This window comes from Oncorhynchus tshawytscha, linkage group LG23 (assembly GCF_018296145.1).
Source record: "Oncorhynchus tshawytscha isolate Ot180627B linkage group LG23, Otsh_v2.0, whole genome shotgun sequence".
NCBI classification, from domain to species: domain Eukaryota; kingdom Metazoa; phylum Chordata; class Actinopteri; order Salmoniformes; family Salmonidae; genus Oncorhynchus; species Oncorhynchus tshawytscha.
This window is the reverse complement of record NC_056451.1, coordinates 25105159-25173593: the sequence shown is the minus strand read 5'-3', so window position 1 is coordinate 25173593 and position 68435 is coordinate 25105159. Positions and strand designations below refer to the sequence as shown.

The 68435-nt window shown below is 43.4% G+C and overlaps 5 protein-coding genes across 8 annotated transcripts in view; 2 read left to right on the top strand and 3 right to left on the bottom strand.

Annotated features, from left to right (window-relative positions):
• Positions 1-12066, top strand: part of LOC112255155 (ephrin type-B receptor 5) — a 68072-nt gene extending 56006 nt beyond the window's left edge. The window contains exons 7-19 of the mRNA XM_042305013.1: positions 2230-2501; positions 2775-2856; positions 5889-6013; positions 6101-6263; positions 6366-6480; positions 6584-6639; positions 7437-7553; positions 7717-7964; positions 8157-8375; positions 8563-8712; positions 9989-10173; positions 10351-10506; positions 10621-12066. Coding sequence (XP_042160947.1) covers positions 2230-2501; positions 2775-2856; positions 5889-6013; positions 6101-6263; positions 6366-6480; positions 6584-6639; positions 7437-7553; positions 7717-7964; positions 8157-8375; positions 8563-8712; positions 9989-10173; positions 10351-10506; positions 10621-10726 — 1994 coding nt within the window. The 3' untranslated portion in view covers positions 10727-12066. The remainder of the gene's footprint in view (positions 1-2229; positions 2502-2774; positions 2857-5888; positions 6014-6100; positions 6264-6365; positions 6481-6583; positions 6640-7436; positions 7554-7716; positions 7965-8156; positions 8376-8562; positions 8713-9988; positions 10174-10350; positions 10507-10620) is intronic.
• A 9166-nt stretch (positions 12067-21232) lies between these two features.
• Positions 21233-31442, top strand: LOC112253762 (transient receptor potential cation channel subfamily V member 6). The gene is made up of 16 exons (XM_024425736.2): positions 21233-21326; positions 22898-23058; positions 25854-26074; positions 26179-26319; positions 26405-26503; positions 26597-26772; positions 26858-27010; positions 27090-27169; positions 28830-28965; positions 29076-29162; positions 29270-29346; positions 29462-29627; positions 29766-29832; positions 29959-30227; positions 30429-30535; positions 30673-31442. Exons 2-16 carry the CDS (start codon positions 22928-22930, stop codon positions 30938-30940), a joined length of 2178 nt encoding a protein of 725 aa, XP_024281504.1. The 5' UTR covers positions 21233-21326; positions 22898-22927; the 3' UTR covers positions 30941-31442.
• Positions 31443-37009: 5567 nt separating this feature from the next.
• Positions 37010-44384, bottom strand: LOC112253763 (CD209 antigen-like protein E). Of its 3 annotated transcripts, XM_024425737.2 has the most exons (8): positions 43911-44384; positions 43587-43688; positions 42462-42539; positions 38918-39022; positions 38598-38765; positions 38194-38345; positions 37927-38024; positions 37010-37797 (listed from the first exon to the last, which is right to left on the bottom strand). In XM_024425737.2, exons 1-8 carry the CDS (start codon positions 43987-43989, stop codon positions 37671-37673), a joined length of 909 nt encoding a protein of 302 aa, XP_024281505.1. In that variant the 5' UTR covers positions 43990-44384; the 3' UTR covers positions 37010-37670. The 3 variants fall into 3 exon arrangements, with proteins under 3 accessions (XP_024281505.1, XP_024281506.1, XP_042160946.1); XM_024425738.2 differs by lacking the exon at positions 42462-42539; XM_042305012.1 differs by lacking the exon at positions 43911-44384 and having other exon boundaries at positions 42462-42629.
• Positions 44385-44529: 145 nt separating this feature from the next.
• Positions 44530-49156, bottom strand: LOC112253764 (gamma-aminobutyric acid receptor-associated protein-like 1). The gene is made up of 5 exons (XM_024425739.2): positions 48959-49156; positions 46278-46367; positions 45861-45939; positions 45508-45626; positions 44530-45241 (listed from the first exon to the last, which is right to left on the bottom strand). The coding sequence occupies exons 2-5, from the start codon at positions 46365-46367 to the stop codon at positions 45176-45178; spliced, it is 354 nt and encodes a 117-aa protein (XP_024281507.1). The 5' UTR covers positions 48959-49156; the 3' UTR covers positions 44530-45175.
• Positions 49157-50163: 1007 nt separating this feature from the next.
• LOC112255156 (trichohyalin) lies at positions 50164-66325 on the bottom strand. 2 transcript variants are annotated; one of them, XM_042305009.1, is made up of 15 exons: positions 65753-66325; positions 59823-64024; positions 58342-58384; positions 57638-57687; positions 53747-54147; positions 53401-53561; positions 53105-53257; positions 52849-52978; positions 52632-52706; positions 52446-52535; positions 52157-52299; positions 51856-51999; positions 51658-51728; positions 51440-51544; positions 50164-51237 (listed from the first exon to the last, which is right to left on the bottom strand). In XM_042305009.1, exons 2-15 carry the CDS (start codon positions 64000-64002, stop codon positions 51095-51097), a joined length of 5889 nt encoding a protein of 1962 aa, XP_042160943.1. In that variant the 5' UTR covers positions 64003-64024; positions 65753-66325; the 3' UTR covers positions 50164-51094. The 2 variants fall into 2 exon arrangements, with proteins under 2 accessions (XP_042160943.1, XP_042160944.1); XM_042305010.1 differs by having other exon boundaries at positions 60603-64024; positions 65753-66320.
• Positions 66326-68435: the final 2110 nt, after the last annotated feature.

Here is a 68435-nt window from a genome sequence, read left to right as displayed (position 1 = left end):
ACATTATTCTTTTTTCAATTCTACTAGCGCTGTCAAGTTGGTTGTTGATCATTGCTAGACAGACATTTTCAAGTTTTGCCATAGATTTTCAAGCCGATTTAAGTCAAAATTGTAACTAGGCCACTCAGGAACATTCACTGTGTTCTTGGTAAGCAACTCCAGTGTTAGAAACACCTTCCTAATATTGAGTTGAACCCCCCTTTGCCCTCAGAATAGCCTCAATTCGTCAGGGCATGGACTCTACAAGGTGTCAGGGTTTCACAGGGATGCTGGCCCATGTTGACTCCAATGCTTCCCACAGTTGTCATGTTGGCTGGATGTTATTGGGTGGTGGACCATTGTTGGTACACAGGGAAACTGTTAAAGTGTGGAAAAACCCAGCAGCGTTGCAGTTCTTGAAAATGTCTTGCCCATTCACCCTCTGAATGGTACACATACACAATCCATGCATCAATTGTCTCAAGGCTTCAAAATCCTTCTTTACACTGATTGAAGTGGATTTATTAACAAGTGACATCAGTGATGTGTTGTGTTGGATTTGCCCCAAACATAACACTTTGTATTCAGGACATAAAGTTGTTGCAGTATTACTTTAGTGCCTTGTTGCAAACAGGATGCGTGTTTTACAGTATTACTTTAGTGCCTTGTTGCAAACAGGATGCGTGTTTTGGAGTATTACTTTAGTGCCTTGTTGCAAACAGGATGCGTGTTTTACAGTATTACTTTAGTGCCTTGTTGCAAACAGGATGCGTGTTTTACAGTATTACTTTAGTGCCTTGTTGCAAACAGGATGCGTGTTTTACAGTATTACTTTAGTGCCTTGTTGCAAACAGGATGCGTGTTTTGGAGTATTACTTTAGTGCCTTGTTGCAAACAGGATGCGTGTTTTACAGTATTACTTTAGTGCCTTGTTGCAAACAGGATGCGTGTTTTGGAGTATTCGTATTCTGTACAGGTTTCCTTCTTTTCACTCTGTCATTTAGATTAGTATTGTGGAGTAACTACAATGTTGTTGATCCATCCTCAGTTCTCCTATCACAGCCATTAAACTCTGTATCTGTTGTAAAGTCACCATTGGCCTCATGGTAAAAATCCCTGAGTGGTTTCTTTCTTCTCTGGCAGCTGAGTTGTAATTAATTAATAACTTCACAATTCTCAAAGGAATATTCAATGTCTGCTTTTTATTTTTTACCCATCTACCAATAGGTGCCCTTCTTTGCGAGTCATTGGACAACCTCCCTGGTCTTTGTGGTTGAATCTGTGTTTGATACTCACTGCTCAACTGATGGACCTTACAGATAATTGTCATTTAGAAACCATGATAAAAACTATTATTGCTCACAGAGTCCATGCAACTTATTATGTGACTTGTTAAGCAAAATGTTTACTCCTGAACTTATTTAGGCTTGTCATAACAAAGGGGTTGAATATTTATTGACTCAAGACATTCAGCTTTTCATTTTGTATTAATTTGTAAAAAATCTCAAAAATCATAATTCAACTTTGACATTATGGGCTATTGTGTATAGGCCAGTGACTCAATTGTATCTATTTTAAATTATTGTTGAAACACAACAACATGTGGAAAAGGTCAAGGGGTGAACTTTCTGAAGGCCTTTTCTTTCCTTCTCTATTTCTCCCTCCCTTACTCTCTCTCCTTCCTTCCCTCTTTCTCCCTCCCTTACTCTCTCTCCTTCCTTCCCTCTTTCTCCCTCCCTTACTCTCTCTCCTTCCTTCCCTCTTTCTCCCTTCCTTACCCTCTCTCCTCTCCTCCTTCCTTCCCTCTTTCTCCCTCCCTTACTCTCTCTCCTTCCTTCCCTCTTTCTCCCTCCCTCCCTACTCTCTCTCCTTCCTTCCCTCTTTTCTCCCTCCCTTACTCTCTCTCCTTCCTTCCCTCTTTCTCCCTCCCTTACTCTCTCTCCTTCCTTCCCTTCTAATCCATCTCTCACTTCCTCTCTTCCTAGATTACATTTAAATGATTAGATTATTGTTCACTAACATATATTGTGCTTACTTTCTAAGCCCCATTTGTCTCCCCAGTCCCCATCCCTCTCTCTCTGACATCACTCATTCTCTCTATCTGTCCCTGAGCTATGATCATGTGTCAACTGGAGTTGATGAATGCTGTTTTAATGTGTTGATGTTGGCTGTTGGCACTAGTACTGACCCAAAGAGGTTCAAAATGTTTCATCTCTCACTCCACCCCCCCTCTCTCTTTTTTTCCCCCAGGCTCTCCCTCTGCTCCGACCTCTGTCTCCTGGGAGTATGAGAGTAGTGATGGTGGGGTGTCTCTGCGCTGGCGCCCTCCAGTGGACATGGGTGGTCGTAGTGAGGTGTGGTATGGGGTGGTGTGTAGGATCTGTCCCTCGGCCACCTTCACCGCCCCGGGGGCGTGCTCCTGGTGTGGAGAGGCGGTCACCTTCACCCCATCCCAGACTGGCATCAAGCAGACCAAGGTCACCCTTAACAACCTGCTCACCAGAGTCACCTACCTTATACAGGTATGACTACAACTCCCATGAGCACTAGATTTACATACCTCTTACAGGTAGGACTATAACTCCCATGAGTATTAGAGTTAACTATCTCATACAGGTAGAACTACAACTTCCCTGATCCCTATCCCCTATAGACACTACATTTCCCATCACCTACCTCATACAGGTATAAAACGTGTGCAATAGAGTCACCTACCTCATATAGATACTGGATTAAATGTACATCCACTTCGTTAACCTAACCTTGTCTTACGTTTTCCTGCTGTTGATTGACAGGTGCAAGCAGTCAATGATGTCTCAGCTCTGAGTCCTTTCCCACCTCAATTCACCAGCATCAATTTCACTACTAGCCAATCAGGTGAGAGCATGAGTCAGGCTTAAAGGGCCATTCTGCGCTTTTCATCTCCAGCACCAAACCAGTGTCTACATACATGAAAACAGCGTTTCTATGATCTGTGGTTAAAAGGCTTCTCTGTAACATCACACTGTAGGATTAAAAGTCATTTTCAAATCCTGCAAGAAGTTTCTCGTGTTGCTCCCCACGTCACCGTGAATCTCATAGTGTTTGAAAATCACTTTATATGTTGTAACTTACTTGTGTGTACTTCATGTCTGTCAGTCTACATCAGTTTCTTTGAGTATGGGTTTCTATCTCTCCATCTTTTCTGCTCTCCATCTTTTCCGGTCCTGCTCTCTGGGCTCGATATCCTGTCAGCTCACATTATGCTCAGAAGAGAGATATAGAGAGGGACGGAGAGAGAGGGAGAGAGTTTACAGACAGACAGTATAGACAGACAGAGAGATAGAGAGGGACGGAGAGAGAGGGAGAGAGTTTACAGACAGACAGTATAGACAGACAGAGAGATAGAGAGGGACGGAGAGAGAGGGAGAGAGTTTACAGACAGACAGTATAGACAGACAGAGAGATAGAGAGGGACGGAGAGAGAGGGAGAGAGTTTACAGACAGACAGTATAGACAGACAGAGATATAGAGAGGGACGGAGAGAGAGGGAGAGAGTTTACAGACAGACAGTATAGACAGACAGTATAGACAGACAGAGAGATAGAGAGGGACGGAGAGAGAGGGAGAGAGTTTACAGACAGACAGTATAGACAGACAGAGAGATAGAGAGGGATGGAGGAGAGAGAGGAGGGAGAGTTTACAGACAGACAGTATAGACAGACAGAGAGATAGAGAGGGACGGAGAGAGAGGGAGAGAGTTTACAGACAGACAGTATAGACAGACAGAGAGATAGAGAGGGACGGAGAGACAGACAGGGAGAGAGTTTACAGACAGACAGTTTATAGACAGACAGAGAGATAGAGAGGGACGGAGAGAGTTTAGACAGACAGAGAGAGTTTACAGACAGACAGTATAGACAGACAGAGAGATAGAGAGGGACGGAGAGAGAGGAGAGAGAGTTTAGAGAGTTTACAGACAGACAGTATAGACAGACAGTATAGACAGACAGAGAGATAGAGAGGGACGGAGAGAGAGGGAGAGAGTTTACAGACAGACAGTATAGACAGACAGAGAGAGAGAGAGGGACGGAGAGAGAGGGAGAGAGTTTACAGACAGACAGTATAGACAGACAGAGAGATAGAGAGGGACGGAGAGAGAGGGAGAGAGTTTACAGACAGACAGTATAGACAGACAGAGAGATAGAGAGGGACGGAGAGAGAGGGAGAGAGTTTACAGACAGACAGTATAGACAGACAGAGAGATAGAGAGGGATGGAGAGAGAGGGAGAGAGTTTACAGACAGACAGTTTATAGACAGACAGTATAGACAGACAGAGAGATAGAGAGGGACGGAGAGAGAGGGAGAGAGTTTACAGACAGACAGTATAGACAGACAGAGAGATAGAGAGGGATGGAGAGAGAGGGAGAGAGTTTACAGACAGACAGTATAGACAGACAGAGAGATAGAGAGGGACGGAGAGAGAGGGAGAGAGTTTACAGACAGACAGTATAGACAGACAGAGAGAGAGAGAGGGACGGAGAGAGAGGGAGAGAGTTTACAGACAGACAGTATAGACAGACAGTATAGACAGACAGAGAGATAGAGAGGGACGGAGAGAGAGGGAGAGAGTTTACAGACAGACAGTATAGACAGACAGAGAGATAGAGAGGGACGGAGAGAGAGGGAGAGAGTTTACAGACAGACAGTATAGACAGACAGTTTATAGACAGACAGAGAGATAGAGAGGGACGGAGAGAGAGGGAGAGAGTTTACAGACAGACAGTTTAGACAGACAGTTTATAGACAGACAGAGAGAAACTTGTAACTTTTTATTTAGCTATTTTCCTCCTTTTGAAAATAAAGAATTTCTAATAGCCAATTAGATTTGAACAAATAACATTTTGAAGCCCCCATACGGCCAGAGATCTGCTAATAATAATGGTATTAGTAGGTTGTTATAACCTCTGTTTGTGTTGCCTTCTGTGAGTTAGAGAAAGCATTTGGGGTTGTGAAATGACAGGAATTGTAATAGATACACAGCTAAATCTGGCAGGCAAGTCCATACCTCAGATAGAACAATGAGACAGATATTTCAATGGATGTATAAATGTGAAGCATCTGGTTGGCGTTTCAACTCACTACCAAATATGGTGATCAGAGTAAGTCCAGTTGGCGTCATTCTGCTCATTTTCTCATTGATTAAACATTTGATCTCCATACAGTTATCTGTTTCCAAAACTATAATCTGTAACAAACAGAATGGGCTGCGTTTTTTATACTTTACCCTTTGCCAACGTTTCTAAAAAATTTTGTTGTTTAGAAGGAGTGCAAGGGCTTATTGAGTTATTGCAGACGGGCACTTCATAGTAGGCGTTCCCAAATTAATTCATTCATTGTATTTTTTATTTAACTAGGCAAGTCAGTTAAGAACAAATTCTTATTTACAATGACGGCCTACCAAAAGGCAAAAGACATCCTGTGGGGACGGGGGCTGGGATTAAAATAAATAAATATAGGACAAAACACACATCATGACAAGAGAGACAACACAACACTACATAAAGAGAGACCTAAGACAACAACATAGCATGGTAGCAACACAACATGACAACAACATGATAGCAACACAAAAATGCTAGAACGCTCCAATAGGATCTCACTAGCTTGTGCTTAGCTCTATGATTCATTTTCTCCCATTGGAAACAACAGGCTTTGGTCTATCTTGGGTCAGTTATACAAGTCTTTGGCCATACAGCACTCTACAGAGCTGGCTCATTCACTAGTCTGTGTCATGCTGCCCCCATCTGGTCACTACAGAAATTACATGATCTGGCAATGCCAGCTTATGTTTTCCCTCCTGTTCCTCTTTCTTCCTCCCTCTTCTTTACAAAACTCATACATCTCTATCACCGTCTCTCTCTCCCAGTACCCTCTCCGGTCCCTAGCCTGCACCAGTTGAGTCGAGCCCCAGACTCCATCACCCTGTCCTGGCCACAGCCTGACAGACCCAATGGAGACATACTGGAGTACCAGCTCAGATACTACGACAAGGTATAGGCTACACACATGCATGTAGACACAAGTACATACACCCAGAGACTGAACCATTCTCCCTCCCTCCCTCCCCCTCTCTCCCAGGGTTCAGATGAGGACAGTGCAGTGAGTGTGTTCAGTGAGACCAACACAGTGACCGTCAACTATCTGGCTCCTGGCTCCATCTACGCCTTCCAGATCAGGGCCCGCAACGAGAGGGGCTATGGCCCCTACAGTCATACTATCTACTTCACTACATTGGCTCTGGGTAACTCACACAAAAATGCACGCACCACACACACACTCACATACACACACAGTGAAACACACCCTCTAAATCGCTCTCTGCTTCTCACTTTTTCTTTCTCAGAGGGGAGTTCTAAGCAGATCCAGAATCGGCTCCCTCTATTGGTTGGTTCTGTGATGGGCGGGGCAGCCTTCCTCCTGGTCATTGTGGCGATAGTGGTCGTTTTTGTGTTCCGCAGGTGAGTGTGTCCTTAACTCCTATCCACACATACATGGTCATGTCATACACACACACACACACAGTGCAATGTTCTGAAACACTGGTTTGTTGTCTTTACTCAGTAAGAGGAGGGAGAGCCCCTACAGTGACAGACTCCAGAGGTACATCAGCCACAAAGGTGAGTCAGGGTGTATGATGGCTATTATTACCATTCTGTCTGTAATATTCTCAGCTGCACATACAGTATATGCTACTTCTATGGTGTTGTTGACATGTTGGTGCAGAGGATGCCTCTGCACTGTGTTATAGAGGAGAATGGAAGTAGTGACCGTGTCAAATGCCCATTACCATCATAACCCCAAGGGCTTGTGGGAGAAAGAGGGGGAGAGGGGAGGGAAAGACAGAGAAGAAGAGAGAGTGGACAGCATGAGACATCTGTGGAGAGACAGAGAGAAAAAGACGTGGGCAAGGAAAGGCAGAGGGATAAGGAGGGAGAAAGATGAGGAGAGGGGAGGGAAAGACAGAGAAGAAGAGAGAGTGGACAGCATGAGACATCTGTAGAGAGACAGAGAGAAAAAGACGTGGGCAAGGAAAGGGAGAGGGATAAGGAGGGAGAAAGATGAGGAGAGGGGAGGGAAAGACAGAGAAGAAGAGAGAGTGGACAGCATGAGACATCTGTAGAGAGACAGAGAGAAAAAGACGTGGGCAAGGAAAGGGAGAGGGATAAGGAGGGAGAAAGATGAGGAGAGGAAGAAATACATGTTCTGCTTGTACAAACGCAGTATGTTTTTATTGAGCCATTATCCCTCTGGGCTCAGTGTTCTGCCATCACGCAGCATGTCACACAGCATGGCTTGACCCAGACATGTCCAAGTCTAGGGCCAAATACTGTACATCAACACACTCCACAGGCCCTATTTTGTAGTTGTACTGGTTCACTACAGCCATCCCTGCTCTGTGTGTTCCTTCTGTCAGGGGGGGTGAAGTACTACGTAGACCCTTCCACCTATGAGGACCCCAGTGAGGCGGTCAAGGAGTTTGCCCGTGAGATCGACCCCTCTCACCTTAAGATAGAAGAAGTGATTGGTGCAGGTAGGAGTCCTGGTTTGATCCATGCTTACAGGGATAGTTCTGTAAAAAAGCTTGTCAGGTGTTTTCATAGCTCATAAGTTGGGCCAGGAGTCAAGCTGGGTCCAAACTCAACTCATAATATCTCTCTCTCTCTCTCTCCCACCCTTTCCCCCACCCCCTCCAGCCCAGTTTGGGGAGGTGTCTCGGGGGCGCTACCGGCCCCTGGGTCGTAGGGAGGTGCTGGTGGCGGTGAAGACGCTGCGCTGGGGCGTGACAGACAGAGAGAAGGCAGTGTTTATGACCGAGGCGGGGGTGCTGGGACAGTTTGACCACCCCAACGTGCTGAAGCTGGAAGGGGTGGTCACCCACAACCCACCAGAGAGGATCATCACTGAGTTCATGGAGAATGGACCACTAGATGCCTTCCTCAGGGTGAGAGCTACAACAGCTACACATTGTTAGACAAAGAACTACAACTCCCATCTACACAACGTTAGACTACATTGTACTCCCATGTACACAATAACTAACTCCTCAGGGTGAGACTGAGAAAACAGTACATTATATTACAATAACTGACAATAATCTATCTCTCTCTATCTTTCCATCTCTCTCACTCCCCAGGAAAATGAGGACCAGTTCAGTGTTCTCCAGCTGGTAGGGATGGTGAGGGGTGTTGGGGCTGGGATGAGGTACCTCTCTGAGAGGAACTTTGTCCACCGGGACCTGGCTGCCAGGAACGTGCTGGTCAACTCTAACCTGGTGTGTAAGGTGTCTGACTTTGGGCTGTCGCGGCTCATGAGGGGTCTGGACCATAACATGCCCACCTACACTGCCTCACTGGTACATGCTGCTTGGAAATTGAGTTTTCCTGTTGATATGCTTCTGTGTTTGTTTGATGATGATTAGTCTTGTATTTCCATTCTAAAAGACTACTTATGTTAATAGAAGATCACAACATTCACAGTCCTCAACCACTCATCCCCATCCCTCTCCTCTCTCAACCACTCATCCCTCTCTCTCCTCTCAGGGCAGTAAGATTCCTGTCAGGTGGACAGCCCCGGAGGCCTTCCAGCATCGCAAGTTCAGCTCAGCTAGTGATGTCTGGAGCTTCGGAGTGCTCATGTGGGAAGTGATGTCATATGGCGAGCGGCCATACTGGGACATGAGCAATCAGGAAGTGAGTTGTGGGAGGGTTAAGCGAGAGCCAAACAGAGACTAAACACACTGACAGCTGAACAGAATGGTTAATCATCTCTAAGTCCCTCTGTACTGATGGGACCTCTCTATATAGGGCAGCTTGTTAACATCCAGATGGTTACTAATACACTTCCTCCTTCTTTCTCTCTCTCCCCCTCTCTCTCTCTCTCTCTCCCCTCTCTCTCTCTCTCTCTCTCTCTCCCCCTCTCTCTGCCCCCCCCTCTCTCTCTCCCTCTCTCTGCCCCCTCTCTCTCACCCCCTCTCTCTGCCTCTCTCTCCCCCTCTCTCTGCCTCTCTCTCCCCCCTCTCTCTGCCTCTCTCTCTCCCCCTCTCTCTCTCCCCTTCTCTCTCTGCCTCTCTCTCTCCCCGTTCTCTCTGCCTCTCTCCCCCTCTCTCTCTCCCCTTCTCTCTCTGCCTCTCTCTCTCCCCGTTCTCTCTGCCTCTCTCTCTCCCCGTTCTCTCTGCCTCTCTCCCCCTCTCTCTCTCCCCTTCTCTCTCTGCCTCTCTCTCTCCCCCCTCTCTCTGCCTCTCTCTCTCCCCCTCTCTCTCTCCCCTTCTCTCTCTGCCTCTCTCTCTCCCCCCGTTCTCTCTGCCTCTCTCCCCCCTCTCTCTCTCCCCTTCTCTCTCTGCCTCTCTCTCTCCCCGTTCTCTGCCTCTCTCTCTCCCCGTTCTCTCTGCCTCTCTCCCCCTCTCTCTCTCCCCTTCTCTCTCTGCCTCTCTCTCTCCCCCTCTCTCTCCCCGTTCTCTCTGCCTCTCTCCCCCTCTCTCTCTCCCCTTCTCTCTCTGCCTCTCTCTCTCCCCGTTCTCTCTGCCTCTCTCTCCCCCTCTCTCTCTCTCTCTCCCCCTCTCTCTCTCTCTCTCTCTCTCTCCCTCTCTCCCCCCCCTCTCTCTCTGCCCCTCTCTCTGCCCCCTCTCTCTCCCCCTCTCTCTGCCTCTCTCTCCCCCTCTCTCTCTCTCTCTCTCTCCCCCTCTCTCTCTCTCCTTGCTCTTCCTCCCTTCGCCACTCTCTCTCCCTTTGCCTCTCTCCCTCTCCCTGCCCCTGTTCCTCTTCTCCCCTCCCCTACCTTCTCTCTCTCCTTTGCCTCTCTCCCTTTCCCTGCCCCTGTTCCTCTTCTCCCCTCCCCTACATTCTCTCTCTCCCTTTGCCTCTCTCTCTCCCTTTGCCTCTCTCTCTCCCTTTGCCTCTCTCCCTCTCCCTGCCCCTGTTCCTCTTCTCCCCTCCCCTACCTTCTCTCTCTTCCCTCCCTATAATACAGGTAATGAAGGTGGTGGCAGACCAGTACCGTCTCCCAGCCCCCCATAACTGTCCTCCAGCGCTCCACTCCCTGATGCTGCAGTGTTGGCAGGCTGAGAGGGGCGACCGGCTAGGCTTTGACTCCCTCCTCTCCTCCCTGGACAGGCTCATACGACACCCTGCCTCCCTCAAGGCAGAGCATCCCCGGTGAGACTACACCTCCCATCTGCATTTCTCACATATTTTACACAGCAGACGTAACGGATCACATTCCCAAACAGTGATCTTAGGAGAGCATGTATTACGTTATCATGTAAATGAATTGAATCATTGCTATGTTAGGCCAATCATTTTCGCTCTCGATCTTTCCCTCTCCAACTCAAGCTCCACCCAGCCACTGCTGAGCCCCACCCCCACAGACCTGTCGTCGGTGGTGACGGTCAGTGAGTGGCTGACAGCATTAAGGATGGACAGGTATAAGGACCAGTTTGAGAGGGCACATCTGGACACACTGGACCGAGTCAGCAGGCTAACCATGGAGTGAGTCCTGGGCTTCCATTTCAATATCAAGAAAGTTATTTTCACAAAATGCTAATCATGCTTTTATAAGCAATGGATACTTTTCTGAACTCTCTCCTTCTCTCCTTCCCTCAGGGATGTGCAGAACCTGGGGGTGAACCTGTTGGGACACCAGAGGAAGATCACCAATGCAGCCCAGCAGCTCAGAACTCACCTCACCCAGGGTCAGGTGGAGGTCTAGAACCCACCTATCACCTGAGAGCTTCACAGGAAGTAACAGAGAGGTGCACTATTGGAGCTGTAGTCCAAGGCAATGTAAGATCTGGGAGGAGAGTTGCTGAGGAGGAACAGGAAGATTTGAAGGGGAAAAGTCTTAAAAAATGTGTTTTATTTCACTTGTTTGCTGTTGTTACCAACTCTCTCGTTGCCAGTCTCTACTTCTCTCTTCCTCATCTCTTTCTCTCACTCCTCCCACGTTGTCTCACTACTGTCCCTCCCTCTTTCACTCGTGTCACCACCCTCAATAAATGAAAACAGTGAAAATGTCATTTTTACCCAAACATAGGGATCTCCCGTCACAAGCAATTGCATAGACAATCAAAACTGATTTTACTGATTAATGTTGACATCATGAACACTGTTCATGATTATTTGTTAAGCTACATCACATCATCTGTACTGAAATCAGAAAATGGCAACCCTTGTTGACTAAACATTAGCCAATGGTTTTTCCCATCAGTCACTAGCCTGGTCACTTTTATGGGGATTATTCCATTTGACTCAAGAAATGGGGTTGTAGTTTACGTCGTGGCAGAATGGAGTCACCCACCATTGAGCAGCACCCCAATCTGTGTATATTTCACAGTTCACATTCCTTTTTTTATAGATAAAGTCACTGGGTCATTTGAGCATTGTGAATGTGAAATGGTTTAACTGGACTATGTGTGATCTGATTGCCCATCGAAGTAAGGAAGGCGATGTTATGCTTCGTGAGTATTCTGGGTCTGTTTGTGTTAATGTTCATGTGTGTATGCTGTATGAGGAGTGTGTGTGTGCGCGTGCGTGAAGAAATCCCCATCAACTGAGGAGGGTCACCATTCTGTGTCGCTCCTCCTTGAACTATCCACCGTCCGGCTAGCAAAATCACACAATAAATCCATAGCACTTAGAGTACAATAAAACATATCAACATTTGTAACATGACAGTTTAATTCACACAGTAACATTCATTTCATCCATCTTCACATCTCCAATGGTGTCCACACTACCAGGGTTCTGGGGGAACGTCCCTCCCTGAAGAAAGCCTCAGATAAGGTGTGTTCGAACCCTTTGACAACCCACAGATTGTCAGCCTTCAAACAGTGTCATAAATCGGGATTGTGTGTGTGTGTGTGTGTGTGTGTGTGTGTGTGTGTGTGTGTGTGTGTGTGTGTGTGTGTGTGTGTGTGTGTGTGTGTGTGTGTGTGTGTGTGTGTGTGTGTGTGTGTGTGTGCACTTGAGTAAGTGTGTTTATTTTTATGTGTTCACCACTATTCCACTATTGTGCAAATTTGTAAAATAAAGAATATGATTTTATTTAAATCACTGCATTAAGCCTGTTATGTGTCTTATGCATAAAAACTGTTTAATCACCAGGGGGCAGTAGCAATTTTAGCATGTAAATCTTGGTGATGCAAACTCAAAAACAAATTGCCAGCAAAGTCACGACACAACACTATGCAATAAATGAATTGCACTATAAGGGTGAAAACGGTGCCCACAAACTATTGGGGCACTGTTTCTTTTCAGCACCATGCAGGGAATCCTTACGACCGTTACACCTGGCTATCAGAGGAGCCTTGTCTGGCAGCGAAACAGTTCATTCAGCCTCATTCACTGCCTTTTTTTAAAACATAGCTGTTATGGTTGACTTGCTTAAACAAATGTGGTTTCTACTGACAATTGAGATGTAGAAACTATGGCATAAGAGAGTGGTGAGCGGATAAGGGGCTATCCGTAATTTTGATTAAGACATTAATGAGCGAGCTAAGACGGACGTAGTCAATATAACTATTTGTTTAGCACTTTTAAAATGTACAGTGACAGAATTCAGAACATGGGCCATTCTTACAGTATTCTCCCTGTACACCAAGTCAGAACCGTAGGATAAATAAATGGGGCATATAAGCAGACAATGAAAGCTCTTACAATATTTGATGAAGACATTTCTCTAAAACAGGCTATAAGCTTCATGTGCACCACCAAGTCAGAACAGTAGGCTAAGTTATGAGGGGAAAAGGGACCCCATTATTAGGGTGAGTCACATGGGCTACTAACAACTCACTACACAACATACACTTAGTATTACTTTCTTAGCTACAGTATACATATCTCCCTGGCATATTACATCATATATGCAGCAGCATGCAATACATTTCTGGACTCCGTTGTGCTGTGCTCACTTGAATAGGTAGGTGGCATGGCGATCCTTCTTGTGGGCAACTTTTTTCATGAAGCTTTGTCATCAAAGTCCGGCATTCTTTGGATTTACGGTGATTTTTGGGAATTCGGAAAAAAACAAGATCGAATCATGACGTCAGTGATCTTCAGGTCGGAGCACTAGAAAGAGGCCAGAGTTCCCAACTTGGAATTCCTAGTTAGATGACTGCTCCAAATTTATTTTTTTGAGTTCCCAGTTGTGTTGAACTCACGGAAGTCTGATATTTTCCAGTACCGAGGTTCCAGTTGTTTTGAACGTGGCAGAAGTCATGCTGGATTGACAGAAATGGTATCTGTGAGCTTATCTGACTCTGGAGAAGTAGATAAAGAAATACTTCGGTGATACATTGCACTTACAGCTGAAATCCTAACTCTAAACCGTAAACCTATTTGAGATAAAACAGAAAAGTATCCACACTATAACCTTTCCATCAAACAGAATGAACTTCATGTTCCCCCATGTCTGATAGGAATAGACAGATTAGCACATTTCACCTGAATCTGTTGGAGATCTGTTGACTTCAGCATTAGAGAGAGGACAAGACACCTGTCTCCCAGATCTGGTGGCATCAGATAGGATCTGACCTGAGGGCCTCTTGCACAACCACCATGTCCATTTCACCTGATCATCAAATTAAGATCCAATATCTGTATATAAATGACTCAACCAGAGACTTAAAGTAAAAAAGAAAAACTCCTCTCAGTCTCAACCCCTTGTTCCTGTTCTGCAAAATATTCCCAAGGTTATCATGTGTAGGGGAGACCGGAGTTGGTTGTCGCACTTCTTACTCTCATGTCTATTTCTCAGCACCAGTATATCTTACAAGACTCTTTTCAATATTAGGATAAAGACTAAGATCTTGGATTAAAATGAGGACCATTTTTACCCTTTTTAACTCCAACATGGAGTTATAAATCATCAAACACACTGTCCACTTGTGACAACCAGCCCAATCGCTGGGTTGGTTGTCACAATGTTCACTAGTAACTTATTCCTTTTGTATCAGGAAATGAAGAAAAATAACAAACAGCCTTAGAAATAGCTAAGCCTTTCTTTAATTGAACAAAATACAGCATTTTATGCCTTGAGAATAAAATTTTTAGTACATTTGTGTATGTATGCGTGCATGTGTGTGTATGCATGTATGTATATGTATGTGTGTATGTGCGTGTGTGGGTGCGTGACAGGAAAAATATGTGTGTCAGAGAGAGGCAACACTAATGCTAGTTAAGATATTACTTACCACATGGCTTGACCTAGGAACTCATAAATTGGTTTGAAACATAGCTCTCCCTTTTCTCTGTTCAACAAACATAATTATTTATGGATACTCCCATAATTTAAACATTTACAAAGAAAATAACAATATATATATTACTTTTTTACTTTCATCTATGAAAAACACATACATTCCCCTCACCTCAATGTTTTGTCATGCTAACATGAATTGGCCCGTGAGACAACCAACCCCTGGTCTCCCCTACTGAGCCAGTCCGAAACCACACACACACACACACACACACACACACACACACACACACACACACACACACACACACACACACACACACACACACACACACACACACACACACACACACACACACACACACACACACACACACACACACACACACACTGCAATGGAACCTTGTTATGGTGCATAAATAAAGGCATTGTGACATTTGAAACCACTGGTCTATATGGCAGCACTCCAGTGTCTCTCTGCAAGGCGCTATAAATAGCTATTACCGAGACAACACAAGATGACTGGCTCAGTCAGAACCATTACCCAGGCCTGTCTGATGTAAACCCTTCATTGAAACCCTTTAACATGCTGTGGGTAACCAACATGTTACTCATGACCTATACATGGTACACACAAACACCTGAATACACACACCAAACCATGGCATTTGGAAAGTGTTTTGGGTGTTTGGGTTGTTATGTATAATAGATGGTCATCAAATATGTGGACATAAAAATACTGTATGACATTCAGTTTAGAATATGTGCTTTACTGTATAAGAGGTTTGGATGGTAAGAAACCAAATGTACCATCTTTTTTTAATAGGAAAAACATACTACATGTCATAGATGGGTTAGCAGACAATGTCACGAAAACGATGTGCACGCTTCACATGGGGCAGAGGTCTGTGTCTTGTTGTGATTCTGGATGGCCAGATAGCTAGCAACAATGACAAATTGAAATGTTTATATCGTAACACTAGATATTTTAACATCAAAGTTAAGAAACTGCCCCACATTTTTAGCAAAAAATAAATACAAATAAATGTTTTATTTTTTGGGGCTTGCCTGTTTTGCATGTTATTTTGGCATTAATGTGTCACATATTTTATTTTTTATTTTATTTCACCTTTATTTAACCAGGTAGGCCAGTTGAGAACAAGTTCTCATTTACAACTGCGACCTGGCCAAGATAAAGCAAAGCGGTGCGACAAAAACAACAGAGTTAGTTTGCAAATAATGTAAAAAATTATATATCATTGAGTTAATAAAGCTGCACACAAACATGGTCTATTTTTTGTTTTCTTCAGTAAGTCAGCTCCAAAATGCAGGTGTTTCAGCCTGGCTCAGTGCTCTCTGTGGTGGTGGGGCAAGCCAGCAGAAAATACGAAAATACGGAATGTTGCGCCGTGATTGGTGTTCTGTCACTCATGAGGACACTACGTCACCGCGAAGTCTAAGGGTAGACTTAGAAATTCTAGCTTCTTGGGTGCTGCCATTGAGTTACATTAGAAGTGCCCATCCAAGAAGGCTCAAGGTCATTGGCTACCGGTAAGATGACGTCAAATCACGTTATATGTACATGTACAGTAGCTTTGATTGGACTGATCATGTCAACATCATACTTTCAAAATCTTAGCTAGAAGTTATCATCATGAATCAAGTCGACAATCTACTGACAAATCCTTTTTAATCCTTTTTATAGGAAGAGAAATAATGAAGAGGAATTATAGATAAAACGTATCGGTGCTCATCGGCCATTGGGCATAAACATTACACAACAAGTTGGAAATCTCAAATTCAACAATGAATGGTTTGGAAGGAATCAGTGACAGTGGCTGTGTGGTCGCAAATCTGAGCTTAAAGGGCTCTTTTCCAAGTTTAAAATGATTATCATTCAACATCGGCCATGCTGTCAATGAAGCATGATTTGTGCCGCGCACAAAACAACTGTTAACTCGGAACTGCAAAAAACTTGACTTCAGTGAGTTCAAGACATCTGGGAAGTCAGGAATAAACAAGCTCTGACTGGGAAAATACGTTTTGAACGGTCATCCAACTCGGAATTGTAAGTCCGGCCTCTTTCTAGAGCTATGACCTGAAGATCAATGACGTCATCATAATTCAACCTTGTTTTTTCGAAGCTCCCAGTTGTTTTGAAAGCACCATAAATCCAGAGAATGGCAGACTTTGATGACAAAATTTGCCCACGAAGGACCACCGCGCCCCCTTCCTGTTCAAGTGAGCACAGCACACCAAGGTGAGTACATAAATTATGTAATATGCCAGGGAGATATGTATACTGTAGCTATGAAAGTAATACTAAGTGTATGTTGTGTAGTGAGCTGTTAGTAGCTCATGTGCCTCACCCTAACAATTTGGTCGATTTATCCCTCTTAATTTTGCCTGCTGGTCTGACTTGGTGGTGCACCTGTAGCCTATAACCTGTTTTATAGAAATGTATTCATCGAATTTGAAAGAGCTTTCATTGTCTGCTTATATGACCCATTTATTTATCCTACGGTTCTGACTTGGTGTACAGGGAGAACACAATAAGAACGGCCCATGTTCTGAATTCTGTCGCTGTACATTTCAAAAGTGCTAAACGAATAGTTATATTGACTACGTCCATCCTAGCTCGCTCATTAATCTCTTAATAGAAATTACAGATTGCCTCTTATCCGCTTGTTGTCCTCTTATGCCATAGTTTGTACATCTCAATTGTCATTAGAAACCACATTTGTTTAAGCCAGTCAGCCATATCAGCTATGTTTTTTTAAAGGCAGTAAATGAGGCTGAATGAACCATTTCGCTGCCAGACAAGGCTCCTCTGATAGCCAGGTGTAGCGGTGGTAAGATGTTGGGACTGCTGTTGGGACAGCTTTTGTGGGCACCGTTTGTCACCGTTATAGTGCAATTAATGTATTGTTTAGTGCTGTGTTGTGTAGTGACTTTTCTGGCATGCATCCCACTTAACATTTGTTTTATCCCACCAAAATGTACATGCTAAAATAGCCACTGCAATAGCTCAAGCCATGCAACTCTTGCTGTGTTTGTCCCATTCTATTCAATCAGCGTGACTCTTCTACATTGTAACCAGTAGTGGAAAAAGTACCCAATCGTCATACCCAATCGTCTAAATACCTTTATAGAAAATGACTCAAGTAAAAGTTAAAGTCAACTAGTAAAATAGTACTTGAGAAAAAGTCTACAAGTATTTTTTTTAAATATACTTAAGTATCAAAAGTTAAAGTATAAATCACTTCAAATTCAAACGAGGCGGCATCATTTAAAAACAAAATTAAATTACGGACAGCTAGGGGCATACTCCAACACTCAGACATCATTTACAAACAAAATTAAATTACGGATAGCTAGGGGCATACTCCAACACTCAGACATCATTTACAAACAAAATTAAATTACGGATAGCTAGGATAGCTCATTTAAAAACAAAATTAAATTACGGACAGCATACTCCAACACTCAGACATCATTTAAAAACAAAATTTACAAACAAAATTAAATTACGGATAGCTAGGGGCATACTCCAACACTCAGACATCATTTAAAAACAAAATTTACAAACAAAATTAAATTACGGATAGCTAGGGGCATACTCCAACACTCAGACATCATTTACAAACTAAATTAAATTACGGATAGCTAGGGGCATACTCCAACACTCAGACATCATTTACAAACTAAATTAAATTATGGACAGCTAACACTCAGACATCATTTACAAACTAAATTAAATTACGGATAGCTAGGGGCATACTCCAACACTCAGACATCATTTAATTTACAAACAAAATTAAATTACGGATAGCTAGGGGCATACTCCAACACTCAGACATCATTTACAAACTAAATTAAATTACGGATAGCTAGGGGCATACTCCAACACTCAGACATCATTTACAAACTAAATTAAATTACGGATAGCTAGGGGCATACTCCAACACTCAGACATCATTTACAAACAACGCATGTGTTTTTAGTGAGTCCGCCAGATCAGAGGCAGGGATGTTCTCTTGATAAGTGAGTGAATTGAAAAAAAATTCTGTCCTGCTACGCATTAAAAATGTAACAAGTATTTTGGGTGTCAGGGAAAATTTATGGAGTAAAAAGTACATTATTTTCTTTAGGAATGTGGTTAAGTAAAAGTAAAAGTAGTCAAAAATATAAATAGTTAAGTACAGTAAAGACACCCCCAAGAATGACTTAAGTAGTACTTTAAAGTATTTTTACTTAACACCACTGATTGTAACTGTGTATTCTCGATTATTCACTACTTGTTCTCATTTCTATAATACATCAAATGCTCTCAGCCCTCAGATAAGGTGGTTTCACTCTACAGTATATTTCTGTTTTCTCGATTCTGTCATATTCCTGGTTCCCTATGGTTCATTTGTGGTGAGTTCCATCCTGTGACCTATGTTTGGCTGATCTGGGGGGTTTTGTATTTATTTTTCTACCCACCTACACTCCCCCACATTTGGGGGCTAAACAATTTTTTCCTATTAAAATGTCTCTTTATCATTCAAAGTATTTTAGAATAAAAAATATATTTTGGGGGGCATGTAGGCATGTTTTATTTTATTTGTTTATTTTTTATTTAACCTTTATTTAACTAGGCAAGTCAGTTAAGAACAAATGTAAAACCATTGACAGCCATTACAAATAACTATCACACAATAGGGAAGTGGGAGCTAAAGGTTCATGTTGAACGACAACAAAGAGTTTATTGAAGAATCCCTACTGTTGACCAATCACCAATGAAAGGGCGTAGACTTCGGCTCCGGACTTCAGCTTGCCTTCAGAAACGTTTGGCGTGCCCGAACAGCTGAAAATAAACTCACCGAAGTCCAAAACGACAAAAAACATCATAAAGTGTCGCCATAATTTACCATACCAGTCAATAATTTGGACACACCTACTCATTTGTGTTTTTCTTTATTTTTACTATTTTCTACATTGTAGAATAATAGTGAAGACATCAAAACTATGAAATAACACATATGGAACCATGCAGTAACCAATATACTGTTAAACATATCAAAATATATTTTAAATTTGAGATTCTTCAAAGTAGCCACCCTAGCCTTGATGACAGCTTTTCAAACTCATGGCATTCTCTTCAAAGTAGCCACCCTAGCGGTAAATCCTTGGCGTTAGTAGCCTATAATCAGTTGGAATCCCAGGTCTGCATCTTACATCATGGTTCCCTGTTTTCAAAAACTGAATCTGCTTTATTTAGGATGCTTAAGACAGAAGCTTAAACTATCTTAAACAAAACAAATGATTTGAACAACAGCACAGAAAGTGTGGTTTCAAATAAAACTATTTTCTAATTAATGTGCCTACAACAGGATTCAACCTCATACCCTCACATCCATGAATGTTCCATAGTTCCCTACTCTACTTGCTAAGCTACCGATCAGCTGAACATTTTGGTACAAAATCCTAACTATATTTGCAAGTACGGTGTCCAGAAGAGGTCAATGTTTGAAAACAGTTTGGAATCAACAAAAGAGCCCAAACCACCGAGAAATCAGTGGGATCTCGCATTTCTGCAACACACGGGTTGAAAAAACACGTGACCAAACAATGCTTTGGGTGTCTTTGATAAAGTACTTCTGATAAAGTGATACAAGCATCGGTACACCGCTTTGAAGGTAGCTGATTAGCGATTTTGATGCATTCCTCAGAGCTCCGGTTTTAAAGGTAACATCACTACTTACCAGTACCACCCATGACTGTGTTTGCTAGTGACCGAGACGTGGCTGTTGTATTCAATCATTTTCAGTTCTGTGGCCTTCACCAAGTGAGATTCTAAGTGTTGTCATTGTTAAAAAAAATAGATTACCTATTTCATAAGGCCTTATTTTGAGGGCCTAGTTTTACCCTAATACAGTGGCCTGAAACTTACATTATGCTGACTTGCAAAGTGATGTGTAATTCCTATTGAAATCCAGCCAGAGTGGGGATATACAACAACTGGAATATTTTAGTCACCCCCAACCTGCATTCAGAATGACTGACAGCGCTAGGGTAGGGAAGACTAAGATATGAGACTGCCTTAAACATTTAAACTGAAACAACCCTTTCAGTAACGGGTGCAATAAGTCCAAGTAAGAGATTGGAATAGTTCATAAAAATGTATGTTATTTATATTTGAGTAGCATAAGATGAATTAATCAATCAATGTACATAAAAAACATACATTTTGAAAAAAACTATTAAAAAAAACTCTGTCTTCAATAGAGCATGCTGGAAAATATGATAATGACAGGCGTGGTTATATTTCTGGTTATTAACACCAACACTGGGGTTATTTTACGCCACTGAGTGTTAATGTAACTCTCTACAGTGTTAATGTAACTTTTGAATCAACCCTAGAAATGTTACACTGAAAATTCAACACTAGTTAACACTGGCCAATTTGCTGTGTGCTATGAAAGGGACACATCTGCAGGTTTCCAAACAATTCAAGAACCTTTTAGAATTCCGAAGAACTGTAGATGCCATGTCAAGAACCCTACACTTAACTCAAAGGTTCTTTATCAGGCAAGAGTTCTCCAAGGAACCTTTAGAGCTAAAGAAGAACCATTTAAGAACATTTATTTGTTTCAGTGTAGATTGAACTAGATCACAGCCAGTCAAAACTAGTTTCTATAGACCTGACAGGTAAGGTGTCTATAGGATCGTACAGCTGAATCAGCAGATACTTGTCCAGGTAGACAAGCTCACCTCAATATAAGCTTTTTGATTACACACCAGCATTGAGACAATTGAAAGGTGGACGACTTTCGAACCAGTTATCTGAACGGTTCACTGAGAATAAATACCAAAAAGTGTTGACTGTCATGATGTTGACATTTTTTACATGGGGGCGATGCAGGGGCTGAAAATCCCTCCCCCTTCCTCTCTCCTCTCTCTGACATCCATCCTCCTCTTGACCTCCTCCCCTTCTCTTGACCTCCTCTCCATATATAAAGATCCCCACCTGTGAATCCTTCTCTTTCTCAAGTCAGCTTGATGTTGCATGTTCCCTTAGTACCTGACTGTCAATTAGGAGTAAAGGACTAACTGTTTTCTTCTGTAAAAGGTAAGTGAGTCACTCCACCAATTCGGTGCCTTTTGAGAAGTACAACTTGATTTTTAAAAAGTGATTTCGCAAAATGTTAACATTGTCATAATATTTTTTTTTGCCATCTCATTTTTTTTTGCCATGGTAAAATAAAATAAAAAATACTATAATAAGTGCCAAATAAAGTAACAGGGTTGACAAAGTAACAGGGTTGATGATTTCATCTTAAATCAGCCATTAATCAATCCCCTTGTGACAGGCAGAACTGAAGCTTGTTGTTTGCAACAGGGAGTGGCAATTAAATACAAGCTTCACAATAAAAGTGTAATTGTCCAAACATTTCTATCCTGTCTACCTATGGGTAATAGTGTTGGCGTGTTGAGCTTGACCCACTTAGTTTTCCACCACAAAACCACATAAAATGGCCAAAAATAGTAGAACCAGCTCACCTGCTTTTACACTATGACTTGAATATTAGATGTCAAATGTATCTTCAGAAGAAAAAAAACATTTTAAAAGAAACAGTTTACCCATTTTGAATTGAGAGTTCAGTTCACACAACAGGGTGGACCTTAAAATGAGGGACAGACATGAAAGAAATAATTATTTTCAAAAATGTCTTTGGCGAAAACTTAAGAGAAATGTTTGGGTTAAGTGGGTAGCAATCTAACTAGAAGTCACATAGGGGGCACAGAGGGAATTGTCAAAATACTGAATTTGGGCACTTTAGCAAGACTTTATTCATATAAAAAATCTGATTTATTGAATTCTCCATGTGGTATGTATTAAAGCGATAAGAGAAGGAGAGAATGGCCTTTCTAAGGCTGTGTCCCAGATGGCACCCTATTCCCTGTTAAAGAGCACCACTTTAGACCAGGGGCCATAGGGCTCTGGTCAGGAGTCGTGTACTATATAGACTACGGGGTGACATTTGGGACACAGTCTTGGATATGTGAGCGGTTGTTTTCTCGAAGTGTATCAGTTCATTTCGTGTGTTGCTCAGTTGGTAGTACATGGCGCTTGCAATGTCAGGGTTGTTGTGGGTTTGATTCCCATGGGGGGAATTCTGTACAAAATGTATGCATTGACTGCTTTAATTCGCTCTGGATAAGAGCGTCTGCTAAAACAAATAAAACGTAACAAATATTTTTTAAATGTCGAGGGCACTACATTTAATATAACAGGGTCTTAAAATGCAATATTGGTGCACAATTTCTACTTGAAATATCGAAGGGACGCAAAAGGCATTCTTTTTGTGGAACAATAAGTATTTACCTTTTACATTTTACAGAACTGTTTAGAATAGGATAGAATAGAGAAAAACGACATTATTGTGGACATCTTCCTTTGCCTGGATTAATGGGGAAATAAGGACCTCTGTTTCAGGTTCACCTCTGGTCTGTGGAATGGTGCAAACCTGAGTGATCTGTCAGTTAGTTTGCTGACAGCTCACACATTCTAGATTTGATTTGAGTCCCTAGTACATAAGGAGAAGGATGTATTTCTTTCTGAGTTAAGTCTGGTGGTAGAACATCTCTGTTTCTGACACTCAATTTCTCTCACACACATGCACGTCTCTCTCCTCCCAGCCATTTCAAATAGACTCACCATCTGAGAGGATGGCCCCGCCCTTGGCAAGATCTGCTCCAAGTGAGCTCAACCATTGGTGGAGACAGTTTAGGTTCCGCCTCCAGAACAGGAAGGGGTGGAAAGAGATGCTGGATGAAACTTTTTTGCTGCAGAACAAAAGGTGAGTATCCTGTTGGTAAAAAATAACAGTGACTGTCCGGTATTGGTTGATATTATATTATTACAAGTGGGAAACTCTGAAAATATTAATTGTAACCTGGAAGCAACGAGTTGTTTGTGTTCAAAAGCTTTGAACTCACTTAGAACGCTGATTGGCTAAACCCAAATTGGCTAAACCCAAACCGGCAATCTGGGAGGTATTCCCTTCATATTAAAAATGACAGCCATAGGAATCAATGGTGGGCTGAAAATGTATTTTTTCTGGATGGTTTGTCCACGGGTTTTGCCTGCCATATCAGTTTTGTTATACTCACAGACATTATTTTAACAGTTTTAGAAACTTTAGAGTGTTTTCTATCCAAATCGACCAATTATATGCATATCCTAGCTTCTGGGCCTGAGTAACAGGCAGTTTACTTTGACCATGCTTGTCATCCAGACATCAAAATACTGCCCCTAGCTCAAAGAGGTTATTAATCATTTGTATTTTTTTTAATTATGTTTTGTTGTTGTACTTAACTGCCAAAAATACTGCTATCGGGGTCATTTCCTTCGTATCCCACTTGGCAAATCAATGTTGTTTCCACTTCATTTCAACCCAAGAAATCTATCTATGTGATATATTTTGAATCAACATGGAAAACTTATTGGATTTGGAAAAAGTCATCAACATAAGGGCATTTCGTCTTGGCTGAGATCCCGCTATTGGGATTGATATGACAACAGTCAGTGAAAGTGCAGGGCGCGAAATTCAAAACAACAGAACTCCCATATTTAAAATTCCTCAAACATAGAAGTATTTCACACCATTTTAAAGATACACTTCTTGTTAATCCCACCACAGTGTCCGATTTCAAATAGGCTTTACGGCAAAAGCACCACAAACGATTATGTTAGGTCAGAGCCAAGTCACAGAAAAACACAGCCATTTTTCCAGCCAAAGAGAGGAGCCACAAAAATCAGAAATAGAGAACAAATTAATCACTAACCTTTGATGATCTTCATCAGATGACACTCATAGGTCTTCATGTTACACAATACATGTATGTGTCACGCCCTGACCTTAGAGAGATGTTTTATTTCTTTATTTGGTTAGGTCAGGGTGTGATGTGGGGTGGACATTCTATGTCTTGTTTTCTATGTTTCTTAATTTCTATGTTTTGGCTGGGTATGGTTCTCAACCAGGGACAGTTGTCTATCGTTGTCTCTGATTGGGAATCATACTTAGGTAGCCCTTTTTCCCTCCTTTCAGTGTGGGTAGTTGACTTGTGTTAGTGGCGCGTAGCCCTCGTAAGCTTCACGGTTGTTTATTTTGTTTTGTTGGCATCATTCCATAATAAAGGAAAATGTACGCTCACCACGCTGCGCTTTGGTCCACTTCTTCCTCCACCGACGACTGCCATGACAGTATGTTTTGTTCGATAAAGTTCATATTTATATAAAAAAATCTCAGTATACATTGGCGCGTTATGTTCAGTAGTTCCAAAAACATCCGGTGATTTTGCAGAGAGTCACAACAATTTACTGAAATACTCATAATAAATGTTGATGAAAATACAAGTGTTATGCATGGAACTTTAGATACACTTCTCCTTAATGCAACCTCTGTGTCAGATTTCAAAAAAGCTTTACGGAAAAAGCACACCATGCAATAATCTGAGTATGACGCTCAGAGACCAAACAAGTCAAAAAGATATCCGCCATATTGTGCAGTCAACAGAAGTCAGAAATAACATTATAAATATTCACTTACCTTTGATCTTCATCAGAATGCGCTCCCAGGAATCCCAGTTCCACAATAAATGTTTGTTTTGTTCAATAATGTCCATCATTTATGTCCAAATAGCTACTTTTGTTAGCGCGTTTTGCAAACAAATCCAAACTCACAAAGCGCGTTCACTAGGAATGTCAAAAAGTTCCGTTACAGTCCGTAGAAACGTGTCAAACGATGTATAGAATCAATCTTTAGGATGTTTTTAACAAATCTTCAATAATGTTCCAACCGGAGAATTCCTTTGTCTGCAGAAAAGCAATGGAACGCGAGCTACCTCTCACGTGAACGAGTGTCACGAGCTTGTGGCACTCTGCCAGACCCCTGACTCAAAGAGCCCTTATGAGCCCCTCCTTTACAGTAGAAGCATCAAACAAGGTTCTGAAGACTGTTGACATCTAGTGGAAGCCTTAGGAAGTGCAACATGACCAGTATCCCACTGTATCTTCAATAGGGAATGAGTTGAAAAACGACCAACCTCAGATTTCCCACTTCCTGGTTGGATTTTTTCTCAGGTTTTTGCCTGCCATATGAGTTATGTTATACTCACATACATAATTAAAACAGTTTTAGAAACTTCAGAGTGTTTTCTATCCAAATCTACTAATAATATGCATATCTTAGCTTCTGGGACTGAGTAGCAGGCAGTTTACTCTGGGCACCTCTGGGTACCTTATTCATCCAAGCTACTCAATACTGCCCCCAGCCATAAGAAGTAAACCTAAATCCAATGACAAGGCCAAATTTTTTTGTTGATTTCCTGTTGAATTCACAATAGCTGACAACTCAACCAAATGTAAATCAAAATTAGACGTTGAACTGATGTCTGTGCCCAGTGGAATGTGACATCAGTGCTCAGCATGTGGGAGAAGTCTGCGCTCAGAAATGAGAGACAGTTTCCCACTAGTAATTATCAGCTGGAGGAGCATTCAAGTGAATTTTTCCCAGTCATATGCTAATAATTACAATATGTTATGAATGCAGCATTTGAATTTTAACTTGCAAACACACTCTCTCTCCCATAGGACAAATGGCGTCCCTCTCTTTTTTGCGGCCAAAGAGAACAGTGCAGGTTGCATTAAGAAACTTCTGGACAGTGCGTCCACTAACATCTTTGAGAGAGGGGCTCTGGGGGAGACCGCGCTGCATGTGGCAGTTATGAATGATAACATGGAAGCTGCTTTAGCTCTGATGGACGGAGCACCTGAACTCATCAATGAGCCCATGACCTCTGACCTCTTCCTTGGTACATAAACTCTCACACACAAATACACTATAATATCATAAAACTCACACAGATATTTAATCACACAATCATATATTCTCTCTCTCTTACTCGCTCTCAATCAGGCATGACACCTCTCCACATTGCCGTGGTGAATCAGAACTTTAACCTAGTCCGCAGTCTGATTGGTAAAGGGGCAGATGTGGCCACGCCCAGAGTCACAGGCCTGTACTTCAGGAAGAGAAGAGGAGGGCTGCTCTACTATGGTAAGATGATTGTTTGTGGTCTGTAAGGAGTAGAAAAATGCATTTTGGGAAATGTGGTTATTTGATTCCGTTTGCTTTACTTTAGGTGAGCACATCCTGGCATTTGCGGCCTGTGTGGGGAATCAGGACATAATTTCCATGGTGATCAACGCAGGAGCCAGCACCAGGGCCCAGGACTCCATTGGTATGAAACATTCCTCTTTCTTCTCCTCGTCCTGCCCCTCTCCTCTCTCTTCTCCATTTTTCAGCAGTTTAATATCTCCTTCTCTCCCCCTAGGTAACACAGTGCTCCACATCCTGGTCCTGCAGCCCAATAAGACTATAGCATGCCTGGTGTTGGATCTGCTGTTGGCACGTGACGTTGAGCTGGACCAGGCTGTGCCACTGGACATGGTGCCCAACTACCATGGCTTAACACCCTTCAAACTGGCTGCCAAGGAGGGCAACCTTGTGGTGAGGATGGATAGAGGGATAGAAAGAAGGGGACAGTGGGAGACATGGGAACAGTAAAAAATAAAACAACATCTGTCCCTCCCAGGCCTTCCAGCACCTGGTCAATCGGAGGCGAATCAACCAGTGGAACCTGGGACCCTTGACCTCTAACCTCTATGACCTCACAGAGATCGACTCCTTGGTCGCCGACGACGACTGTTCTGTGCTTGAGCTCATCGTGGGCAGCCAGAGGAGAGAGGTACAGTACATTACAAAACACAAACATGATACATTGTAATATACAGTACAGGGAAACTGATGATGATCTCCTACTTCAGGCAAGGAGGATACTGGAAGTGACTCCTGTTAGGCAATTGGTCAGTCTCAAGTGGAACCTCTATGGAAAACACTACTTTAGGTAACAACACATACAATGAGGGAAAAAAGTATTTGATCCCCTGCTGATTTTGTACGTTTGCCCACTGACAAATAAATGATCCGTCTATAGTTTAATGGTAGGTTTATTTGAACAGTGAGAGACAGAATGTCAACAAACATATCCAGAAAAACGCATGTCAAAAATGTTATAAATTAATTTGCATTTTAAGGAGGGAAAAAAGTATTTGACCCCCTCTCAATCAGAAAGATTTCTGGCTCCCAGGTGTCTTTTATACAGGTAACGAGCTGAGATTAGGAGCACACTCTTAAAGGGAGTGCTCCTAATATTCGTTTGTGACCTGTATAAAAGACACCTGTCCACAGAAGCAATCAATCAATCAGATTTCAAACTCTGGATGTAAGGGACAAGATTGTAGACCTACACAAGGCTGGAATGGGCTACAAGACCATCGCCAAGCAGCTTGGTGAGAAGGTGACAACAGTTGGTGCAATTATTCGTAAATGGAAGAAACACAAAAGAACTGTCAATCTCCCTCGGCCTGGGGCTCCACGCAAGATCTCACCTCGTGGAGTTGCAATGATCATGAGAACGGGGAGGAATCAGCCCAGAACTACACAGGAGGATCTTGTCAATGATCTCAAGGCAGCCGGGACCATAGTCATCAAGAAAACAATTGGTAACACACTATGCCGTGAAGGACTGAAATCCTGAAGCGCCCGCAAGGTCCCCCTGCTCAAGAAAGCACATATACATGCCCATCTGAAGTTTGCCAATGAACATCTGAATGATTCAGAGGACAACTGGGTGAAAGTGTTGTGGTCAGATGAGACCAAAATGGAGCTCTTTGGCATCAACTCAACTTGCCATGTTTGGAGGAGGAGGAATGCTGCCTATGACCCCAAGAACACCATCCCCACCGTCAAACATGGAGGTGGAAACATTATTTTCTGCTAAGGGGACAGGACAACTTCACCGCATCAAAGGGATGATAGACAGGGCCATGTACCGTCAAATCTTGGGTGAAAACCCCCTTCCCTCAGCCAGGGTGTTCAAAATGGGTCGTGGATGGGTATTCCAGCATGACAATGACCCAAAACACACGGCCAAGGCAAAAAAGGAGTGGCTCAAGAAGAAGCACATTAAGGTCCTGGAGTTGCCTAGCCAGTCTCCAGACCTTAATCCCATAGGAAATCTGTGGAGGGAGCTGAAGGTTCGAGTTGCCAAACGTCAGCCTCGAAACCTTAATGACTTGGAGTAGATCTGCAAAGAGGAGTGGGACAAAATCCCTCCTGAGATGTGTGCAAACCTGGTGGCCAACTACCTGAAACGTCTGACCTCTGTGATTGTCAACAAGGGTTTTGCCACCAAGTACTAAGTCATGTTTTGCAAGAGGGGTCAAATACTTATTTCCCTCATTAAAATGCAAATCAATTTATAATATTTTTGACATGCGTTTTTCTGGATTTGTTTGTTGATATTCTGTCTCTCACTGTTCAAATAAACCTACCATTAAAATGTTAGACTGATCATTTCTTTGTCAGTGGGCAAACATACAAAATCAGCAGGGGATCAAATACTTTTTCCCTCACTGTACAGTGATCATGTTCTGATGTTGTGTTTGAGATGCTGCCATTTGTTTATGTCTAATGTTGTGATGTTATTATTGTGTTGTGTACAGGTTGTTGCTGTTGCTGTACCTCCTGTACATTGGGACCTTCACACTGTGTTGTGTGTATCGCCCCCTAAAGGACGCTCCAGAGAATTACACTGTATCTGACATGGACAAAACCATCCGCGTGCAGAAAACTCTGAAGGTGGGGGAGACATGAAGGCATCTTCATATGACAGCCTGTGTGCAAACCTCAATCAGAGGTGTTCATATGAACCCTTTGTGATCCACGTGCCCTGTTCTCTGTCCATGTAGGAGAGTTATGTGACCTATGGGGACAACTTGCGTCTGGCAGGAGAGATGATCAGTGTCCTGGGTGCCCTGGTTATTCTGCTACTGGAGGTAAAACATACATCACCCAATAGTTTTACATGTCAGTTATATTTACACTGTAGATTAGATCACATTATTGGCTGTCAATATAATCTGTTTTATTCCCAATCCCTAAGATCCCAGATATGCTGAGAGTGGGGGCCAAGCATTACTTTGGACAAACGGCCCTGGGGGGGCCCTTCCATGTCATTCTGTATGTCAACCTTGGTGCCTATGTAGTATTTATTACCTACCTAGTGATGTTGTTGTGTTTTGTCATGTCTATGTAGCATTTATAACCTGTGTAACAACCTATGTTTCCTCCCCAGTATTGCCTATGCGTTCCTGGTGGTGCTGCTGTGTGTGTTCAGGGTCAGTGGGGTGCAGGGGGAGACAGTTGTCATGGCTGTGTGTCTGGTGCTGGGCTGGAGCAACGTCATGTTCTTCGCCCGAGGCTTTCAGATGCTGGGGCCTTACGTCATCATGATACAGAAGGTATGTAAGGGAAGCAGACACACACATGTGAATGCACACACACACAAGCATTAGCATGACGTTACTGTAGAACGTATGGTTTTGCTGTTTTGATTCCCATATTAAACTGTTGTGGTGTTTTGTCTCATTTCCTCCTAGATTATATTTGGAGACCTGACCAAGTTCATGTGGCTGAGCTTCATCGTGCTCATAGGGTTTTCCACCTGTAAGTACATTCTGTAAAAGAGAAACTCAAAAACCATATTAATAGTACAAATGTATTAAACCAAATATAATTCCTATTTTTATTTGCTGGTTATGCTCCCTCCCTCCCTCCCTCCCTCCCTCCCAGCCCTGTGGATGGTGTATATGACTCAGGACCCAGACTCTCTACCTGCGTACCGCTCCTTCCCCATCACGCTGTTCTCCCAGTTTGAGCTGAGTGTGGGTCTGATAGACCTGCCAGTGGACCACACCATCACAACGCCCCCTATTGTCCATGTGCTGCACTGCACCTTCTCTGTGGTCTCCTACATATTGCTGCTCAACCTGCTCACAGCCATGATGAGTGATACACAATGGAGAGTTGCCCAGGAGAGGGATGAGCTCTGGAGGACACAGGTGTGCCACACACACACACACATTTTGACTCACACATGCACACACACACTCAGGCACACACACATAGTCTCTCCTACATCAAATAAAATGTGTACATACTCCATAAAAATAGCTTAAAACCATGATGAAAGTGTATACAGCATCCCTATAAGTGCCATTCTAATGATCCGTACATCCTTTGTCCCTGCTCACTGTGTGTAGGTGGTGGCCACGACCCTGATGTTGGAGAGGAGGTTGCCCCGCTGCCTGTGGCCCCGGCTGGGGGTGTGTGGACTGCTCTACGGCCTGGGGGAGCGGTGGTACCTCCGGTAAGACAACAACACTTCATCTAACTGGCCTATTACTGTACTCTCTGTGTTAGGTGTGGTGATGTTAACAGTGTTTCCCCATCCCCATCATATACAGGCTTTAAATTATAATGACTCTCTTAATGTCTCCATTGCAGGGTTGAGGATCGCAACGACCCACTGGTGCAAAAGATGCGTCGCTACATCCAAGCCTTCTCTAAGGATGAGGACCAGAGCAAGGAGCGGGATGAGATGGAGAACACTGACATGTCAAAAGGACCTGGAAGCCCTCTGATCAGACCCAAACACAGGGGTGGGATAAATGGAAACAGGAAGTCCCTGGCACGCTGGCAGATGATTCGCCACAGCGCTTTGGGCTTAGATGTGGAACAGGAAGAGCCCGAGGATGACCAGGAAGTAAGATAGATCTGAGGTTTAAGACAACAAAACAGATCGTTATGTTGTTATTATATAGTATACGAGGCACACACACATTTTGAAACACACATGCAAACACACACTCAGACACACACATATTGTCTCTCCTACACACTCCATAAAAATACCTGAAAACCATGATGAAAGTGTATACAGCATCCTAATCAATGCCCCTCCCCCCCATATTCTCCATGGTAAGTGGTTCCTTCATTGGTGAACCACTGAGCAAAGATATGTGTGAAGACAGTATCATGAGTGAAGGAGGAGAGAGTGTCGAGTGACACACAGCGTTTCATCTGATTTTAGCTGCCGGTGATGGGCAGGACTGTTTGTTAATTAATTTGATCAAGCTATGTTGATTCCTTCTTGATTAATAAATACAGCAAGGAGTAAAGAAGTGCACCTTCAGAGGGGTTGCTGATGACACTGACGAAGGCTGAAACGTTTGTCTATCTACCCACCCTTGAATGAAATAAATACAAAAAATGTACCTCAAATCTCTTTTTTGAGTGCGGACCAGCTAAACAATTTAGGAATTCTATTACATTTTGCTACCGGCACCTGTTCTGGGTGCAATGGTCACAATAAGTTTCTCTGTCATGTTAGCCACCTTGCAATTTTAAAAAGTTTGTTTTAGCTAGCCAGCTAAATCATTGTAACTCGCTACCTTGTCATTTCAGGCTATCAATTAAGTTAGAATGGCTTGTCTAACTAGCTTAGCAGGCATGCCAGCTGGCAAGGTTGCTAGACTTTAGATAATACAAAAATTGCTTTAATTCTTGTCTTATGATAGAATACACACCACATGGCCAAAAGTATATGGCACCCCTTCAAATGAGTGGATTCATCTATTTTCAGCCACACTCGTTGCTGACAGGTTTATAAAATCGAGCACACAGCCATACAATCTCCATAGACAGAAATTGGCAGTAGAAGGGACCGTACTTGAGAGCTCAGTGACATTCAACGTGGCACCGTCAGAGGATGCCATCTTTTCCATCAAATGTCTGCCCTGCTAGAGCTGCCCGGTCAATTGCAAGTGGTGTTTTTGTGAAGTGGGAACATCTAGGAGCAACAATGGCTCAGCTGTGAAGTGGTAGGCCACACAAGCTCACAGAACAGGACCGCTGAGTGCTGAAGCGCGTAGTGTGTAAGAATTGTCTGTCCTCGGTTGCAACACTCACCACCGAGTTCCAAGCGGCTTCTGGAAGCAACATCATCAAAATAACTGTTTGTCGGGATCATCATGAAATGGGTTTCCATGGCCAAGCAGCCACGCACAAGCCTAAGATCACCATGCACAATGAAAAACATCAGCTGGACTGGTGTAAAGCTCGCTGCCATTGGACTGGAGAAGTGGAAACGCGTTCTCTGGAGTGATGAGTCACGTGTCACCATCTGACAGTCCGACGGACTAATCTGGGTTTAGCGGTTGCCAGGAGAACTCTACTTGCTCAAATGCAAAGTGCCAACTGTAAAGTTTGGTGGATGAGGAATAATGGTCTGGGGCTGTTTTTCATGGTTCGGGCTAGGCCCCTTAGTTCCAGTGAAGGGAAATCTTAATGCTACAGCATACAATGACATTCTAGATGATTCTGTGCTTCCAACTTTGTGGCAACAGTTTGGGGAAGGCCCTTTCGTGTTTCAGCATGACAATGCCCCATGCACAAGTGAGGTTCATACAGAAATGGTTTGTCGAGATCAATGTGGAAGAACTTGACTGACCTGCACAGAACCCTGACCTCAACCCAATCGAACACCTTTGGGATGAATTGGAACGCCGACTGTGAGCCAGGTCTAATTGCCCAACATCAGTGCACGACCTCACTAAAGCTCTTGTGGCTGAATGGAAGTCCCTGCAGCAATGTTCCAACGGTCAGTGGAAAACCTTCCCAGACGAGTGGAGACTAGCTTGTTTGATTGCCTTGCGAAGGGAATAGCTACACTGTTTGTATTCTTTCATGTTTCCAGTCACCTTGCCCTGATTAAAAGCAGTGGTTTGCGCTTTCAGTTTTGCGTGAATGCTGCCATCAACCACAGTTTCTGGTTGGGGAAGGTTTTAATTGATGCTGTGGGTACAACATCACCGATGCACTTGCTAATAAACTCGGAAACCGAATCAGCGCATTCATCAATGTTATTGTCCGACACTATGCGGAACATATCCCAGTCCACGTGATCGAAGCAATCTTGAAGCGTGGAATCCGAATGGTCAGACCAGCGTTGAACAGACCTGAGCACGGGCGCTTCCTGTTTTAGTTTCTGTCTATAGGCTGGGAGCAACAAAATGGAGTCGTGGTCAGATTTTCCAAAAGGAGGGCGGGAAAGGGCTTTATATGCTTCGCGGAAGTTAGAATAACAATGATCTGGGGTTTTGCCAGCCCGGGTCGCGCATTCGATATGTTGATTAAATTTAGGGAGCCTTGTTTTCAGATTAGCCCCAGCTACATAAATGCAGCCTAAGGATATGTGGTTTCCAGTTTACATAGAGTCGTAGATAATGCGATCGGCATTTGATTGTAAGGAATTCTAGGTCAGGTGAACAAAAGGACTTGAGTTCCTGTATGTTGTTATGATCACACCACGTCTCGTAATCATAAGCGTTTCGTTAATAAATCCTGTTACAGATTCAGGTTCCCAGTTGGGAACCAACGTTAACTGGGACGTGGCGCATGGAACGCAAAAATATTCTTAGAAATATTTAACCTCCACACATTAACAAGTCCAATAGCTCAAATGAAAGATAAACACCTTGTTCATCTAGCCAGCAAGTCAGATTTCTAAAATGTTTTACGGCAAAAACATAGCACATATTTATGTCAAACCACCACCAAAGACACAGCTAATTTGAATTAGCCACGTTGAACAAAATATGCAATCAACAACCGCAGGATTAAAAGAAAAATAATTCACTAACCTTTTGAAGATCTTCATCAGATGACAGTAATAGGACATGTTACACAGTACATTTATGTTTTTTTCAATAATATGCCATTTATATCCATAAATCTCTGTTTACAATGACGCCATGTTCAAAAAAATGTTACTCAGATGTCCAGAGAAATGATGATATCTGCCGGAGCTAACGTCAGATAACAAGCAATACACATCATAAACTTTGACTAAATATACATGTTCTACATATAGTTAGAAAGATACACTTCTTCTTAATGCAACCGCTGTGTTACATTTATTTTTAACGTTACAGAATTCGTTCACTAGGCTATAATATGAGACGGCGCTCAGAAATTAGCATTATGTCTCCTCTATCTCGGAGTCCACAGAAAACCATAATTAACACATAAATATTCCCTTACCTTTGATGTTCTTCGATCAGAAGTTGTGGAAGAAGTTATACTTACCAAAAACTGCGTTTGGTTTTCAAGTCTGTGTCTTTAGGTTATCAAACACGACAAATTCCGGTCGAAATGCAGGCAAAATTCTAGTGGATGCTCATCAAAACTTCAAAATTACATATTATATGTCGACTAAACTGGTCAAACTAAGTGCAGAATCGAGCTTTAGCATGTTTTAAACATAGAAAACAATCCTTAGCGTGAACAGACAAACCTACATCGTTTGGTGAATCTTGGAACAAAGAGAGCTCCGGACCAGACGTGCGCATGAAAGTGCATGTATTTTCGAGTGACCCAGAGGTTTCAGCCCGCCAAAACTCGAGGGAGCGCGCGATTCTCACAATGAGAGACCCCACTGAAAGGGGACATCGCGCTGAAGAGATAGGAACTGTAACCAGATCTGTAGCTGGTTGGGAAGGGTGGGGGCGATGACGTCAAAGTTGGCCCAACTTTTCTGTTGTCAAGAGTTTGGGAGAATGGATGCCCTGAGAGTTCTGCTTTACATAGAGACATAATTTGAATGGTTTTAGAAGCTTTAGAGTGTTTTCTATTCAATAATAGCATATATTAGTAGTCAGCCCTATCCTTAACAGGTTTTAAGCATACACCCCCCCCCGCCCTTGTTCTTACCAGAGAGATGTTTGTTTCTGTCAGCATGATGCGTGAAGAAGCCGGATGGCTGTACCAACTCTGATGACGTATCCCAAGTGAGCCATGTTTCCGTGAAACAAAGAACGTTACCATCTCTAATGTCTCTCAGGAAGGCAACCCTTGCTCGGATTTCGTTTACCTTGTTGTCAAGAGACTGGACATTGGCGAGTAGTATGCTCGGGAGCGGTGCACGATGTGCCGTCTACGCAGCCTGACCAGAAGACCGCTCCGTCTGCCCCTTCTGCGGCGCCGTTGTTTTGGGTCGTGCACGACCTCACTAAAGCTCTTGTGGCTGAATGGAAGTCCCTGCAACAATGTTCCAACGGTCAGTGGAAAACCTTCCCAGACGAGTGGAGACTAGCTTGTTTGATTGCCTTGCGAAGGGAATAGCTACACTGTTTGTATTCTTTCATGTTGTTATATAAATAATCAAATATCAAGCATTACTAGCAGGCCAACGCTCTGGTTAAACCGGATGTCCTCAGATAACTCTGGGCCCAGTGCCCTCAGTCAAGTTTAGAGCCTACGTACAATAACATGATTATCCGAAGGACACATGGCTGCCACCACTCAAATATACTCCCCTGTAAACTACAAAGAACATCCTGCAACACTAACGAGCTTAGAGTGCCAAACTATCTCACTGACATTGATCCTTGCATGCACTCCTGCAAAGACAGGAAACACCTGAGCCTAAAGCAGACACTGCCAGTCCCCCTATCTCACGCTTCTTTGACACACAAACATTTCATGAGCACTGTACACTCACACTCCACCCCCCTCTACTGGTCGGGTGCCAAGAGCAGAGGACTCTGCTGTGCACCAATGGGGCTCCTACTCTGGCTAGAGCAGGCCCGCCTCCAACTCTTCAGGACCAGTCAGAAGACCAACACGACGAGACTCCACCTACATTATTCTGTGTATACATTCTGCTGTAAACTCTGGCTGAGCAGCCTAATTTAGCTGACTCCTCACAGAGTCATATTGCTTTAAATAAACTGCCTTTTTGCTACACCTGATTCCACTCTGTCCAGCGTCGTTGTTTTGCACTCCCTCTCCTGTATGTAATCACCAACAATGTTTCCAGTCACCTTGCCCTGATTAAAAGCAGTGTAGACCTCCACAAGTCTGGTTCATCCTTGGGAGCAATTTCCAAACGCCTGAAGGTATCACGTTCATCTGTACAAACAATAGTCCGCAAGTATAAACACCATGGGGCCACGATGCCGGCATACCACTCAGGAAGGAGACGTGTTCTATCTCCTAGAGATGAACGTACTTTGGTGCGAAAAGTGCAAATCAATCCCAGAACAACAGCAAAGGACCTGGTGAAGATGCTGGAGGAAACAGGTACAAAAGTATCTATATCCACAGTAAAACAAGTAGTATCACAAGTAGTATTGAAGTATCATCTCAAGACATCAGTCAGAAAGTTAAAGCTTGGTCACAAATGGGTCTTCCAAATGGACAATGACACCAAGCATACTTCCAAAGTTGTGGCAAAATGGCTTAAGGACAACAAAGTCAAGGTATTGGAGTGGCCATCACAATGCACTGACCTCAATCCCATAGAAAATTTGTGGGCAGAACTGAAAAAGCGTGTGCGAGCAAGGAGGCCTACAAACGTTTGACCTAAGTTAAACAATTTAAAGGCAATGCTACCAATTACTCATTGAATGTATGTAAACTTCTGACCCACTGGGAATGTGATGAAATAAATTAATGCTGAAATAAATCTCTCTCTACTATTTCACATTCATAAAATAAAGTGGTGATCCTAACTGACCTAAGACAGGGAATTTTTACTCAGATTAAATGGCAGGAATTGTGAAAAACTGAGTTTAAATGTATTTAGCTAAGGTATATGTAAACTTCCGACTTCAACTATATATGCAGTATTACATGTCAAAAACAAAATATTTGTACATGGGTATGACGGGGTTGAAATGTAGACTAGATTCATTTTCAATTTTCTTGGACCATATATGTTACTTTATCATTCCAAGTAAAGTACATGAACACTTTTTATGAAAGATTTGATGAGACAGTATAATAACTGATTCTTTATTACAGGGACAAATTATATTAAACTTTTGTTTCTTTCAGGATTGTGAATCAATACTTAAACATAATGATTGGTTAATGCACATAATCATGTAGTTCATTATCACATTCAAAGGCATTAAGAAAACATATAGAAAATATCTCAGCAAAACAAGCAAATAAGTGCAATATAGCGTGTTAATCTTTAACATTAGTGCAAATTCTAACTGAATCTGTAAGGCCGACTTGATTGATCTTCACAAGGCATAACTAACTGTAATGTGATTATATTTACCATCAATGGTCATACCTGGATGTCTAATGAATGAATAATAACATAGACGTATGTCATACAGTGTATAATCAAGGTTTAAAAGGCTGTTGATAGAGATGTGTAATCATGGGATAAAAGGCTATGGAATAGGACTGAATGATAGATGGAAGACTAAAGAGAATCCGTATTGACAGGTTTCTTAGTTGGAATATGGCAGTGGCCACTAACCCTGCTGACCTACATGGTGTACAACACTTAAATGATTCAGCTAATCAAGGTGATTCATTGACTAGCTAAATCATGTGTTACTGCTGGGCTGGAACAAAAACCTGTACATCGTATAGCTCTCCAGGACCTGGGTTGGTGACTGCTGGCAGATGGTGAAGTCTGTCCTTTAGCGCCCCCTCTGGCAGATGTAGAAGCTGTACTGGTCACATGATGTGGAGCTCCAGCTTCTCTCAGGAGGATCCCTTCCTGTCAGTAACCCACAATCCCCTTGTCTGTTGGATCCTGACCAGTAACTACCAATGAGAGGAAAGGTAACAACTCAGTACTGTCCATACTAAAACATTACACTTATTTTCATTTCTGGATAACAAAGTCTGTTTGCCATCTTGAAGGCCAATAAACATCATCATCGGTTGTGTCACCTCTGTCCCAGTGCAGTGTTGTTGACCCAAACCCAGTTCCTCGTTCTCTGTCTCAGGCCGATCCAGTACATCAAGTTTCCCTTCTTCGTTAGAAAGGTCTGGGAGAATGCACAGTTTTTATTGGACTATTAGTAACCTTCGTCAATCCAACTGTTATGTATGATTGTCATACAATCACTGTTGCGTTGCTATCATCATTGTATGGTCACTGTTATACAAAGAAGAGAAACAAGAGGTAGAGAGGAGTAACAATTGTAGTAGAACCACCTGCACTGTTTTGTTTGTTATGACAGCCAGATCTGCCCCTCTCTTCTTACACTCGTCCCTGCTCTCGTCCCAGTTCATTCTGTCTCTGGAGAGGAAGTAGCAGGAGCTCTCAAAGTGCAGCCAGCCTTCATCACACATGTGGCAGGCAGGGACTGGAGGAAAGGAGGGAAATTACTCTTCAAGTACAACATGTAGTTCAATTAATACATGTAGGTTCAATTATTATTATTAGCATTATTATTAGCATTATTATTAGCATTATTATTAGCATGGTATGAAGTCAAAGAGAAAACATTATAGTGGTACAATACATCTCAAAGCATTAGATCGATACATCGACAATATGTAGAGCGATATAGTTGAATAGGTTACATTAGACTAACACACTACAGTAGTGGACTCACCCTGGCTCTGTTGTTGGAAGTATTGTGCTTGGCATGTCTGCAGGCTGCACACCTCAGTGGACTGGAACCTCTCCTCTTTAGCCTCAATCCCTTTTTCAGTCACACTCCCCTTCTCTTTAGCCTCAATCCCTTTTTCAGTTCCATGACAGACCTGAGGCTGGGATGGAACTAGAGAATAATGAAGAAAATAAGAGAATGGAATCCTATTGCACATTTGTTTAGTTCTTTCTTGCATAGAAGGCTATCTAAACCAACATGCTAGATGTTCTATCAAATGTTTCTAAATCACTATTCTAGAATAGAATGTCTATGATACTCACATTTGACACAGAGGATGATGATGACGAGCAGTAGAACCAGACAGATGACAGACAGTAGTAAACACACTGCGCGGTACAGACCGACGTTCCCCAGGACCTGCAGGTCTAGACAAGGAAAGAATAGTCTTAAGGGACATCCACACCAAAGACAATAACTATAACGATAACAATAACTTTATACACTGAGTGTACAAAACATTAGGAACACCTTCCTAATATTGATTTGGACCCCCCTTTTCCCCTTAGAACAGCCTGAATTCATCGAGACGTGGACTCTACTAGGTGTTGAAAGCGTTCCACTGGGATGCAACACTTCCCACAGTTGTGTCAAGTTGGCTGGATGTCCTTTGGGTGCCGGACCAGTCATGATACACACAGGAAACGCTTGAGTGTGAAAAACTCAGCAGCGTTGCAGTTTTTGACACACTCAAACTGGGGCGCCTGGCACCTACTACCATCCCCCGTTGAAAGGCACTTAAATATTTTGTCTTGCCCATTCACCCTCTGAATGGCACACATACACAATTCATATCTCAATTATCTCAAGGCTTTAAAGCAGACAGCTGTTTTTCACTGTTTCGCTGTGGTTTTAGTCATCAATCTAGCAAGAGGTCAATATTTTATTAATGTAGTAATGTTTCCGCCCCTAGAAATTTATGACCTTTGGCTTTCACCTGGAATTGTTTATTTATGTCTGAGAAAATAACACTTCAACCCATATGATCTAATACACAATACAAATAGGATTTTTTTGTTTTTTTGTGAATGAATAAGCCTTTTTACTCTTCATAAAATGTCCATATATAGTTATAATCGGATGTAGGAATATCTACCCAAAATATTTCACCTTCTTTATTATATTAATGATAGTCAAAATCTGTTAAATGTGTGAACGTCTAAATCAACATTTGGGCCATTTAAACAGCTTTCATCCCTCCTATAGACAAGGGGAGAAGGACCATGTAAAGGACTCGATTTTGTCATTCTGAACACATGCAATGTATCTATCTGCCTCTGACATAAAATGTTTGACTTCCTCACAAACTTGTGAGTGTGTAGGTTGCAATCTTTATCGTAGCGCTATGAAAGTTGTATATTTAGATCTGCCTGCTCGAGACAAATTCAGTAATTGCTTTGCCATGTCTGTGCCATGAAGCAGTCAAGACGGATAAATGTTTTTCTAAGGACCGCCCCTTTGACCTAACGTTGCAGTGAAGTGATATACATGGATGTAATGATGCAGCCAACAACTAGAGGGAAGCAAATACAAGTTTATTCGACAAAGGATGTTGACGTGGTCCTAGGAAACTCTGGATGGCTGTCTTCTGGTAAACATTCATATTTTTAAAGTAATTCTAGTGCCTGATTTGGAAAGAGCAGGTGTTCCTAATGTTGTGTACACTGTGTATAAAAATGAATATATCATTTCAATAACCTCTAAAAAGCCTTGCATTTGAATGCCTGTTCCATTCTGAAATAATAATAATCTAGCCTAGGCCTGATTAGGCAACCATTTTGATCAGTAATCGGTCTTTTCTTGACAGTTCACAAGATTCCGAAAGGCACATTAGCAGGACAGTGAGAGTGTGTATTTTGTCAGGATGTATTGCTATTAACATATACAGTACCAGTCAAAGGTTTGGACACAACTATTTATTCAAGGGTTTTTCTGTATTTTTTACTATTTTCTACATTGTAGAATAATAGTGAAGACATCAAAATGATGAAATAACATATATGGAATCATGTAGAAAACAAAAATAGTGATTGTGGAGATCAGGTCATCTGATGAGGCACTCCATCACTCTCCTTGGTCAAATTGCCCTTACACAGCCTGGAGGTATGTTTTGGGTCATTGTCCTGTTGAAAAATAAATGATAGTCCCACTAAGCTCAAATCAGATGGGATGGCATATTGCTGAAGAATGCTGTGGTAGCCATGCTGGTTAAGTGTGTCTTGAATTATAAATAAGTCACAGACAGTGTCACCAGCAACGCACCCCCACACCATAAGACATCCTCCTCCATTCTTCACGGTGGGAACCACACATCATCATCAGTTCAGCTACTCTGCATCTCACAAAGACACGGCGGTTGGAACCAAAAATCGCAAATTTGGACTCATCAGACCAAAGGACAGATTTCCACCGGTCTAATGTCCAATGCTCGTGTTTCTTGGCCCAAGCAAGTCTCTTCTTCAAATTGGTGTCCTTTAGTAGTGGTTTCTTTGCAGCAATTTGACCATGAAGGCCTGATTCATGCAGTCTCCTCTGAACAGTTGATGTTGAGATGTGTCTTTTACTTGAACTCTGTGAAGCATTTATTTGGGCTGCAATCTGAGGTGCAATTAACTCTAATGAACTTATCCTCTGCAGCAGAGGTAACTCTGGTCTTCCTTTCCTGTGGCGGTCCTCATGAGAGCCAACTCCATGAGAGCCAACTCCCAACTCCATAGGGCTTGCGACAGAACTTAAAGGAACTTTCAAAGTTCTTGAAGTAATGATGGGCTGTTATTTTTCTTTGCTTATTTGAGCTGTTCTTGCCATAATATGGACTTAGTTTTTTAACAAATAGGGCTATCTTCTGTATACGAGCCTTACCTTTTCACAACACAACTGATTGGTTCAAACGCATTCAGAGGGAAAGAAATTCCACAAATTAACTTTTAACAAGGCACACCTGTTAATTGAAATACATTCCAGGTGACTACCTCATGAAGCTGGTTGAGAGAATGCCAAGAGTGTGCAAAGCTGTCATCAAGAGAAAGGGTGGCTACTTTGAAAAATAAAGATACTTTAATGGAAAATGACTAAACTAAAAGTGAAAGTCACCCAGTAAAATACTACTTGAGTAAAAGTCTAAAAGTATTTGGTTTTAAATATACTTTAGTATCAAAAGTATATGGAATTGCTCAAATATACTTAAGTATAAAAAGTAAAAGTATTAATAATGTCTAATCGCTTATATTATGCAAATCAGACGGCACCATTTTTATTACATTTTTAAAAATGTACGGATAGACAGAGGCACACCAACACTCAGACATTAATTTACAAATTAAGCGTTTGTGTTTAGGTAGTCCGCCAGATCAGAGGCAGTAGGGATGACCAGGGATGTTCCCTTGATAAATGCATGAATTTGACCATTTTCCTGTCAAAATGTAACGAGTACTTTTGGGTGTCAGGGAAAATGTATAAAGTAAAAAAGTACATTATTTTCTTTAGGCAAGTTTACTGTGCCCTCCTCTCGGAGCAGCCTCACGCAGCTAGAACCCAGAGCGCGTTTTTGATTGGTTGTTAGGTAATGGGTAAACATCGCTCTGAAAGTGACCCCAAACGATTAGATAGATCTCGTTATCCACTAATTTTGTAGTTATAGGTGTAATGTGAACGCTCCTGTTCACTTGAATTAGAACGATTTCAATTGTTTGATGTTATAGTTCGTTATAGGTATCGTTCTTGGACGGCCCTGGCTTTGTTATATGGCCGGCACTATCAGACATTTTATAAGCAATCACTACGAGCAACAATTGAAATCCTGCTTACCTTTCTCTTGCTGTTCCTTCACTTCAACCGATAACTTTGTGTTTGCCTCGTCTGGTAATTTGGCAGTCCCTCCACTTCCTCCAATACGGCAAAATTGTATATACATTACTGTCGTTCCTGGCCCACAGACTGCGACTGTAAAGTACTGTGAATGCTAAATGGCATGCACTGTGGTTTAAACAAAAAAAATCCCTCTCAGTCTCTATAGCAACGTGCCCTTTTCAGATTTATAACTAATTCCTGTAATACAATACTCAGTCTGTCCCAAAATCATTTGGCTGCTGCTGCTACTTTCTGTCTCTCTATCTCTGCGTGTCTAGAGACAGCGTTCTGAATAACTGTCTGGAGAGATATCAAGTCCTTGGAGTGATGTCCATTCAGCCTGGCTGTGTTTTTCAACAATAGATTGGGTCTCTGCTTGGAGGTCTGCTATTATCATGTCTCAGCCTTGATTGTGAGACAGACAAACAGGTCCTTTCTCTCCAGATGGGTTTCGTTATGTTGCAAGCTAGATAATATTATCCCCTAAAACTAGACATTTTCACCACATTATTTCATGTTTCCATGACAGAAATATAGAAATCCTGTTATATGGACATTTTGGAACATTGACATTCTGTTTTTGTTATAACAACTTCACCTGACCTGTAACATGTGCTATATAAGGGTTGGCAATGAATGACCTCAAAAGTCTAGACTTGCAGATGCAAACTGCAAGTTGCACACCACACACAACATTAATAGTAGGCTAGACCAAGGAAATGTGTCGGTAATCAAAATTCGGAACTGGGAAAATTACTTTCACTGTCGCACTGACTATTTTTCTCTCTCTCACACACATAGACTGAATGAGTGTTTCTCTATTCCTCTTTTTCCTCTCTTGCGTAAAAGTAGAAATAATGTTTATTATTTTAATAGGACATTTTTAGACATCCATTTATTTAGGATTAGTTCAGACATATGTAATAATAATGTAATAATCTTATAATTATAATATTTGGGGTTTAGGCCGAGTGTCTGTAAATCACTTTGTGACATCTGCTTCTGTAAAAATGTATTAATAAAATATATTTCATTGATTAAATTTGATGAATAATATAATAACAGTGTTGTAGCCACTTGTACCTGGTCTGTCTTTGGCACAGGGCTGGCCAGGAGAAGCTTCAGCATAAATGTCCTCCGATGGACTCTTCAGTTTGGAATAGACTGTAGATTCAGCTTCCTCGACTGATAGACATGCAGACACACAAATAGGTTATGTGGAAGCTTAGGACCAAATTAATCTTCTCAGAACACAACAAAAAATAGCATATAGCCTAAGACGCTTTTTAAAATGATTGAACCTAATACTGTAATAGAAATGAAAATATGCTGATGTATTCTGAGGAAAGTGGTGCAAATTTACCCCAGTAGCTGAAGTTTGGTGATGAAGATGTTCTCTTTCTTTACCTGAGGTCTCCAGAATTATCTGACTCTCGTCCACTTCCACGACTCTTTCCTTCTCTCGGGGGGTTTCTTGCATCTCCATGATTCTCTCGTTTTCTTTCTGGGTCTAGAACTTTCTATTTCCCTGGAAAGCCTATAAGCCTGTTCAGCAAAAACTCCAGAAAGTTACTTGTGTAGCAAGTCTCCCACACACAAACCAAATATGTCTATTAAAATGATCTCCCTTAGTCTCTATAGCTAATGTCACTTGAATACAAAATAAACAATGTACTAAAGTTATCCCTCCTTTCAATTACAAGTTACACTTCCTCACTGATTTCTCTTTGGCTCACTCACTCTTTTTTATTAAGGACGTTTCGTCATTCCCACTCGCCATTACTGAGTGTCAGCAATTTATTTGAATTGTGATATATGGGAAATGTGACTGACAAAATGAATCACACAGTATATCCAAATGAAAAATCTTAGAACTTCTGCAAAAGACAAATGTCTTACATTCACAACTTGTAAAAATAGAGGATGAGATGGGGACAGCTTGTGATATGACAATACACACTCGCACACAGTCTTGCTTGAATAAAAGTTATTTTTTTACATGACAAACTGCAGAACTAGCAAACAATGCATTTCGGATTTTATTTTCCACAAAAGTCCATGTTATTAATTTACACACACAAAAAATACTATTTGCATTAAATACAGATGGCTGGCTGAGAAAGAAAGATAGAAATTAAAAGAGCTTTCCCCTTAACACTCTTATTTTATTGAAATATCTTTTTCACTCCCCCTATTTCCAATTACCCCGTTATTTTTCAAATTTAGAATGCCTTACCATGGTTGAGAGCATACTGACAATATGATCACCCCAAAAATACTGACAAAACTTATACAAACCCTCCCCACCAAACTCTCCTCCCCAACGCCATCTCCTACCCACCAAACTCTCATCCCCACCGCCATCTCCTACCCACCGCCATCTCCTACCCACCGCCATCTCCTACCCACCGCCATCTCCTACCCACCGCCATCTCCTACCCACCGCCATCTCCTACCCACCGCCATCTCCTACCCACCGCCATCTCCTATCTCCCGCCATCTCCTACCCACCGCCATCTCCTCCCCACCGCCATCTCCTCCCCACCGCCATCTCCTCCCCACTGCCATCTCCTAAATACTTAAAGAATAATAGTGCTGAAACAGTACAAAGAGTTCTCTCCCATCTCTATCTCCTGTCTCTCTCGCTCTCTCTTTCCTCCTTTTGTCCCGTCTCAGGCACCGTAGACGCTCTCGTTACTGTAGGTCATGTATAGGAACAGGTCCTCTTCATGGTGCTCCTGTGAGGGACCGGGGAGGACAGGGACAGGGAGGGAAATAAGGATTTCAAATGGCAAAAGCAGAACTGCTGACAATAACTGAAGTATGTACAGTCAAAAAAACATGATATTGTAATTCTAATTGTTTATAACATACGCAAAACCCACGCAACACAATCTCAATGTAATTGAGTTGTCTCACTGACCGTGAGGAAATACCTGGCATCTGGATCTGGCGTTAGGGGGTCACGGGGGTAGGATACAAGGTTGTGTCAGTGTGTGTTTACCTCATAGACAGCAGAGAGAGGAGAACTGGATGGGGGAAGGGAGTTGTTGACGAAAAAGAAGAGAGCCTCCTCAGGTCTCATAGACACACGCTGTCGGATCAGGAAGCACAGTTGACCCACTGAGAGAGAAAAATAGAGAGATGGTCAGACAGGGACTTACAGAACAAAACTAACACATTATATAGACTTTCATTTCAAAAGAAGAGGAAGAGTGGCGCTATGTGGAGAAAATAAGGAAGGGGGAGAGAAGGAAGAGAGGCACGGGGAGAGGGAAGAGGATAAGAACAAGGTCATGAGTTGGAAGAGAGGAAATCATTGTGAGAAAGACAGACATCTCATCTCGTCAGTTTCACCTGTGAGGTCAGAGGGCACAAGGTACTTCTTCTTGTCCAGGTCAGGAGCTCTCGACCTGGTAGCCCTCTCCACAATGATCTGGTTTAAGAGGGAACACAGTACTTGGTCAGTAATTACACACTGCACCGTCATGTCCCATTCAACTGGAGCCAAGAAACTTGGCATGCAAGGCTAACATCCATGTATTGAACCCTATCTGACCGTAATAACACCTTACTAGCTTCCTTTCCTTTAATCCTATGCCAGGATCACTTATCTGCTGATAAAAGGGATGGTTAGGGTTTTTAGGCCCTGAAAATGAATTCACAATCATGAGTGTGATGTCCTTTCAGATCAGTGGCCAATGGTCATAAGAGAAAGGAGTTAAGGAAAGGAAGCTATCCAACACTACTGGCATTTATTCTGTTCACACTCACCGGTATCTTGTCGGGATGCTTGGCTCGCACCCTCTCACCCTCTGCCCTCCTCACCTCCAGTGGTACAGAGCGCTGGTACTGACTGTCCATCTACAGAGACACACAGGGATGGGTCAACAGTGGTTAACATTTGATAATACATCATATATGGATGCACCGTTATCATTGCAACACCCCTGTATACAGTGGGGCAAAAAAGTATTTAGTCAGCCACCATTTGTGCAAGTTCTCCCACTTAAAAAGACGAGAGAGGCCTGTAATTTTCACCATAGGTACACTTCAACTATGACAGACAAAATGAGAGAAAAAATATCCAGAAAATCACATGAATTTATTTGCAAATTATGGTGGAAAATAAGTATTTGGTCACCTACAAACAAGCAAGATTTCTGGCTCTCACAGACCTGTAACTTCTTCTTTAAGAGGCTCCTCTGTCCTCCACTCATTACCTGTATTAATGGCACCTGTTTGAACTTGTTATCAGTATAAAAGACACCTGTCCACAACCTCAAACAGTCACACTCCAAACTCCACTATGGCCAAGACCAAAGAGCTGTCAAAGGACACCAGAAATAAAATTGTAGACCTGCACCAGGCTGGGAAGACTGAATCTGCAATAGGTAAGCAGCTTGGTTTGAAGAAATCGACTGTGGGAGCAATTACTAGGAAATGGAAGACATACAAGACCACTGATAATCTCCCTCAATCTGGGGCTCCACGCAAGATCTCACCCCGTGGGGTCAAAATGATCACAAGAACAGTGAGCAAAAATCCCAGAACCACACGGGGGGACCTAGTGAATGACCTGCAGAGAGCTGGGACCAAAGTAACAAAGCCTACCATCAGTAACACACTCCGCCGCCAGGGACTCAAATCCTGCAGTGCCAGACGTGCCCCCTGCATAAGCCAGTACATGTCCAGGCCCGTCTGAAGTTTGCTAGAGAGCATTTGGATGATCCAGAAGAAGATTGGGAAAATGTCATATGGTCAGATGAAACCAAAATACAACTTTTTGGTAAAAACTCAACTCGTCGTGTTTGGAGGACAAAGAATGCTGAGTTGCATCCAAAGAACACCATACCTACTGTGAAGCATGGGGGTGGAAACATCATGCTTTGGGGCTGTTTTTCTGCAAAGGGACCAGGACAACTGATCCATGTAAAGGAAACTATGGATGGGGCCATGAATCGTGAGATTTTGAGTGAAAACCTCCTTCCATCAGCAAGAGCATTGAAGATGAAATGTGGCTGGGCATTTCAGCATGACAATGATCCCAAACACACCGCCCGGGAAACGAAGGAGTGGCTTCGTAAGAAGCATTTCAAGGTCCTGGAGTGGCCTAGCCAGTCTCCAGATCTCAACCCCATAGAAAATCTTTGGAGGGAGTTGAAAGTCTGTGTTGCCCAGCAACAGCCCCAAAACATCACTGCTCTAGAGGAGATCTGCATGGAGGAATGGGCCAAAATACCAGCAACAGTGTGTGAAAACCTTGTGAAGACTTACAGAAAATGTTTGACCTCTGTCATTGCCAACAGAGTGTATATAACAAAGTATTGACATAAACTTTTGTTATTGACCAAATACTTATTTTCCACCATAATTTGCAAATAAATTCATAAAAAATCCTACAATGCGATTTTCTGGATATATTTTTTTTCTCATTTTGTCTGTCATAGTTGAAGTGTACCTATGATGAAAATTACAACTTGAAAATTAGAACTTGCACAATTGGTGGCTGACTAAATACTTTTTTGCCCCACTGTATGTATACTGCTGTTACTTGCAGTTGTGCAAATAATAATGCAGGATAAAATATGTTAAGTGATACTCTTCAAACAACATCTATTCTTATGTGTATAGTTCATTTAAAAGTAAAATATAGCCTAACTAGCTGACTATGTGTGAAGCCTGGAGCCACTTATCAGCTGTACCTTGATATCAATGTACCAAGACCATGATGACATAATGGATCAGGGCAACAAAAACAAACTTGTCAAGGAGAGTCAGATAGGCTACTGTATGCTGTCTTGACAACTCAATCATTTGAAATCATGTATTGTATGTAGAGGGGCCTAAAATGTTTAAACGTTTTTTAATTTTTAATTTAAACTTTATAAATGTGATATGCATATATAGTCTTATAGTTGCACTTGTTGGTCAACTAAATATTGAGATTAGATATGAAAATGTACAACATAGCCTACAGTTGCGTGAACACACTGTCTTGCTTTCTAGTGGATACATTAATTAGCTACACAGCTTATTTACAAACATCGTGTGATAGTACATTTTAGCTAACGTTACCTTGGCTATCATAATAGCTACAGGTTGAATTCTGTATAGCCCTGTTTATATCACAGCCAACTTCAGTAGCCTACTGTTGTGGTTTTTCAGACAATGGCAAGGTAGCCACGTCATTATTTACAGTTTTGGGCTTGGTCAGCTGAGTAGGCGAAGGTTAACGTCAGCTGCCTCCAATAGCTAGTTTATGTTGCAAGCGGATGTTATGGCGAATCCTTATCGCTGGATGAAAAACGTATTCACAATGGCATCCAAAAGAAAGCCAATACCAGCCAACAAATCGATCAGAGACAATGAGCTATTTCTGATATTGTGCGAGATTGAGGAATATGCTGCACGATCTCGAAGCGAAGACAATGAATAAACAGCCAGACACTCACCTTCTTTGGAAAAACGTAATAAAAACAAATACAAGTGAAAATTCCACACCGACTCTTCACGTAACCAACGCTATCATATAATGAGCACGACGAACAGTTATTTTGGATTAAATTATTTAAACGAAATATATTCTTAAATAGCCGACTGTTCTAACCAGCTAGCTACTTCTTGCCCCAGAAACAACAACAAATACCGTCACGCCCAATTTGAGTTATTTAGACCAATGAACATCCTTTGCGCTGACGGACAAAGTTTTTAACCACTGGGGCAGAGTTGGGGGGCGGCGTTTAAGTTTGTTTACAATGCTCCCATTGGAGTAATGGTGCTGTCTCCCGCCCCTCAACTCGGTTTTTGCTTGAATTACGTTTTAGTCAACCAATTAAATTGTTGGAAAACTGGGACAGGAGCTGTTTCCTCTACGTGCTAGACGTTGCATACGTGCCAGACGTTACATACCATTTGTCCTGTAAAAAGTACGCTTTAAGTCAGGGCTGTAAACATAGTTGTGTTCAGTCTGTCCTTTGACCAGGGTCTGCTATTGATTTTAGGCCTAGTCTATGGCGTAGCCAAGAAGTATTTCACATAGGCCATTTATTTCCAAAGCATACTTCTCAGTCTCCTCGACACCGAAAGAACAGCTTATTTTGATAATTGCACCTATTTTGCCATAAAATGCTATTGTGTAGGCTACATGCACAGTCCTGGAAATGTATTGCACTTACAGCCCTTTCAACTTTCTTAACAATGTGCATACAAACTCTCTCTTTATCTCAGTCTTCTGTATCTCAAAAGGGGATTAAGTATCCTCGCCTGGCTACTCAAACTCCTTGTTCCAGTCAAACGCTACGCCATGCCCACAGACATTAGTTTCTTCTACGGATCTGGATCTGAATACCTCCCTGACGATTTCTAGAAAGCAAATACATTCTAACCGTTCTGATTGGTCCCAGAAACCGATGGGTTGGGCCAGATCCAGAGCACACATCGGTAAAGGGGCATTTAAAACATTTGTCGTTGGCTTTGATACTCTGATTGGTTAAAGATGATCAAGTCGCTGATTCATTTGTTTTGTACAACACCCCTCATTTAGACGTCACCACAAATGACTTCAACTATGGCAGTCTTATACTGAAGTATGTAGTGAATATAGAGCAGCGGAAGTATTCAATTTGAGCCGTCAACCAATAAGTACCCACCATAAAAGTAATTTATAAAATCTTTTTAATATACACAAATAATACATTGCCCTGAATATATAGAAACATTTTGTTCAAAGACAATAACCTCTATTGCAAAACACTGCCATGGTGTATCATACCATGTCTTATTTCTGTTGTTGTATTTTTTACCCCTTTTTCATGATATCCCATTGGTAGTTACAGTCTTGTCCTATCGCTGCAACTCCTGTACGGACTCAGGAGAGGTGAAGGTCGAGAGCCATGCGTCTTCTGAAACCCCCCGACCTGCCACAAGGAGGCACTAGAGTGCGATGGGACAAGGACATCCCTGCCAGCCAAACCCTCCTGTAACCCGGAGGACGCTGGGCCAATTGTGTGCCGCCTCATGGGTTTCCCGGTCGCGGCCGGCTGCAACACAGCCTGGGATCGAACCCAGGTGTATCATGAGGCCTCTAGCACTGCAATGCAGCGTCTTAGACCGCTGCACCACTCGGGAGGCCCCATGCCATGTCTTTAAAGTCCCCAAGTAAAGCAGTTATGGAGAAACTGCTGTCCTTCTCCGGGGCCACAGGACCTCAATCCACGATGTTCTTAGATGGCTGATTTCCAATACATCCTGTAACAGTCCATCAACATTCATTGCCAGGGTTCGATTTACAAGGCTACCCTAGACACTCCCAGGCACCTCCAAAAGCCTTTCAATAATTTACGTTGACACTCCTGTAAGTGTTAAAAGGTATTAATGTCAGTCCAGTGCCTCTCTCTAAGGCACCCCCATCTAAGGCACCCCCTCTAAAGCCATTCATCCCCTTGCCATTCATCCCCAATAAGCAGGGTGAGGCCGGGAGGGACAACTCCAGTCTGAAACACTATGTTTCATCCACTGTCCAAATCCACATGTCCCCAGTAACACAGTGACTAGGATTCCACTAGTGCAGTCAGACAGTGGATGGTTTGTCATACTGCAGCCGTGGCTGTGGTAATTTTTAGAGCGTCCAGCAGGTTGCGCTGTCGGACCCTGAGGCTGGCTATGGTTTCCAAGTGGGACTCAGGAGTCCATCCTCTGTGTCTGTCTGACAGCCTGGTCCCCTCCACCCAACCTGAGGAATGACAGAGAGGTAGAGGGAGAGAGCGAGAGAGGGAAACAGGGAGGGGGAGAGGAAAGGAGGGGGAGAAGGGAAAGAGTTTTAACAAAAAGCAACTAAAAAAGCAACACATTTGTAGCACTCAAAAACACTGAGGTATGGAGATGTTGTGTATTCCCACACCCAATCAGGAAGTGGGTGGTTCTGTCTTCCTTACCGTCGCTGCTCTTCTGGTGGACGAGAATGACCTCAGCCTTCTCCAGGGACAGCTCATCTGGTTGGTGGGCAACGAAGGCTCGGACGCACTGCATCTGTGTGAAGTCTGTGAGTGGGAGAGCGGGTCAGAGGACAAATACAGCAGGGCCATGAGGGTCAAGATGTCCCCATTGTCTGGCCATGCTAGGCTGGATGGCAGTATAGACATTTTCAACCCACCTTGTGCTGTAGAGTAGTCAATAACAGGATGGGGCCTGGAAACAGCTGAGATCCAACGCAGTTTATCACCCCTGAAAGATCACAAGAAAACACACTTTTTACACACAATCACACACACCTGTGGATTAAACTACTCTCATTCTTTGTAACACAACACACAGGCACACACTCACGCACACACAACCCTCTCTGTCTTACTGTGTGTCGGTGCTAAGTAGCAGGGCTTTCTTGTTAAGGTGGAGGCGGAAAAGGTTCTTCTCTAGAGAGTGCAGTTTGACCCGACAGTTCTCAGCTCTCAGTTCTGACACCGGAGCATGGTCTATCACCGTGAACCTGCCCCCTCTAGAGTGAGGGAAGAGGAGAGGAGAGGAGTGGAGAGTAAATAATGCCCAATGAGAACATTGAAAAACTTGTCAATAAAAAGTGATATCAGTCTAGATTTCCAAATGCTTGGTTTGCTTTGGTTGTTGTGTGAGTGTGTTTGTCTAAGCGGACTCACTCTTTGTGCAGCGACAGCAGCAGATAGTCATTGAAGAGGTGAAGGTAGACACTCCTCTCTGTCTCCTTCACAGAGAAATCCATCATCTCAGTCACCGGTCCCTCTCTCACCAGCCTACGAGACTGACTGACCAGGGGGAGAGTCTACAACACACACACATAGGTTAAACTCGGTTAAAGCTTGCTGCTGTACTTGTATTGCAACTTGTTATTGTGATCAGTTCAACACAGATATGTTCAAGGGATAGCATTAAAGCAGGGGATCATGGGATATGTAGTTTATTACTCACCCTGCATTCAAAGTCCACTCTGGCACTGAGAGAGACCAGCGACTCAATGCTCTTCATCTGAGTAATACTGTCATTGCTCTCCTGGATCAACTGAAGGACAGAGGGAGAGAAGAGAGATGGTTAACAGTTATCTCTTGGCTACATCATGTAACAGTGCACCACCAGAAGGAGGGGGGTGTAACATACCCTCTCCAGTAGCTTCATAGCTTTGATGGCCTGGACCTCCTCCTCTGTGCCTTGGGCTGTTCTCTTCACAATGTTCTGAGGCAAAAAATACAGAGAGAAATGGGGAGAATGAGAGAGATTGAGAAGGGGAGAGTGAGACCGAGTCAAAGAGAGGATTATAAGGAGTCGCATACTTAGATTGTGCACTTAAAACATACACACAGTCACACAAACACACCTGCACAAGGAGTTTGATTCGTGTGATCCTCTGGAAGGGGAGAATGAGGAAGGAGCGAAGAGGAAGACGCTGACACACTGGACTGCGTTCCAACTTCTCCACTACCCGCCTGAACCCTTGGTTCTCATCCCTGCAAGGCAGACAGAGAGAAAGAAGGTGCTGTTTGTAAGTCAACGTAAACACATATAAATGTGCAGTAATACAAAGAGTGTCAGAAAGAGTCTGTCCAATAAGTGAACCCTGGGGGAGGACTCACATGAGTCTCTGGTAAGTGGCATCCTGATATGATTGGTTGGTGAGGTAGGGCACGTAGACCTTCTTGAAGCGTTGACAGTGGCGAGCGATGATGTCACACACGGTGAAGTGCATCATATCAGATTCTACCCTCTCTTCCAGCTTCGACAGAAAACTACGAGAACAACCAATACAGAGAAGGACTATGTGGTAAACGGTGACAGAAACAAGATAAAGAGGGGCATAGAGAGGGCCGTGACATTCAGCCTGTGGGTTTGCTAGTTTGAGGAACAAACAAATAAGTCCCAGTCCTCTCACCTGTGGCTGATGGCTCGGACATCAGCCAGCCTGGAGAACAGCCAGCTCCTGTCCTGAGTAGTCAACAGCTCCCCGAGCTGCTTAGACTTGACAAAGTGATCCACCACAATATCCAGACTACGACAGTACGACGCTTCTGAAGTTACAACCTCAAACTGCACCTGACAGGAAGAAGAAAGAAAGGGGAGAGGGGGAGAGAGGGGAGGATTACAGGCACTGTTCCAAATACCCAGAGGACCCATAGATCCAGGCTCTAGGAAATCAAATCAACATTAGCTACTAGGCCCCTGGCAAATGTCATCATCGACATCGCTGGTTGAAGGGTCAACTGTTTGTTTTTGTTTACCTCCTGCAGGCGTCTCTGGTCGTTAGTCAGCTCCCCAAACTCAGCACTGTTCCTGACCTCAGGGATCTCCTGCCACAGGCTGGGGGACTGGGTGAGGGAGATAGAGAGGCGGGGAGAGGAAGGCCTGGCCGAGGGGGCCTGGGGCGGCTGTGGTATGGGTAGGAACTTGGCACTGGTGCCACTGGAGGTAGATCCAGAGTGGGACAGAGAGTGGGGGTGGATGACTGGGGGGAGACAGGGTAAGGGCCTGCGTGCCGGAGGGAGCGAGGGGGCCAGAGAGGAGGGTACGGGGGACAGGGGGACAGGGAGCTCCTCGTAGATGGAGAGGGTGTCAGAGCAAGACTGACTGAGGATCTCCCTGTTCTGAGCTGTCTCACTGTACTGCTGGTAGAGCTGGGAATCTGAGAGAGGACAAAGGGAGGAAAGGAGGGAGAGGGAAGAGAGAGAAAGGAGTAGAGGTGGAGGGGAGGCAAATAGAGGTGACGAGAGAGATGAGTAGAGTAAGAGGGAGAGAAGTTAGACAGGGACAGAATGGGTATAGATGAAAAGGTAGAGGTATAGAGAGACAGAGAAGTGGGTTAGCCAGAGTATATGGTTTGCATTTTACACTTCTTGGAATGCTATGCTGTAGCAGCAACAGTTGATATTAATTGGCGTTAAGAGATATGAATACCTGCACAAACCTGCCTGTGGCCCTGAAGCGCACGCACACACACACACCTGCCCCATTTCATACAATTTCACCATGACTCATAGACCTGCAAACCTGCTGCCATGTTGGTATGTTTAAACGATTGGGTCGGAAAGTAGAACTGAAAATGAAATCCTACAGTTTATAGGTTCCCTGGAAGAAACCTACGACATGTTTGAGCTGGAAAACAATCTGGGAAAATACAGAAAGGGATCAAGCACACACTGTATACATGATTAAGCCATTCACAGGAAGAAGTCTGTCTTGGGACTCATAGTACACTGCTATACAGTCATATCTAGTCTCAGATTCAATCTGTCTGTGGACACGTTTGTTTAGCAGTACCTTCACTGGCAGAGGATATCTGTCTGTGGACACGTTTGTTTAACAGTACCTTCACTGGCAGATGATATCTGTCTGTGGACACGTTTGTTTAACAGTACCTTCACTGGCAGAGGATATCTGTCTGTGGACACGTTTGTTTAGCAGTACCTTCACTGGCAGATGATATCTGTCTGTGGACACGTTTGTTTAGCAGTACCTTCACTGGCAGATGATATCTGTCTGTGGACACGTTTGTTTAGCAGTACCTTCACTGGCAGAGGATATCTGTCTGTGGACACGTTTGTTTAGCAGTACCTTCACTGGCAGATGATATCTGTCTGTGGACACGTTTGTTTAACAGTACCTTCACTGGCAGATGATATCTGTCTGTGGACACGTTTGTTTAGCAGTACCTTCACTGGCAGATGATATCTGTCTGTGGACACGTTTGTTTAGCAGTACCTTCACTGGCAGATGATATCTGTCTGTGGACACGTTTGTTTAACAGTACCTTCACTGGCAGAGGATATCTGTCTGTGGACACGTTTGTTTAACAGTACCTTCACTGGCAGAGGATATCTGTCTGTGGACACGTTTGTTTAACAGTACCTTCACTGGCAGATGATATCTGTCTGTGGACACGTTTGTTTAACAGTACCTTCACTGGCAGATGATATCTGTCTGTGGACACGTTTGTTTAACAGTACCTTCACTGGCAGATGATATCTGTCTGTGGACACGTTTGTTTAACAGTACCTTCACTGGCAGATGATATCTGTCTGTGGACACGTTTGTTTAACAGTACCTTCACTGGCAGATGATATCTGTCTGTGGACACGTTTGTTTAACAGTACCTTCACTGGCAGATGATATCTGTCTGTGGACACGTTTGTTTAACAGTACCTTCACTGGCAGATGATATCTGTCTGTGGACACGTTTGTTTAACAGTACCTTCACTGGCAGATGATATCTGTCTGTGGACACGTTTGTTTAACAGTACCTTCACTGGCAGATGATATCTGTCTGTGGACACGTTTGTTTAACAGTACCTTCACTGGCAGATGATATCTGTCTGTGGACACGTTTGTTTAACAGTACCTTCACTGGCAGATGATATCTGTCTGTGGACACGTTTGTTTAACAGTACCTTCACTGGCAGATGATATCTGTCTGTGGACACGTTTGTTTAACAGTACCTTCACTGGCAGATGATATCTGTCTGTGGACACGTTTGTTTAACAGTACCTTCACTGGCAGATGATATCTGTCTGTGGACACGTTTGTTTAACAGTACCTTCACTGGCAGATGATATCTGTCTGTGGACACGTTTGTTTAACAGTACCTTCACTGGCAGAGGATATCTGTCTGTGGACACGTTTGTTTAACAGTACCTTCACTGGCAGATGATATCTGTCTGTGGACACGTTTGTTTAACAGTACCTTCACTGGCAGATGATATCTGTCTGTGGACACGTTTGTTTAACAGTACCTTCACTGGCAGATGATATCTGTCTGTGGACACGTTTGTTTAACAGTACCTTCACTGGCAGATGATATCTGTCTGTAGAAATATCTTGTTTGATTTTACTGACTTTTTCATTTCAAATTACAAGGAGCGTAGTCAACCTAGAAATACATGTGCCTTCACAGATTCCATACCTACATAGCCATAAACACAAGACTAGCTCTCTCTGCTCATTGTAGCATAAAAGGTGCTATTGAACTAACATTACTATCATATTATTACCTATAAAATACATTTCAGAGAAGTGGATGTGTGAAAGTGGATGTGAGTGCCTCAGGGATGAAGGAGAGAAAAGAGAGGCAGAGCAGTAGAGGTAGAGCAGTAGAGGCAGAGCAGTAGAGGTAGAGCAGTAGAGGCAGAGCAGTAGAGGCAGAGCAGTGGAGGCAGAGCAGTAGAAGCAGAGCAGTAGAGGCAGAGCAGTAGAGGTAGAGCAGTAGAAGGCAAAGCAGTAGAAGGCAAAGCAGTAGAGGTAGAGCAGTAGAAGGCAAAGCAGTAGAGGTAGAGCAGTAGAAGCTGAGCAGTAGAGGCAGAGCAGTAGAGGTAGAAGTAGAGCAGTAGAAGTAGAGCAGTAGAAGTAGAGCAGTAGAAGCTGAGCAGTAGAGGCAGAGCAGTAGAAGCTGAGCAGTAGAGGCAGAGCAGTAGAAGTAGAGCAATAGACGTAGCGCAGTAGAGGTAGAGCAGTAGAGGTAGAGCAGTAGAGGTAGAGCAGTAGAGGCAGAGCAGTAGAGGCAGAACAGTAGAGGCAGAGCAGCAGAGGCAGAGCAGTAGAGGCAGAGCAGTAGAGGTAGAGCAGTAGAGGCAGAGCAGTAGACGTAGCGCAGTAGAGGTAGAGCAGTAGAGGCAGAGCAGTAGAGGCAGAGCAGTAGAGGCAGAGCAGTAGAGGCAGAACAGTAGAGGCAGAGCAGCAGAGGCAGAGCAGTAGAGGCAGAGCAGTAGAGGTAGAGCAGTAGAGGTAGAGCAGTAGAGGTAGAGCAGTAGAGGCAGAGCAGTAGAGGCAGAGCAGTAGAGGCAGAGCAGTAGACGTAGCGCAGTAGAGGTAGAGCAGTAGAGGCAGAGCAGTAGACGTAGCGCAGTAGAGGTAGAGCAGTAGAGGTAGAGCAGTAGAGGTAGAGCAGTAGAGGCAGAGCAGTAGAGGCAGAGCAGTAGAGGCAGAGCAGTAGACGTAGCGCAGTAGAGGTAGAGCAGTAGAGGCAGAGCAGTAGAGGCAGAGCAGTAGAGGCAGAGCAGTAGACGTAGCGCAGTAGAGGTAGAGCAGTAGAGGTAGAGCAGTAGAGGCAGAGCAGTAGAGGCAGAACAGTAGAGGCTGAGCAGCAGAGGCAGAGCAGTAGAGGTAGAGCAGAGATACTCACTGTAGAATTTGGAGTTCCTCCTATCCATTCTGATGGTATCCGTGACATTCCTGGACAGAGGGAGAGACAGAAGTCAGGACAGGGAACCGTCCACACTTCATCTACAGAAGTAGTGTGGTATATTTTGTGACGACCCTCCCACTCTGTCTGCCGTATTCTTTCTCTTTGCTCTTGGTTTCCTTGTTTTCGGCGAGCGGAGTGTGGTATTTATCCCGGGTGTGTCCCGGGATAAATACACCTCTTCCCCATTCATTGAGAAAACTCTCTCCATGCAGACACACGGTTAGATTTTGGTAGTAGCATTTTTTGTGGTTGTTTTGTTTGTTTGCTTTGGCCCCTTTCAACTCCCCTCATTATCACATTTATGCACGCAACCACTCACTTACACTACTGATTACACACACCATTGTTAATTGTATTTACGTTACCGCAGTTAATAAATGTATTTTTGTTATCCCTAATCTCCACGTTGTCTCCCTTTTTGTGACAGACTTTGAGCCGGTTCGGGAAAATTTTAACTCAGGCACTAACTAACAGAGCCTAATGTTAGGGTTAAATGGCAGGCAACAAATCTAACTGTACTTATTGCATGCATGACATAAAAAGACTGACTGTATACATAAAATAAAATATGAGCATGTAATAAAACAGTCACTGTGGTAGCCCAGTGCACTAACATAACATGTGCCCCCTCTTCTACTCACCTCAGGTCCACGTCTCCCCAGTTGACGCTCACCTCCCCCTCATCTGGAAGCAGAACATATTGGTTCCAGTGTAGTCCAGAGAGGTAGAGCAACATAACCCAATAATGTAATATACTGTGGCTGAGAACAGCTCAGCCCAATATGGCCTACAGAACAGGCAGAGCTGTTTTGGGTTGGGTTGTTTGCAAAACTCCCCTGGCTGTGCTCCACTCTAGGTGGTGTGCTCTAAACAGAACTACTGAACTGAAAACAGAGCTGGGATAGAATGGATAGAAGAGTCATGGAGGAAGAATGAGTTCTGGTTCCAGACAGTCTAACCCTGCCTATTTATTGCGAGATTCTGGGATTGCCACACTGTCTCCACCTACACTGTCCTCCTCCCTTTCCCCCGCCCCCTTCCCCCATTTCAGTGACTCAGCTGATGGCAGTTTCTTGTAAGTCTCCGCATAAAATCACTTGAACTGATGAACTGATGATGAAATTCACACCAAGATTATAAGGAAATTTAAACAGCAGAACAGAAGTCCACAGTTGTGGTAAGGTTGGGTTAGTTAGCATCAGAGGTTGGATCTCATTAAGATTTTTGTGAGATCCCACATGAAAAAATACTAGTTTACTATAGAATATTACAATACTTACTATAGAATGTTGTAGTATACTGTAGAATACTATGGTAAATAATACAGTAATGTCCACAAAAACACTCGTCAGCAAAAACACTCCAGTAAATACTACAGTATATTACAATTCGCAAAAACACTACATTAATCACTTTTGTATATACTACAGTTCTTTTACTACAGTATTTATACTATAGTTAATTGTAAATACTACAGTATACTACAGTAAATATTCCAGTATTCTGCAAAAACATTACAGCAAATACAACAGTAAAGTCCGCAAAAACCCTACAGTGAATAATTAAGCAAAAAGGCGAGATGGGGTGTGGTATACGGCCAATTCACCATGGCTAAGGGCTGTTCTTATGCAGGACGCAACGCAGAGTGCCTGGATACAGCCCTTAGTCGTGGTATATTGGCCATATACCACAAACCCCTGAGGTACCTTATTGCTATTATAAACTGGTTACCAACGTAATTAGAACAGTAAAAAGTACTGTTTTGTCATACCAGTGTTAGACAGTCTGTTATACCATGTCTTTCAGACAATCAGCGTTCAGGGCTCGAAACACCTGGTTTATAATATAGTATTTATACCATAGTATACTATAGTATTTCTTCATGTGAGTATCAATAACTAAGAATGAACATTTGTATAACTGTCTTCAAATGAAAAAGTTTGAACTCTTCTGTCTGGTGTTCTAAAAGGTTTGGTTAGGTTGACAAAATGAGATGATTGAGATGATCATGAAAGGAGTTGAGCATGAAGATCATAATTAGGATGTTCTAATGTTAATCTGTGTGAGGTGTTGAGCTGCTTTTCTCTTGATTTATTCCTCCTCCTCTTTCTGTCTGTCTCACCTGACTCCTGGAATATTCTTGTTCTGCGATCCCTTGCATCTCCTCTTCCTTCTTCTTCTTCCTCGTTTCTTCTTTCTGTTGTCTTGTGGAACCCCCGCCTCCTATATCGAACATCGGTGCCCAAATCTTGGAAGCTACAAGTGCTCTTCATCCCCCCTCCTCCCGTTTTTTTACTATTTTCCTTGCCCTCCCTCATCCTCTCCTCTTCCCCTCCTACCCTCTTCTCCTCCTCCCTTTCCACTTTCCTCTCCTCTCCCACTTTCCCCCTGTCCTCGGTCCCATCCTCTATCCTCCTTTCCTGCTTCCTCTCTACCACACTATTCTCTTCCCCATCTCCCACAGTCCTCTCTTTCTCCCCTTCTTCCTCTGCCTTTTCCTCTATGGTGGTGATAGGTTGTTCTGAATCAGGGTTGTATATAAGGCTGGGGCAGCTGGTTGGTTTGTACAGGGTGTTGCTCACAGAGAGAAACAGATCTTCCTCTTTCTGGGCATTCACTTCTTTCTCTGCATCCAGTATATGAACCTCGTCCCCAACTTCGACCCCTTTCTCCATCTCACCCTCAACCTCTGTCACCATCTCTACCTGGATATGTATATGACTGTCTGTTTGTCTGTCCGCACACACATTGTTACCCTCCACCTCCTCTCCCTGTGTGTCTGTAGGTGTGTCACCATGAGTATTGTGTAGGGTCAGGGCAGCATGCATGTCTATGGGTTTGCCATCACCAAGCATAGCTGTGAAAGCCTCAGCATGCACGTCTGTTAGTTTCTCCCCTGTACCTCTCTCATCCTCCACCTTCCCTGGCTCTGCCTCCTGTTCAGCCAGCCTCTCCTCTACCGACTTCCTCCCACGCTTCTTCCTCTTCTGAACCGTGGCGTAGACGGGTGAGGCTCCTCCCCCCTCTAGCGTCTCATCCTTTTCTTCCTCTAGCTCCTCTTCTACCCTCTCGGTCCCTCTCGCAGTCTGGCTGACCTCTTGACTTCCCTGTGACTCTGGCTGGGGGTTGCCGAGGGCTGGTTCCTCCGAGCTGCCAAGGATCTCGCTCAATACGTTCTTGGCCCACTTCATGTGTGAGGCCTGGGAGTGGCGCTTTGTCTCCTCTTCTGTGCTCCAGGCTCCCCTTATACAGATTTGGATGGCCACAGCTTCCTCTGGGCTCATCACTACAGGGTTATTCTGGTCAGAGGTGGCTTGGTCAACTACAGGGATCCCATGGTGGTGGTACTCTCCACTGGGATGCGAAGATGGACCTATCTCTGGTTCTATCCTCCTCCTGTCTGTTGGGTCCCTCTCTCTTGTTTCTGTGTACTCTTCATGTCTTTCTCTCCACTCTTTGAGGAGTTTTTCGGTCTCAGAGTTCCTCCTTCGCTCTATCTCAGCGTATGGGTTCTCCTCCATGACCTTCAGTCGTTCTCCGCTCTCTCGTTCTAGGGTGGTGTGACTGACGTCCACTATGGAGCTCTCTTCTGTGTCTGTTCTCTCCTCCTTTGGCACATGGATCTCATCCCTCACTATTTCTCTCTCCTCCTTTGCCCCTTGGTCTCCATCTCTGGAAGGGTTCTCATGAGGGAGGTGTGTGATGTCACCACTGTCCCTATGACCATATCCAGGATTTTGATTGGTCCGCTCTGATTCCATGTCACCCAGGACTGCTGTCTGATTTGGTTTTGACCTGGGCAGTGTTTGTCCAATCACACAGAATACATAGGTGGGTTGCTTCTTCCCATTTCCATCATTCACCTCTCCCTCCAATGCATCATCTTTTTGCTCTGTCCGCTCTTCTGCTCTTTCTCTCGCTCTATCATGTCTTCTCCCACCACCTCTCTTCATCTCTCCCTCGCTCCCCTGAAAGCTAACAGGTTGCCTGGTAACATGATTAGTGAACCCAACTTCCACAAATTCCTTGCAGTCCTCAAACTCCTCTTCTCCACCACTGGACACAGTGATAAAGCCGTCCTCAGAGGAAGGGATTCTATCCCTCTCTCCTTCCCACTCTGCATATCTATCACTTCTTCCTTCTTCCTCTCTGTCACCCTCTGTGTTATCTGTCACATTCTCTCTCTCCGTCTCCCTGTCCCTCTGCCAGCGTTCCTCTCTCTCTCCATCGCTGTAAGTCTGGTGTTCCTCGCCTCTGCTATAACTCCTCCAGGCTTCTGTCTCATCATCTTCATCTACATTTAACCCTCTCTCCAAATACCTCTCCCTCCCTCCCTCCCTCTCAGCTTCTCTCTCTTCGTCTATGAACTTTCTTTGTTCCACCGACCTATCCTCTTGTCCTTCTCCCTCTGTCTTCCTCTCTTTATCTCTGCCTGTCCTTTGTTCCATGAATCTGTCCTCTTCTTCACTTCTCTGTCTACATCTGTTAGTGTGCCTATCTCTTTCTCGCTCTATAACCTCATCCTCTAAAGAGGAGTCTTTGTTATATCTGACCTTCTGTGGTTCTAACCACATCTTCCTCTGCTCATGGCGCTTTGGTATCGTCTCTTCCTTTCCTTCTTCTCTCCCCCTCACTCTTTCACTGCGCTCTCTCTGCCCCCTGTCCACATCTCCCTCTGACTCCATCTCTTCATGACTTTCTCTTCCTCTTCTCCATTTTCTTTCACTCTCTATGTCACTGCTCCATTCTCCACTGCTCTGGACTCGTGGTGGCACCCTTGAGGCTGTCTCACTCGGCGATCGGCTAGCTCCACCTGCTTCTCCCTCCCTTTTGGGATCTGTCTCTCTGTCCCTCTTCTCCCTGCACCTCCTCTCTTCATCCTCCTCCTTGGAATATCTCTCCCTCTCTCTGAATCGCTCTCCATCCATCCGCTTCCCTCTCTCTCCTGTTACATTGGGCTGTGTTTTCTCCCTATCTTTCTCCAGATCCCTCCTTTCCCTTGGTCCGTTCTCTTGCCTGCCCCCTTCTCTCACCCCATCCCTCTCTCTCTCCACTTCCCTCCTGTCCATGTCCCTCTCTCCATCAATGTCCCTGTCCCTGCCCCTGCCACCGTCCCTCACTCTCTGTCTATAACCATCTTTACTTCCATCCCTCTCTCTGTACATCTCCCCCCCTCTCCATTTCTGTCTCTCTTTCTCCCTCACTCTATCCCATGCTGCGTTCCCCTCAGTGTCCCCCTCACTTTTACTGTGCAGATGTTTCAGTTCTCTTCTGTTGTCATCTCTCACTCTCTCTTTCCTCTTCTCTCCATCACTGTCTCCCTCACTCCTGGTGTCCCTCTGTCCCTCTGTATTTCCTTCCCTCCTTCCATCCCTGCCCTCTCTATCCGAATAGTTCTGTGAATCTCCCTCTCTTCCTCGAACGTCCCTTTCTCCCTGCCAGAGTTTTGGCCTCTCTCGCTCTCCATCCATATACCTCTCTCTTTTGCTCCATAGGCCATTGCCCTTTGAGTCCCTCTCTCTTCTCCTCTCTCTGAAATCTGGCTCCGCTTCCCTCGCTCTCTCCCTCCGTCTCACTGTCTTATCCTCCATGGGCCTCCCTCCATTTTTCTCTCCGTCCTCCTGTGCCCTGATTCTCTCCCTCTCCCTCTCCCTGTGCCTTTGGAAGTCCCTCTCCCTCTCCCTGTGCCTTTGGAAGTCCCTCTCTGCATCTCGATACCGCTGTATCTTTGCTGCTGTCTCTCGTTCTCTCTCCCAGTCGTCCATCTCTGTTCCCTTCGGTCTCTCCAATTGTCTCATTCCTTCTTTCCCCACATCTTCCTCCACAAATGCACGTATTCTTCTGTCTCTCTCTTTGCTATGTTTTATAATTGTAGGAAACGTGTCTCCTTTCTTTCTCTCCTTTTCTCTGTCTCTGTGGTTCCTGATCTCCAGATTTGAAGTAGGTCTTCCATTGGCACGTCTCTCTACCGCTCCCCCCCTTTCTCTCTCTCTCCATTCCCTTTCCTCCTCCCTCCCTCTGGATATGGGGGAACAGTCCTCTCTGTTCCTCTCTCTTGGTCCGGGTTCCATCTCTTTTCTTCTATTTCTTGTCTTGTCCTTAAATCTCTCCATTTCTCTTTCTCTCCTCCATTCCTCCTCTCGGATCCTCTCCCTCTCTCTGTCTGTCCGGGCCACAGTTCCAGGTCTGGGACTTGTTTCACGGCAGATCTGGCTGATTGGCTGAGGGTTCAAGTAGGAAGCGCTTTGATTGGATGGATCAGATGTGTCAAAGGGAGTCAGACTGGGGCGTTTGGTGCCCATGGTAACATACTTTTTTCAGAACCTGAAAGATGGTAATATTCTCTCATTAATTTATAATTCATCACAATCTGGACATTCTGCAAGGATACTGCCACAACCAATATAATCACTTGAAGTAGCAACACTTTCAATCACGAAATGGAGATAAAATAATATTGAGATCAATGAAAATGGAAGGATAACAACAGCATTACATGCTGACCAGACCGGACACATCGCATGCGCGAGTGTCGCAAAATAAATGTATCCATGTTCCATGTTTATCCATAGATCCATGTTTTTCAATTATTGCACCCACACTGCTCGCGTGCGCCAACGAGCGTCTGCGATGCCAAGAGCTAAAATAGAACTCCTTTCTATTTCTGACGCAGATCAGGCTGAAAGTCCTGCCTCTCCCATCTCCTCATTGGTTATACCCACGTGGGTGATTGAAAGACAAACTGTTTTGCCGGTTGTCGTGGTAATACTATGAAAGTGTAGATGGATCCCCATATAAATTCAAAGATGAAAAATCCTGGGAGGAGGAGAGATGACTAGAAACGATTCGGCTGGCCGTTTTATGTGTGGATTAATTGTCAGAGTGGAGGACCTTGTGCATTTCAGGTAAAATAACACCTCAATGTTTATATCCCAGGACAAATGAGCTAGCAACAGCAAGCTAGCTAAATAGGACAAATTAGCTAGCAAATGTAAACTAACTAGCTAAATTGCCATACATTTTTAATGCTTTTCGACCTGTCCCCAAATTAATGTCATTGGTTCAGAGTTTGTTTTGATATTTTAACCTGCGTGTCGTGATCGCATTTGATGTGGGGGGACAAAATAAATGTATGCACGATAGTGCATGTCGCAACCAGTTTGGGTTCCGTGTTAGGCCTATTGTGGCCTCTGAACACTGAAGCTGAATAGTGGCCTAGTGTCTTTACCAGCCCTGACCATTACTTCACTAATCATTCATTCAAATTGGAAGTAGAAAAAAAAATGTAATTACAAAAAGGTGAAAATACTGTAACTGTAATACAACACAAGTCCAATGTGTTATAACTGTGGGTGTTATGATGATAAGAATCACAGGCAACAATGTGTTTATGCGATCAGTTTGAAACCACAGCATCACAACCTTTAGTCAGACAACACTTAATAGCCAACCCTGTAATTCAATACACTTTAAATCAATGGGTTCTACTGCTAACTGCTTGAGTTAATTTAAAGAGAAAATCTACTCAAAAACTATATTTTCCCATTAAGCTTGGAGCGCCAAGTATCTATACAACAACAGAGCCAACAGCAAAGTGTTAATGATAATGACAGTTACAGCCCCGCAGAATGTGACACCTGGGAACACTGATTTACTGAACGCAGCACAGTTCACGTCTGCATAGCACAGTCCACATAACATCGCTCAGCACACGTCTGCATAGCACAGTCCACATAACATCGCACAGCACACGTCTGCATAGCACAGTCCACATAACATCGCACAGCACACGTCTGCATAGCACAGTCTGCATAGCACAGCACACGTCTGCATAGCACCGTCCACATAACATCGCACAGCACACGTCTGCATAGCACAGTCCACATAACATCGCACAGCACACCAACTAACCCTAAAACAGGACTCTTACACACAATGAAAACACATGTAACACATAAACCACTAGACAAATTAGCCATAAAACAATGTTAGAACTGTAGAATGACTGGTAGATCAGCAGAGAAACACAGTAAAGAGATCTAAGGGACTCACCTGAGTTTAGTACGCTAGAGATGTCCAGTCTCCCTTCTCTCTGCAGCTCTCAGTTAGTTTAGTAGTGTGAACTAACAAGGATTGCACAACACAAGCAATCCTTCCTCTCCAGATCTGCGGGGGGGGTTCTATTTCAACTTTAATCCAATCCTGACCCTCTGTCTCTCTCAGCATCTGTTTTCTTCTCAATCTGTCTGTCAACCTCTCCCCTCCCCTCTGCTCTTCTCTCTCTCTCTCTCTCTCTCTCTCTCTCTTGTTGTTTCACCCCTCCTCCCTCCTTCCTTGCTCAAATTCCCAAACAAGTCTGAACAGATTGACACTTATCTTCCCCTTCCTATTTTTCTCTCTGTCTTGTCTTCACAGCCGCTGTTAATGAACAGAAGAATCTGGACAAACTAAATGAAAGCCCGCGGACTTCATCCCACAAATCAATCTGTTCTCCTTCCTCCAACACTGACGTGATCAGTTACTGTTGATCCCGAGATGAAGCTCGCTGACTCACTATCTCTCTCTCTCTCTCCTGCTCCATTCCTCTCTCACCAAATACAGGAAGTACACCTCCTGGGTGACTCTCCCTTGTCTGTGATTGGTTGATGCAGGATAGTCGGGTGTGTCTGCATAGCACACTTAAGGTAGGTAGGGGTTGTAGATTCTAGAATCAAGGAAGGGGGAGGGGAGGCTAAGAGGAGTGAGAACACACTCACACTGCGACTCAGCAAACAAACCACCAACACAGCCTACAGCAGGCTTATAAAAACTTCCCTAACATTCCCTGGAGAAGTAGTAAAGTGGGAAAGAACTCCAAGTTCCACAGAAAAGGAAAGCTAGTTCTTCAGATCACAGTAACAGGATTGGGCAATGACAGAAAAGGAAGAGGGAATTATATATATGTCAGCTATACTGTCAGTGCTGCTAGGGCCAGGAGTTTACCCAGACCACGTGACATGATTAGGAAACCTTGGGGCCCGAGTCATTACAAATACAAATGATTTAAGTATGTAAACAGTCTTTTTATTATCCATGAGAAATTACTGGAATCTATAAGATCACTAAATCATGTAAATCCATAAGTTAACGTGTCAGATAGATGTATGGTATTGCTCCTTTCCGCTGGTATTTTCTGGGCTGGGGTTCGATGAGGGTGGGGTGTCAGAGTGGAGGGAAGCTACACCCCCCTTGGATGGGAGACAGCAATCAATGGCAATTGAATGATGAAAATATTCATCAAGTCTGTTGCAAAATATTTGTGGAGAAGAAACTGTATTTTCACATCTGTCCGTTCCACCTGTAGATAATCCTATTGTACCCTCATCCCAAGATCAAACATACCTGGAGTGCATGCACTCTGTTTAAACCAATAAATGAAGTGGTGGGCTACCTCTAATCCTTTCATGTAAATGCATGAAGGAGGATGCCAATTAGGTTAGTGACAATCAGACAGAGAAAACAGGTTTGGACTATATCACCATCACCACTCCACACAGTGATCAGTGAAGAAACACTGTTGATCCTGGAGCATACTTTTGTCTATTCCATTGTGAGCTTGACGTAGTTATTTCACTGTCAGCTGAGTTGAGGTTCCCCGGAAGAGTGGGAAGAATGGTCATCATGATGAATTTAATGACACATTCAGCCATGGTAGACATCCATGTGACTTCCCCCTACATCAAACATCTCTCCTGTTTTAAACTGTGTGTATGGTATCAGACCTCTGCTCTGCGTGATGATGCACATGACTGGTCCATTCAGGCCTTGAACATATTATTTATAAAATGACTAATGACTTGTAAGTAAATAAAGACGGACAAAATTATTTTACTTTATATTCTATATCAACTATATCATCCTATACACCCCTACACACACACTATTTTTTAAGCTTCTGCTACAATCTGTTTATTATCTATGCATAGTCACTTTAACTCTACCTACATGTACATATTACCTCGAATAACCGGTGCCCCCGCACATTGACTCTGTACAATTACCCCCGAATATAACCTCGCTACTGTTATTTTACTGCTGCTCTTTAATTATTTGTTACTTTAATTTTTTACTTATCAATTTTTTACTTAACAGTTATTTATCTTAAAACTGCATTGTTGGTTAAGGGCTTGTAAGTAAGTATTTGTAAGGTGTATGTTTGGCACATTTGACAAATAAAATGTGATTTGAAGCTGTGCATTGCTGAAGCCATTAATGTTGTTTTACAAATTTACACTGGCTAAAGTCATGGGAAAACACGAGAGAATGGCGAGGGTTTCAATTCAAAACATCACTTACTGTGTGATGTTTGTTTGTTCTTGCCACCCTTACCAAGCACTTCCCAACTACAAATTCCCAAATCAGCTGACAGGGTTGTGAAGCCGTTGAAGGAGGAATATGACCACTATTGTGCTGCTTCACAGCAAGCGAAATGGAGGAATCCGGGAGAAAGCGAGCGTGTTTGTTTGAAATGGAAAAGCGTTGCGGCAGCTTTGATAAAGAAGAACATCAAGACGAAACAGCTGCTTTACAAGCGGGATGCACTGTTGAGTGCTACATCCAGAGGGGTTTGTGCTGATTGTACAGAGATTGTGACAGCCGGTAACTGATGTCTTGAGATGTTGCTTCAATATATCCACATAATTTTCCTTTCCTCATGATGCCATCTATTTTGTGAAGTGCACTAGTCCCTCCTGCA

Bases quoted from the DNA above. Each gene is read 5' to 3' on its own strand.
- LOC112253762 (XM_024425736.2), top strand. From the start codon at position 22,928: ATGGCCCCGCCCTTGGCAAGATCTGCTCCAAGTGAGCTCAACCATTGG. The intron at 23,059-25,853 runs GTGAGTATCCTG...TCTCTCCCATAG, and splicing joins TTTTTGCTGCAGAACAAAAG to GACAAATGGCGTCCCTCTCT. The intron at 29,163-29,269 runs GTAAAACATACA...CCAATCCCTAAG, and splicing joins TGGTTATTCTGCTACTGGAG to ATCCCAGATATGCTGAGAGT.
- LOC112253763 (XM_024425737.2), bottom strand. From the start codon at position 43,989: ATGGAGATGCAAGAAACCCCCCGAGAGAAGGAAAGAGTCGTGGAAGTG. The intron at 42,540-43,586 runs GTACAAGTGGCT...GCCGTATTGGAG, and splicing joins CTGTGCCAAAGACAGACCAG to GAAGTGGAGGGACTGCCAAA. The intron at 37,798-37,926 runs GTGACACAACCG...TCTCATTGGTAG, and splicing joins AACACTGCACTGGGACAGAG to TTACTGGTCAGGATCCAACA.
- LOC112253764 (XM_024425739.2), bottom strand. From the start codon at position 46,367: ATGGACAGTCAGTACCAGCGCTCTGTACCACTGGAGGTGAGGAGGGCA. The intron at 45,940-46,277 runs GTGAGTGTGAAC...CTCTTAAACCAG, and splicing joins AGCATCCCGACAAGATACCG to ATCATTGTGGAGAGGGCTAC. The intron at 45,627-45,860 runs GTGAAACTGACG...TTTCTCTCTCAG, and splicing joins TGTGCCCTCTGACCTCACAG to TGGGTCAACTGTGCTTCCTG.
- LOC112255156 (XM_042305009.1), bottom strand. From the start codon at position 64,002: ATGGGCACCAAACGCCCCAGTCTGACTCCCTTTGACACATCTGATCCA. The intron at 57,688-58,341 runs GTGAGTAGAAGA...CCCTCTGTCCAG, and splicing joins TGGGGAGACGTGGACCTGAG to GAATGTCACGGATACCATCA. The intron at 52,979-53,104 runs GTGAGTCCTCCC...TCTGCCTTGCAG, and splicing joins GCCACTTACCAGAGACTCAT to GGATGAGAACCAAGGGTTCA.